This window comes from Salvelinus namaycush, chromosome 32 (genome assembly GCF_016432855.1).
Source record: "Salvelinus namaycush isolate Seneca chromosome 32, SaNama_1.0, whole genome shotgun sequence".
Taxonomy (NCBI): domain Eukaryota; kingdom Metazoa; phylum Chordata; class Actinopteri; order Salmoniformes; family Salmonidae; genus Salvelinus; species Salvelinus namaycush.
Window position 1 is genome coordinate 13,610,224 of NC_052338.1, and position 71,865 is coordinate 13,682,088.

Below are 71,865 nucleotides of genomic sequence, written 5' to 3' on the forward strand. Positions count from 1 at the left end.
TGCCCTAAAAATCCTACGTAAATCACGATCGCCAGAACGGCCAAACCTGCTTTGGTCTCTAAAATGTGTTTATTATGATCAAGTTCGACCCCCATGGTCAATTCTATAAAAGTTCAATACAAATCGAGATATTTAATTAAATAGTGATCCATTGTGACTACTACATTTGACGTCACACAGGACCACGTGCTGATACAGACCAATCACGAGCCGGTAAGCTATGACGAGGCTCCCGGTTGACTCTCTAAGGCAGAATGAAAACAATTACATTGACCATGATCCATTGCTCGTTTTGGACACTTTCACCGTGATCCTTTGCAATTTTTTGGGGTGCCATTCAGCCGCATTCAGCAATATGGCATGCTTCAAATTCAAATACTTCCGGCTTCATGCTCCATCTGGAGTTTTCCATAGGAAAACATTAGCGCTATCACTACTACTGGTTTTAATGTCTTTGGGCTGGGGACATAAAAACTGAAAGCTGTCTCTCCATGCCTCTTGGTCCTAGGCTTTGGGATAGTTAAAAAGCCAGTGCCACAGGACCTGAAGGACCTACTGGGTACATACACTATATATATATGAAAGTATGTGGACACCTCTTCAAATAAGTGGATTCGGCTATTTCAGCCATACCGTTGCTGACAGGTGTATAAAATAGAGCACACAGGCATGCAATATCCATAGACAAACATTTGGCAGTAGAATGGCCTTACTGAAGAGGTCAATGACTTTCAAGTTGCCGTACCAGGCGGTGATACAGCCCGACAGGATGCTCTCGATTGTGCATCTGTAAAAGTTTGTGATTGTTTTTGGTGACAGGCCGAATTTCTTCAGCCTCCTGAGGTTGAAGAGGCGCTGCTGCGCCTTCTTCACCACGCTGTCTGTGTGGGTGGAGCATTTCAGTTTGTCCGTGATATGTACGCCGAGGAACTTTCCACCTTCTCCACTACTGTCCCGTCGATGTGGATCGGGGGCTGCTCCCTCTGCTGTTTCCTAAAGGCCACGATCATCTCCTTTGTTTTGTTGACATTGAGTGTGAGGTTATTTTCCTGACACCACACTCCGAGGGCCCTCACCTCCTCCCTGTAGGCCGTCTCGTCGTTGTTGGTAATCAAGCCTACCACTGTAGTGTCGTCTGCAAACTTGATGATTGAGTTGGAGGCGTGCATGGCCACGCAGTCATGGGTGAACAGGGAGTACAGGAGAGGGCTGAGAACTCACCCTTAGGGGCCCCAGTGTTGAGGATCAGCGGGGTGGAGATGTTGTTTCCTACCTTCACCACCTGGGGGGCGGCCCGTCAGGAAGTCCAGGACCCAGTTGCACAGTGCGGGGTCGAGACCCAGGGTCTCGAGCTTAATGACGAGTTTGGAGGGTACTATCGTGTTTAATGCTGAGCTGCAGTCGATGAACAGCATTCTTATATAGGTATTCCTCTTGTCCAGATGGGTTAGGGCAGTGTGCAGTGTGATTGCGATTGCGTTGTCTGTGGACCTATTGGGGCGGTAAGCAAATTGGAGTGGGTCTAGGGTGTCAGGTAGGGTGGAGGTGATATGGTCCTTGACTCAAAGCACTTCATGATGACGGGAGTGAGTGCTACGGGGCGATAGTCATTTAGCTCAGTTACCTTCGCTTTCTTGGAAACAGGAACAATGGTGGCCCTCTTGAAGCATGTGGGAACAGCAGACTGGGATAAGGATTGATTGAATATGTCCGTAAACACACCAGCCAGCTGGTCTGTGCATGCTACCTTTAAAGCATGTATGTCATGTATTGGCGTGCACGGTCATTAAGCAATGTTAAAATCTATTCTAAAACTCACAGACAACCAATGCAGAGGATTTAATACTAGTGTATTGTGTGCTCTCCATCTGGTCTTGGTCAGTGCCCGTGCTGCTGCATTCTGTATGTTTTGCAGTTGACCAATGGTTTTCTTTGTTAGTGGGGTTAAAATCCTTTAATGTTGTGTATTGGCTGCATAGCCGTGCTTTCTGTTAACGCTGCCAAGAGGTAACATATATAAACTGAGCAGAACCGGAGCCAATATTGAACCTTGTGAAACACCACACGTGATATCTATTTTCTCTGCGTCACAAACAACTCTTGACCGGTTAAATAGGTCCTAAACCAGTTAAGAACTGGACTGGAGAAGTCTGTCCAGAAGGACATCATGGTCAACAGTATCAAATGCTGCACTCAAATCCAAGACAAGGACAGAGAGCTTTTTGACATCTGTGTTGATCCTAAGATATGCCACTTTAACAAAAGCATCTCTGCGCTACAGTGGGCACAAAATCCAGATTAGAATTTCAAAAAAATACAATACAATACCATATTTTATTATAAACAACTTATACTTGTCCTCTAGCAACTGTAATTTAATTTCTAGGTTAAAGGACTTCAAATGAAATAGACCGAGAACAGAACTACTGCAACGTTACTTTTGTACCATAGGCTTGGGTTGGTGAGAAGTGCACAATATCTGTTACTTCTGTGCCCTACCAATGTTACTTCCGCCCCATCCCTCTCTCCTGTACCTTCTCCTTGGTTAGCATCCAAGACTAGCTATCAATATATTTTAAACCTATGCTGTAATTTAGTCACTAGATGGGTTAAGAAAATAACATATGTTTAGAACCTTAATTAGCAGAACTTTTTTTTTACTTTCCCTCACTCAAAACAACATTTGTTGATAACTTGTTGAAATGTTGTAGCGAGCAGATTTTTTGCAGGGAGGTCGTCTTCCGCATTAGACACTTGCGTGTGTCATTAAATCATTGTAGCGTGTATTATTTGAGAAAATAGGCGTGTTACTTTTTGTCATAGATGGTATACAGCTATAAACAGAATTTACTTTTCATAGTAGGAGAGGAGAACTTACGCAGTGGGTTAGAATACTTAATGTAGCAGGTTAGGATAATTAGGTTAAGGTTAAAACAGTGGTTAGGTTTAGGGTTAGTTAAAATGCTCAAATTCTCCTCGAAACTAACATTTTGACGATTTATGCCTCACTTCCGTCTGTAGCTGTATACCATGTAGCCACAATCCGGTTCTTCCCTGCTTTTATTTCTTAACAGGAAAACCGAAATGTATGAAAATACCCTCAGATAAAAGGTGACATTTTGTACTGTCGCCTCATATGAAACATTTGATCTCAAATCCAAAATGCTGGAGCAGAGTGCCAAATTTAAACATTTAGCTTCACTGTCCAAATAAATATGGAGGGAAGTGTAGTGATTTTTTTATTGAGAGAATGGGTTGGTAGTGTATGACCTGTGATGTAGTAAAATGGGTTATTATTGAAACTATAATTCCTAAATTGAGATAAATGAAGCAGAGTTCAATAATCAGACACAAAACAAACATGCTAAGGGATGTATGATTGAAAACTAATTTCTGTGAAAATTAATAGACAACAAATTACAATAGAGACCACAGGACCAGTTTACAAGTTTTAATGATGTTCTAGATTACTACTGTCTGTCTTTGCATGTCAACAACATTGGTCTTGGCACAAATGCAAATGACTTAAACAGAAGGTTTGTCTGGTTCCAATTCTTGGTGGACTGGTTTTGGCTTCTTGTAAGCCTATGGAGCTGTTGATTCGGTCCAAGATGGTCAGGTTGTTGAAAAAGAGATGCTTTATTGGCCGAGTGCCTTGGTCTGGTCCATCACCTTGCGGAAAAGGTCTTCCATCTGAGCCTGGACGTTGTCGACGAGAGGCTTGAGCTGAGCCTGCATGTTCTCAGCCAGGGGCTTCAGCTGGGCCTGCATGTTATCGGCCAGTGGTGCCAGCTTGGCCTGGATCTGCTGCAGCTGGGCCTTACCATCCTCTAAGAAGGTCCTGTTCAGAAGGGAGTGGGTGATTAGTGGTCTGAACACAAGATAAACTAAGGTAGTGCCAAAAATATTCTTAAAAAATAGGATGAAAAATGGCTTGTTAATGCTTTTGCAGGCCATTGGCCCTTTTTCATCTAATTTTGGTGTATATTATTTTTGACCCTGCATCCATTATTTTGCATTGTTTTTGGCTGCTCCCTTCATTGTTTCTTTATTGTAAATTATAAGGCAATAGAATGAGGATGACTTGTGCTTTTTCTTCAGATTTTTATTTAGGACTTGGTTGGAAGGGCTGGTTCTTCAAAAGTGTATCAAATACTGTAATAGTTTTAAAAAATGTCACTCACTCTGACTGGATCTTCCTCACCAGTTCCTGGGTGGTGGAGGTCAGCTGAGCTGACAGATCCTGGAAGTACTGTGCCAGTTTCTCAACCTCGGGGGACTGTGCTGCTTGGCTTCCTGGAGGTAGCCAGAGGGTAACGTCATTAACAGAGGCCAACACTGTGCACAAACCATTTATGCCCATATAGCATACAACAACACATACAAGACCCTCTACACATACAGCCGTTAAAAATAAATCCACCAACTCTGGAATATAACATTTCCATATCAAGCATATCTCTCACTATTATTATATTATATATTGCACATATGTGAAATGCAGTTATAGAACCACATACAGAATGAAATATATGTGATTTTTTTTATTTAGCCACGATTGTGTATTTAATTCCGAATGCTACCACAGGGGAGAAACTAGCGACAGAGTGCACCTTTCACATATGAAGAACTTTCTCTTACCATGTGCCAGAGCAAGCACAACAACCAGGGCGGCAAGAGAGAACTTCATGGCTGTTGAGTAGGGCACCTAAGGAGAGAAGAGAGTGGTAGAATTAGCTTGACCCCATAGGTCTGTGGAGGCGTTGTTTGATCGATGGATGGCAGTGGTGTAAATTAAGTAAAATTACTTTGAAGTACTACTTAAGGAATTTTTTGCTGCATCTGTACTTTACTATTTATATTTTTGACTACTTTTACTTTTACTCCACTATATTCCTAAAGAGAATATGTCTTTTTTAATCCCATACAATTTTTCTGACACACAAAAGTACTTGTTACATTTTGAATGCTCAGGCAGGACAGCAATGTGATCCAATTCACGCACCTATCAGTTTAACGCGTTGTCATCACTAGTGCCTCTGATCAGGCGGGCTCACTAAAGACATGCTGCGTTTGTAAATGATGTCTGAGTGTGGGAGTGTGCCCCTGACTATCCTTAAATTAAAATAACAATAATATTGTGCAGTCTGGTTTGCATAATATAAGGAATTTGATGTAGGTCTGTAGCATTTACTTTTTACTTTTACTCAAATATGACAAATAATTACTTTTTCCACCACTATACTTAAGTACATTTAAAACCCAATACTTCTAAACTTTTACTCAAGGTTCTTTTACTGGGTGACTCACTTTTACTTGAGTCATTTTCTATTAAGGTATCTTTCCTTTTACCCAAGTATGACAATGTAGTACTTTTCCCACCACTGCCGAATGGAAGGATGGCGGTCTCTAAAGCATTTTGTAGTTTCAAGGTTTTTCTCTTGGAATAACAAATAAGTGCACTCGGTGGCAGGTTTGAGATCAGTTCAATTTAACTCAGTTAATTCAAGAAGATTTCAAATCAGGAAGATTTCAAATCATAATAAATTGTCTGAATAGTAATGTAGTTCGCCAAATGCCCATTACCCCGACTCCCTAGGAAATTGCATGTTCTGCCTGTCTGAGCAAATTTGGAATTGAATTATACATGGACTCTGTTTTGATTTCCATCTTCATTTTCCTTTCTGAATTCCCTGAGAAGAATCATCTTGATTCACATCGACAGTTTACCTCTTGGAAAACAGTAATGAAACATCAAGCACTCAAAAGATCACTCTAAACTACTGCTTATAGCAATACTGTTTAAATGAGCAGCTTACAATGTGGTTGGGAAGGAATATCCCTCTATAATTGAATGCCCATTTTTACAGACACCTGACTCACTACTAAACAACATATTGCAAGAAAAACTCACTTTACCGCATCAAGCATAAGAGTTCCTTGGCAGAGAAAGAGACGGGACCACTCACCTGAGTTGCAGGACAGTTTAAATCGGATGGTATCTTTCGTTGGGCCTCCCAAACGTCTTATAGTCCTTCAGAAATGATACAGCCCACCTCAGACGCAGACCCATTGGCAGTGTAGGTTGAAGTACAGGACTATCATTGGATGTTTGTGCTAGCACGTGACTGCAGGCTGACCCTTGCTGCTCAGCTTGCCACCAAGGCAATCCACTCTAAAGTCCAAGAGTTCCCCTCCTGCGTAGGAGTGCTGATTGCTCAAACACAGTAGGTGTCTTATCAAAGCATCTGATTAAAGAAAACATACAGGACATTTCATCACAAGAAACAACAAACCAGAGAGAATGACAACCAAGCTGTTAAAACACAACAAGAATTGCAAAAGTACAGAAACATGGCAGCCACAGTACTGTCCAGGGGTCAGCCTGAAGATGACTCAGTTCAGCTGTTTCTGACTGTCCGTGTGAATCACATGTTAACTGTTTATGTTTGCTGTTCTATTTCTTGTGTGTGTATTTGTTTAAAACAGGTCATCTATGAATACACACATACATTTTCTAAATGTTCCCATATTGAATAAATCAAAGTTAATCGATCAATATTACTTAGTTCCAAGCCATGGAATATATTAGTCAAGTTCCATGACATAAGAAATAAAAAAAAGTGTATAGAAATGGTATGCAGCATGAGATGAGATATAGCAAGTTTGTTACCTTCTATCGAATATGGAGGATGATATTTGGGGATGACTGGAGAAAATGTACCCACAATAGAGACTTTGCAGGGTAAAATATGACCTATGACCTAACTGCAACATCACTGAATAAAAGGCCCAGAAACTTAAGTTCTGTACGGATATACAATATATACTTATACATAATATTGTGTACTCAATATTTGTCTCGTTTTACACTTGGTAAGGATTGTCATAATTGGGTAGAAATGTTGAGAATAACACCATCAGGAATTTCAAACTGAAACTACATGTCGTTTTTTTTACAATATACATATGTATGACTATACATTTTATATTAGTATACATTGAGTATACCAAACATTAGGAACACCTTTCTAATATTGAGTTTCACCTGGATTCACCTTGTCAGCCAATGCCATGGAAAGAGCAGGTGTTCTTAATGTTTGTTATTCATAAATATAACAGTTTGAAAAATTAGGTCAGGATTCTCTAGTTATCAAGGGAGGAATTTCTCCACAAACATTTCTAAGTAACATTTGTAGGAAAATAACTTTTGCAGTGCTATGCTCATTCATATACATTCAATGCACAACATCATCAGAGGCTTTCACTGGGAGAAGATTAACATGACAAAGCAATCAGTTAGCTGAGCAATTTATCCCTCATCGAAAGGCAGATGAAATCAATGTCTCAAAAGATTAGCTGCGTTTGCATGTACCCTGGGCCCAAATGTGTCCAGCGTCTTAGAGTAAGATTTACCTTGGGTTAATCACAGACGGTGTTAATTCGTACAATGCCATCGAGCCCTTGTCCTTCCCTTTCAGAAAAATGTGTGGAAGCTATGCCTAAGTTTATTTGGGGGGGGGGGGGGATTTCACCTTTGTTTAACCAGGTAGGCCAGTTGAGAACAAGTTCTCATTTACAACTGCGACCTCGCCAAGATAAAGCAAAGCAGTGCGACACAAACAACAACACAGAGTTACACATGGAATAAACAAACATACAGTCAATAACACAATAGAAAAGTCTATATACAGTGTGTGCAAACGAGGTAACATAAGGGAGGTAAGACAATAAATAGGCCATAGTGGCGAAATAATTACAATTTAGCAATTAAACACTGGAGTGATAGATGTGCAGAAGATGAATGTGGAAGTAGAGATACTGGGGTGCAAAGGAGCAAAAAAATAAATAACAGTATGGGGATGGGGTAGTTGGATGGGCTATTTACAAATGGGCTATGTACAGGTACAGTGATCTGTGAGCTGCTCTGACAGCTGGTGCTTAAAGTTAGAAAAGGAGATATGAGTCTCCAGCTTCAGTGATTTTTGCAATTCATTCCCGTCATTGGCAGCAGAGAACTGGAAGGAAAGGCGGCCAAATGAGGAATTGGCTCTGGGGGTGACCAGTGAAATATACTTGCTGGAGCGCGTGCTACGGGTGGGTGCTGCTATGGTGACCAGTGAGCTGAGATAAGGTGGGGCTTTACCTAGCAAAGACTTATAGATGACCTGGAGCCAGTGGGTGTGGCGACGAATATGAAGCGAGGGCCAGCCAACGAGAACATACAGGTCACAGTGGTGGGTAGTATATGGGGCTTTGGTGACAGAACAGATGGCACTGTGATAGACTGCATCCAATTTGCTGAGTAGAGTGTTAGATGCTATTATGTAAATGACATCGCTGAAGTCAAGGATCGGTAGGATAGTCAGTCATAGTTTTACGAGGGTATGTTTGGCAGCATAAGTGAAGGATGCTTTGTTGCGAAATAGGAAGCCGATTCTAGATTTAATTTTGTATTAGAGATGCTTAATGTGAGTCTGGAAGTAGATTTTACAATCTAACCAGACACCTAGGTATTTGTAGTTGTCCACATATTCTAGGTTAGAACCGTCCAGAGTAGTGATGCTGGACGGACGGGCGGGCGGGCAGGTGCAGGGATCGGGTGCAGCGATCGGGTGAAGAGCATGCATTTAGTTTTACTTGCTTTTAAGAGCAGTTGGAAGCCACAGAAGGAGAGTTGTAGCTCGTCTGGAGGTTAGTTATCACACTGTCCAAAGAAGGGACAGAAGTATACAGAATGGTGTCGTCTGCGTAGAGGTGGATCAGAGAATCACCAGCAGCAAGAGCGACATCATTGATGTACACAGAGAAAATAGTCGGCCCGAGAATTGAACCCTGTGGCATCCCCATAGAGACTGCCAGAGGTCCGGACAACAGGCCCTCCGATTTGACACACTGAACTCTGTCTGAGAAGTAGTTGGTGAACCAGGCGAGACAGTCATGTGAGAAACCAAGGCTGTTGAGTCTGCCGATAAGAATGTGGTGATTGACAGAGTCGAAAGCCTTGGCCAGGTCGATGAAGACAGCTGCACAGTATTGTCTCTTATCGATGGCAGTTATGATATTGTTTAGGACCTTGAGCGTGGCTGAGGTGCACCCATGACCCGCTCGGAAACCAGATTGCATAGCAGAGAAGGTATGGTGGGATTCGAAATGGTCTGTGATCTGTTTGTTAACTTGGCTTTCGAAGACCTTAGAAAGGCAGGGTAGGATAGATATAGGTCTGTAACAGTTTGGGGCTAGTGTGTCTCCCCCTTTGAAGAGGGGAATGACCTCGGCAGCTTTCCAATCTTTGGAGATCTCAGACGATACGAAAGAGAATTTGAACAGGCTAGTAATAGTTGTTGCAACAATTGCGGCGAATCATTTTAGAAAGAGAGGGTCCAGATTGTCTAGCACGGCTGATTTGTAGGAGACCAGATTTTGCAGCTCTTTCAGAACATCGCCTATCTGGATTTGGGTGAAGGAGAAATGGGGGATGGGTGGGCAAGTTGCTGGGGGGGTGCAGGGCTGTTGACCAGGGTAGGGGTAGCCAGGTGGAAAGCATGGCCAGCCGTAGAAAAATGCTTATTGAAATTCTCAATTATCGTGGATTTATCGGTGGTGACAGTGTTTCCTAGCCTCAGTGCAGTGGGCAGCTGGGAGGAGGTGGTCTTATTCTCCATGGACTTTACAGTGTCCCAGAACTTTTTGGGAGTTCGGGCTACAGGATGTAAATTTCTGTTTGAAAAAGCTAGCCTTTGCTTTCCTAACTGCCTGTGTATATTGGTTCCTAACTTCCCTGAAAAGTTGATTATCGTGAGGGCTATTCGATGCTAATGCAGTACGCCACCGGATGTTTTGTGCTGGTCAAGGGCAGTCAGGTCTGGAGTGAACCAAGGGCTATATCTGTTCCTGGTTCTACATTTTTTGAATGGGGCATGCTTATTTAAGATGGCGAGGAAAGCACAGAATAACCAGGCATCCTCTACTGACGGAATGAGGTCAATATCCTTCCAGGATACCCGGGCCAGGTCGATTAGAAAGGCCTGCTGTGTTTTAGGTAGTGTTTGACAGAGATGAGGGGTGGTCGTTTGACCGCAGACCCATTACGGATGCAGGCAGTGAGGCAGTGATCACTGAGATCCTGGTTGAAGACAGCAGAGGTGTATTTGGAGGGCAGGTTGGTTAGGATGATATCTATGAGGTTGCCAGTGTTTATGGATTTGGGGTTGTACCTGGTAGGTTCATTGATAATTTGTGTGAGATTGAGGGCATCTAGCTTAGATTGTAGGATGGCTGGGTGTTAAGCATGTCCCAGTTTAGGTCACCTAACAGTACGAGCTCTGACGATAGATGGGGGGCAATCAATTCACATATGGTGTCCAGGGCACAGCTGGGGGCAGAAGGTGGTCTATAGCAAGCGGCAACAGTGAGAGACTTGTTTCTGGAAAGGTGCATTTTTAAAAGTAGAAGCTCAAATTGTTTGGGCACAGACCCGGATAGTATGACAGAACTCTGCAGGCTATCTCTGCAGTAGATTTCAACTCCGCCCCCGTTGGCAGTTCTATCTTGTCGGAAAATGTTATAGTTAGTCCCTCTCCTTGTTCAGGCGGCGTTCGGCGGTCGACGTTACCGGCTTTCTAGCTACAGCAGATCCACTTTTAATTTTCTATTTGCTTTGTCTTTGTTTCACACACCTGTTTTCAATCCCACAATCACCTGTTCATTATTTAACCCTCTGTTCCCCACATGGTTTTTGTGAGTAATTGTTTGTTGTATTGTGGTCCGTATTGTGTGGCCGTGTATATTACGTGAATATATTTAGATTTTTGAGTAAACGTGTTTTTATTACTCATATCTGCTGTCCTGCGCCTGACTGATCTCACCAGCTACACACAGACGACATTACATAGGGATGGAAATTTCAGGGTTTTTGGTGGCATTCCTAAGCCAGGATTCAGACACGGCTAGGACATCTGGTTTGGCATAGTGTGCTAAAGCAGTGAATAAAACAAACTTAGGGAGGAGGCTTTTAATGTTAACATACAGTACATGAAACCAAGGCTTTTACGGTTACAGAAGTCAACAAATGAGAGCGCCTGGGGAATGGGAGTGGAGCTAGGCCCAGCAGGGCCTGGATTAACCTCTACATCACCACAGGAACAGAGGAGGAGTAGGATAAGGGTACGGCTAAAGGCTATAAGAACTGGTCGTCTAGTACATTCGAGTAAAATGAGCAGGTTTCTGGGCACGGAAGAATAGATTCAAGGCATAATGTACAGACAAGGGTATGGTAGGATGTGAATACAGTGGAGTAAAACCTAGGCATTGAGTGACGATGAGAGAGGTATTGTCTCCAGAGACACAATTTAAACCAGGTGAGGTCACCGCATGTGTGGCAGGTGGAGCAAAAGGGTTAGCTAAGGCATATTGAGCAGGCTCTACAGTGAAATAAGACAATAATCACTAACCAAAACAGCAATGGACAAGGCATTTTGACATTAGGGAGAGGCATTCGTAGCCGAGTGTTCATGAGTAGCAAGGCGGGCTGGAGACACGGTGATTCAGACAGTTAGTGGGCTGGGGCTAGCTGGCTAGCAGAAGGGGGGGACGTCGCGACGGAAGAGTCAGTTGTAGCCCTTCGGGCAGTTACGTCGGCAGACCAGTCGTGATGGATCAGCAGGGGTCCGTGTAGTAAAAGGGTCCAGGCCTATTGGCAAAATAGGTATTGTAGCCAAAGAAAATTGGTTGATGGACCTCTTCAGCTAACAGTCCGATATGCTCTAGACAGCTAGCAGGCTAGCAGATGGGCATTCAGGGGACGTTGCGATGGAGGAGCCTGTTGAAAACCTCCTCGGGCGGATTACGTCGGTAGACCTGTCGTGAAGGATCGGCGGGGCTCCATGTCGGCAGTAAAAGGGGTCCAGGCCAATTGGCAAAATAGGTTTTGTAGCCCAAGGAGTGGCTGATGGACCTCTTCAGCTAGCCGGGAGATGGGCCTAGCATAGACTAGCTCCAGGCTAATTAGTGCTTGCTTCGGGACAGAGACGTTAGCCAGGAGTAGTCACTCGGATAGCAGCTAGCTAGCTGCGATGATCCAGGTGAAAAGGTTCAGTGCTTGCGATAGGAATCCGGAGATGTGGGGAAAAAGAGTCCAGTATGCTCTGGGTTGAATCGCGCTGTGCAGACTGGCAGGAGTTGTCCGGGCTTAAGGTTAGCTGATGACCTCTAGCTGACTACTAGCTAGTAGCTAGTTAGCTGGCTAGCTTCTGTTGGGGGTTCCGGTTCTAAAGTAAAGAAAATAGCAGATCCATACTACATTGGGTGAAGCGGGTTGCAGGAGAGTATGTTGGAGTTGAGGTTGAATTATAATTTTTTTTATATATGAAATATATGCAAAGAAAAAATATATATACACGGGACACGACAAGACGAAGACAAAGACGCCGGACTGCTACGCCATCTTGGATTTATAGTGTTCACTATTGTGGCATTGTACTGCATAGGACATTCAATCCTCCTCTGTCAGTTGGCTGCCCCACCACTTGCTGAGGGATGGGGCAGGAGAAATGTAACCACTCTCAGATTCATAGACGGAGCTATGGGTGTAAGGACTGACTATCCATGAGATCAAAATCATATTTTTAGATCAGGTTTCAAATCATATTGCAGTGCCCTGGACAGCCGACAATGTGGCTTTATGTACCAAGTGCGCGGATCTAACACTGATTGAATTGAATCCTACCCTTAAACATGTTTTGAAGCTATAGTGTTTGTTTACAATTATATTGTTTACAAACAATATAAACAAGTTCATAGTTGGGGTTCTGAAGGGGCAACAGCTGAGCTATGCTCATGAGTTAGCTTCTTTAAGAATCAAAGGCTATATATCATGAATTTATAGTAACAAAATGTAAATTGTTAACAGAGGTCAAAAGGTTTTTGAAAGGGCAATGTTGAATAAATCTAAAAAAAATATTATGTTACTGTATGTGGAACCCATCCTGACAATGCTATGAAAGCTCTCTTTGGACTAGCTAAGTGTATCATCGCCGGAAGAGGGTTACATCATGTAACCTCATTACCTCACTTGATCTGAGCAGGATTCTTGCTATGCCAAAGTGTTTGGTCAAAGGTCAGCCTTCTTCGTAACCTAATAGATTATAGAGACAGGTAACTACCAAAATAAAGGAAACATCAACATGAAGTGTCTTATTAAACTTTTACTGCAGTGGGCTAAATCAGGGTCACACAGAGTGTTTCTAAGTACACTTAAACAAATCTACATTGAAATCCACTTCATACACCTCACACACATGGTTATGGGCTTAAAAAGACAAGACACCTCAGAGATAGAGTTGAATTGTATTACATTTTGAGTTTGCATCCCAATATTACACTTTATATACATCACAGAAGACTGAAATATATATATATTTTTTTAAAGTTTGACACAGAAACACCAGATTTGTATGTTTCTTTAAATAATATTTATTAATTATGAAATTATGAAAAAATGAATAATATTCCACCAATGAAGCCACTAGAGGGCAATTTGATCATTTGACTGCAGGAAAGGGCTGTAGGGAGTTGGGCCACCACGAGCCAGAAATTATTCAATGCACCTTAGCATATATTCTACAAGTATCTGGAACTGTATTGTAAGGATGCAACACCATTCTTCCAAGAGAAATTTCATCATTTGGTGTTTTGTTGATGTTGGTGGAAAATGCTGTCTCAGGCGTCGCTCCAGACTCTCACATGTGTTCAATTGGGTTTAGATCTGGTGACTGAGATGGCCATGGCCATATGGATTACATAATGTTCATTCTCATCAAACCATTCAGTGACAACTTGTGCCCTGTGGATGGAGGCATTGTCATTCTATGGGGGCATAGAAAATACAAAAGAATGGCCAAAATAATGGCCAGCATTTTTATGCATGACCCTAAGAATTAATGGATGTTGATTGCTTAATTAACTCAGGAACCACACTTGTGTGGAAGCACCTGCTTTCAAAATACTTTGTATCCCTCATTTACTCAAGTGTTTCCATTATTTTGGCAGTTACCTGTATATCTCCAACATGGAGCTGATATGGGCTGATATTTTAGATACCTAATGTATGTTCTGAACATGTTTTAAATAGACATGCTTCTGAAATTGTAAAGAATCTTAAGTAAAGTTAAAGGTACAATCTGAGATTTTTCTTGCTCCTCCAATTAATGATACACAGTGCATTCGGAAAGTATTCAGACCCCTTTTGTTGAGTTACAGCCTTGTTCAAAAATTGATTAAATTAATTGTTTTCTTCATCAATACCCCATAACGACAAAGCGAAAACAGGTTTTTACATATATTTTTTGCACATATACTCAGACCCTTTGCATGTGAGACTCAAATTTGAGCTCAGGTGCATCCTGTTTCCATTGATCATCCTTGAGATGTTTCTACAACTTGGAGTCCACCTGTGGTAAATTCAATTGATTGGACATGATTTGGAAAGGCGCACACCTGTCTATAGAAGGTCCCACAGTTGACAGTGCATGTCAGAGCAAAAACCAAGCCATGAGGTCGAAGGAATTGTCCGTAGAGCTCCGAGACAGGATTGTGTCGAGGCACAGATCTGGGGAAGGTTACCAAAACATTTCTGCAGCATTGTAGGTCCCCAAGAACACAATGGCCTCCATCATTCTTAAATGGAAGAAGTTTGGAACCACCAAGACTCTTCCTAGAGCTGGCCGCCTAGCCAAACTGAGTAATCGGGGGAGAAGGGCCTTGGTCAGGGAGGTGACCAAGGACCCGATGGTCCCTCTAACAGAGCTCTCGAGTTCCTCTGTGGAGATGGGAAAACCTTCCAGAAGGACAACCATCTCTGCAGCACTCCACTAATCAGGCCTTTATGGTAGAGTGGCCAGACGGAAGCCATTCCTCAGTAAAAGGCACATGACAGCCTGCTTGGAGTTTGCCAAAAGGCACCTAAAGGACTCAGACCATGAGAAACAAGATTATCTGGTCTGATGAAACCAAGATTGAACTCTTTGGCCTGAAAATCAAGTGTTACGTCTGGAGGAAACCTGGCACCATCCCTACGGTGAAGCATGGTGGTGGCAGTATCATGCTGTGGGGATGTTTTTCAGCGGCAGGGACTGGGAGACTAGACAGGATCGATTGAAAGATGAACAGAGCAAAGTACAGAGAGATCCTTGATGAAAACCTGCTCCAGAGTGCTCAGGACAACGTCCCTAAGCACACAGCCAAGACAACCCAGGAGTGGCTTCAGGACAAGTCTCTGAATGTCCTTGAGTGGCCCAGCCAGAGCCCGGACTTGAACCCGATCGAACATCTCGAGATGCCGGAAAATAGCTGTGCAGCAACGCTTCCCATCCAAACTGACAGAGCTTGAGAGGATCTGCAGAAAATAATGGGAGAAACTCCCCAAATATACAGTGCCTTCGGAAAGTATTCAGACCCCCAGATCCCGCTTGTAGAGTCATTCCCAGGAATATTTAAGGCTGTAATTGCTGCCAAATGTAATTCAACAAAGCACTGAGTAAAGGGTCTGAATACCTACAGTATGTAAATGTGATTTTTTTGGGATAAATTAGCAAACATTTCTAAAAACCTGTTTTTGGTTGGCATTATGGTGTATTGTGTTAGATTGATAAACAAAAACAATCATTCAACCCATTTTAGAATAAGGCTGTAATGTAACAAAATGTGGAAAATGTCAAGGGGTCTGAATACTTTCCTAATGCGCTGTATACCCACTGATTACAACCATCTTTCCCCATCATAACCCAAAATTTATGTTTGTTTTTTTAATGGAATTTTTGTTTGCCTGTTAAGTTGACTGAGAACACATTCTTATTTACAGCATCAACCTGGTGAATCGTTACAGGGGAGAGGAGGGGGGATGAATAAGCCATTTGGAAGCTGGGGATGATTAGGTGGCTGAATTGTTTGAAAATAACGTTGATGTTAACAAAAATGTTGAGCTTCAATGTATGTTAAAGATACAATCTAGGGTTGGAACATCACTTTTAGGACTTTTTACATTCATGATATTGATTCTTGAAGAATATAGCTTATAAATACATAATGAGCTTAATACAACTGTCTTACCCAATCAAAACCCAAAATATAAGTTGGAGCCTGGAGGTGTGTTGTGTCATTGTCCTTTTGAAAAACAAAGGATAGTCCCACTAAGCGCAAACCAGATGGGACGGCGTATTGCTGCAGAATTCTGTGGTAGCCATGCTAGTTAAGTGTGCCTTGAATTCTAAATAAATCACAGACAGTCACCAGCAAAGCACCCCCACAAAATAATACCTCCTCCTCCATGCTTTATGGTGGGGAATGCACATACGGAGATCGTCCGTTCACCCACACTGCTTCTCACAAAGACAGGGCGGTTGGAACCAAAAATCTCCAATTTGGACTCCAGACCAAAGGACAAATTTCCACCGATCTAAAGTTCATTGCTCGTTTTTCTTGGCCCAAGCAATTCTCTTCTTCTTATTGGTGTCCTTTAGTAGTGGTTTTGTTGCAGCAATTCGACCATGAAGGCTTGATTCATACAGTCTCTTCTGAACAGTTGATGTTGAGATGTGTCTGTTACTTGACCTCTGTGAAGCATTTATTTGGGCTGCAGTTTCTGAGGCTGGTAACTCTAATGAACTTATCCTCTGCAGCAGAGGTAACTCTGGGTCTTCCTTTCATGTGGCGGTCCTCATGAGACCCAGTTTCATCATAGCGCGTGATTGCATTTGAAGAAACCCGTATTGACTGACCTTCATGTCTTAAAGTAATGATGGACTGTAATTTCTCTTTGCTTATTTGAGCTGTTCTTGCCATAATATGGAATTGGTCTTTTACCATATAGGACGATCTTCTGTATTCCCCCCTACCTTGTCACAACACAACTGATTGGCTCAAATGCATTAAGAAGGAAAATTGCACACATTATTTTTTTACGAAGGCACACCTGTTAACCTAAATTTAACTAGGCAAGTCAGTTAAGAACAAATTCTTATCTACAATGATTGCCTCCTGGGGAACAGTTGGTTGACTGCTTTGTTCAGGGGCAGACCGACAGATTTTTACCTTGTCAGCTGTGGGATTCAATCCAGCAACCTTTCGGTTATTGGCCCAACGCTCTAACCACTAGGCTACCTGTCGCCCCGCTAGGCTATCTGCCACCCCTCTAGGCTACCTGCCACCACTAGGCCACCTGCCGCATTCCAGGTGACTACCTCATGAGGCTGGTTGAGAGAATGCCAAGAGTGTGCAAAGCTGTCATCAAGGCAAAGGGTGGCTTTTTGAAGAATTTTAAATATAAAATATATTTTGATTTGTTTAACAGTTTTTTGGTTACTACATGATTCCATATGTTTGATTTATGTTGATGTCTTCACTATTATTCTACAATGTAGAAAATAGTACAAAATAAAGAAAAACCCTTGATTGACCGGTAGTGTATATAATTCCACTTTGACATTATGGGGTATTGTGTGTAGGCCAGTGACACAAAATCTCAATGTAATGCATTTTAAAATCAGGTTGTAACACAAAAAAATGTGGAAAAGGTCAAAGGGTGTAAATACTTTCTGAATGCACTGTATATCATAACATTCAAACATGTATGTACCAGTCCCATATTGCCTCTCTTTGTACTGGCCAAGTGTATCCTAACCAGAAGAGAGTCACATCATGTAACATCATTATCTCATTTGATCTGAGCAGGATTCTTGCTATGCCAAAGTGTTTGGTCAAAGGTCAGCCTTCTTCCTAATCTACTAGGTTGTAGATATACAGTGCCTTACAAAAGTATTCAGACCCCTTCGATTTCTTCACATTTTATTGTGTTACAAAGTAGGATTAACATGGATTTAATTGTCATTCTTTTGTCAACAATCTACACAAAATACTCTAATATCAAAGTGGAAGAAAAATAATACATTATGTTTTTATTAATAAATACTAAATGTATAAAATATAGTTGTTGCATAAGTATTAAGTCCATCTATGTTAGAATCACCTTTGGCAGCAATTACAGCTGTGAGTCTTGGGTAAGTCTCTAAGAGCTTTGCACACGTGGATTGTGCAATATTTGCCTACTATTCTTTTCAAAATTCTTCAAGCTCTGTCAAGATGTTGGAGATCATGGCTAGACAGCAATTTTCAAGTCTTGCCATAGTATTTCAAGTAGATTTAAGTCAACTGTAACTTGGCCACTCAGGAAAATTCACTGTCTTCTTGGTAAGCAACTTCAGTGTAGATTTGGCCTTGTGTTGTAGGTTATTCTCCTGCTGAAAGGTGAATTCCTCTCCCAGTCTCTGGTGTAAAGTAGACTGAAGCAGGTTTTGCTCTAGGACTCAGCCTGTGCTTAGCCCTATCCTGTTTCTTTTTATCCTGAAAAACTCCCCAGTATCAAGCATACCCATACTATGATGCAGCCACCACCATACTTGAAAATAAGGAAGCAGTTACTCAGTTATGTGTTGTGTTGGATTTGCCCCAACATAGGGCTTTGCATTTAGGCTTTCGAAAAGTTCTGTGGTCTTTGTAGTAGAATCTGTGCTTGAAATTCAGTGCTTGACTGAGGGACCTTACAGATGTTGTATGTATGGGGGACAGAGGAAGGGTTAGTCATTCAAAAAGCATGTCGACCCCTATTACAGAGTGAGTCCATGTAACTCTTTATGTGATTTGTTAAGCCAAATTTGACTCCTGAACTAATTTAGGCTTGCCTAAACAAAGGGGCTGAATACTTATGCAAAGACTATATTTTAGTTATTACAATTTTGTATTCATCTTAAAAAATTTAATAAAATGTTCTTCCACTTTAACATTACAGAGTATTTTCTGTAGATTGTTGGCAAAAAAATGACAATTAAATCCATTTTAATCCCACTTTGTAACACAACAAAATGTGAAGAAATCCAAGGGGTCAGAATGCTTTTGCAAGGCACTGTATATATTTCTCAATAATCAATGACTATATATCATAACATCCAAAAATAGATGTACCAGTCACAGATTTCCCCTTTAAAGATATTGCACTTTCAATGTATTTTTCGTTCGCATTTATTCTTTTTCAGTATACACTATACTATGGTTAAGCAATAAGGCCCAAGGGGGTGTGTTATATGGCCAATATATTTATTTAAATGTCTCCTCTTATGTTTGTGTATTGTATTGAATCGTATATTCTATTGTATTGTATGCTATTGAATGTTCGAGTGGGCTATGAATCCAGGAATATTAACCCTGATGGATTCATGAATATATTAATAAAATAAACCAAAATTAGCTACAAACATTGAATCTTGAGTTTAAGCTGATACACAACACATTCACCAGGTCAATGCAACCCCAGTGCCTTATCACACTAGGTAATACATCAGGTGAGGTGAGTAGGGTCAATCAATATAGGGAGCAATGATGAGTATAATGCATCCTGGGAAATAAATTTTTCGAATAGGCTATATGGTAACACTTTACTGTAGCCGCCCTTATGTATGCATTCAAGCATACAAGCCTTTATAACTGCTACGTAAGACATTATAACATCATCATAGGAAGTCATACAAATTTAGAACAATGCCATACGACATTATAAACGCAGTTATAAATGCATTTATAATGGGCATTAGAGATGACAGGCTACACAATAATGTAATGTGATATAACAGTTCTACTTTAACATGCTACTTAGGAGGCTATAATGCCATTCATAAAGCTTTGTGTCACATATCTCAATGCACATTATAGTGAATGTCATGATGGGAGTCAACTGTGTGACCTTACTGAGTATACATTGCAGGCTTCAGTAAAGTGACACCAGTTTGGTGTGACATAACAGCCACAAGCACAGATTCAAATGACCTTGTAAAGTCCCTGACTGAGAGCATGTGGCAGGGGGTCGGGCTTTGGTTGGCATCTGCTAGCAGCAGCATAGGAGGAACATTTGGGGGAACAGTGCCCTCTACTGGTGCAATGCAGGACTGCCTGACAGCAGCCTGGCCTCAGAGCCATACTATAGGTATTTCTGGGCACCTCCAAGATATAAGGGAAAGGGGGATACCTAGTCAGGTGTTTTTTTATTTAACTAGGCAAGTTAGTTAAGAACAAATTCCTATTTACAATGACAGCCTACCAGGGAACAGGGGCAACAGATTTTTACCTTGTCAGCTCAGTGATTTGATCCAGCAACCTTTTGGTTACTGTCCCAACACTCTAACCACTAGGCTACCATGATGCCAACTAATGGTCTAGTTAATTTAGACAGAAACGAAAGTAGGAGAAGATGGGTGGGCGTAATCCGCAACCGTCTAGCAGTTCAAAAGTTGCACGTTCGAGTCATGTCGGGGACAACGGTAGCATTTTACCTAACCCTTTCACTAACCCTTATTCTAAACTTAAGATGTATAATACATACGTCCTCCAATATCTATGATATGGTACATCATCCAATTTGTATATTGTACAAATGCTATTCCATTCACAATGTAACCTAAAGCAATGTATATCATACTATGTTGAGTCTACAGATTTACGTACAGAATAATACGAATTGCCCTGGGATCACGTTGCTGACAGAACCTGAAAAACTGAGTCAGGGACTCAAGGAATTCCTTGTTCACTTTTCTCACTTTTAACTCACTTCTACTCACTTCTGTCCTTGATTGGTTGTGGGACAGCATATGGGGCAGGTGATGCTGTTGGCAGGTGAGAGTCATTGTAAGGTCAGGTGGATAGGTGGGTAGTATCTCGTGACAGAGAATTACATAATTAAAACGCAGAATTAAAATTCTGGATTCTAGCAGGGCCCGATTAACCTATTGGGCTATAAACTGGGCCATATTAAATAATTATGTTCTACAAGTGCTAATATTTCAACTACTTGGAAGAAAAATGGTTGTTCCCTTTCAGCTTTAAATTACAGATTGGTAGCCTACAGACTGGAAAATGTGAAGGTCCCTGAAGGAAATGTGTGCTTGCTTTAGTTGTTAGTCATCTTAGATCTATAGTCCAGTTAGATGTCTAGTTGGTATAATTGGTTTAGATCTACAATCTAGTTGGTCTAGGTCTATACAGATGTAGGATCTTAATTTAAGCCAGTTTGCTACAGTAGGAAAATAATTCTGCAGGAACAGGAAATGTGAATTATTATGTGGATTATAATTAATGGGAAAAAAATGTAAGTGACAATATGTCACTTTTTGGGTGACCTGATCAAATTCACATAGAAATGTGAGTTATAGAGCTATCGTTCTACTTGAAACCAAGTCTATGAAATTGTAGATATGTTCTATGTGTGCTTGTTTTCCCTTCCTGTTCTTAAACACTGTTTTTGCTTCTTTTACTTTCGGTTTTGTACACCAGCTTGAAACAGCTGAAAATACAATCTTTTTGGTTACGGAAAATATATTTCACAGCGGTTTGGATGGTACAATGATTATCTACACTATTCTGGCTCATTTTGTAACAGAAACTGAAATTAGGCAAACTATTAGAGTTTTAGCAACCAGGAAATTGCGGAGTGATTTTAAGGAGTTTATCAATTTTTTGGTAGAGCAAATCCAGTTTGACATTTCAAAGTGGAAATTAGAGACTTTAAAAGCCTTTTTAAAACTCAAATACACTACAAGTTTGCATTTCCTGCTTTGTATGAACATTTTCAGCAACAAGAGTGATCAAACTGAGATACTACATCTGTAGTCTAGTTAGTAATTGGTCCGTCTAGCTCTAGCTGGTCTGGATCTTTATTTAGGGAGTGGTTAGTTGGTGTAGATCTAAATCCACACTATGAAGTTAGATGTGTTGGTTTAGGGTCTGTGTTTTAGTTAGATGTCCAGCTGATCTAGACCAGCGATAGTGAAGTTAGATGACTAGTTAGAAAGATGGATGGATGATGGGGTGAATGGATGGAGATGGATGGATGTGGATGGATGAGTGGGTGGGTGGGTGTGTGGTTGGGGGTATGGGTGGATGGGTGGATGGATGGATGGATAGTGTGCGTTGCATAAATGGTTAAAAAGTAGTATAATTTAAAGGTATCTATCACTATGTTGTCATGGTCATTTACCAAATATCTTTACCCCTAAAGCGTTAGAATAATTATTTCAGTAGCTACTATTTTCCCAAAGTATTACAATGTAAGTTACACTACCCTAATAATATCTTGTAGAGCGTGGATTTTCAACAGAATTCCTTTACAGTTTTGGAGGCTACATTATGTCCTAATATTTCCTCCTCCTGCATTGCTGGTTCAAGAAAATGGCCTATTCACAGCTCCCCTTTTCCACGTCTCTGATTTCCCCGCCCCTACCCCAAGATTGACAGCCAAGCAGCCTAATCCTCACAAAGACTAACGGGATTGGCAGAATACATTTTTCTCCGTGAGGAAAACACTTTTTTATTTATCACTATCTTTTTAGTTTCGTTTTTTGTCATTTTCCATTACATTATCAGCGAGGAAACCAGTATTTTCATCACGAATTTCCTCTATTGGTATTCCCCCTACTGTTGACGTTTACGCTTCAACAATGGAATCTATCCGCCCTCAGCGACTTCAACCAGGGATAAGATTTGGAGCTGGATCGACTGGGACCCTACGCTCCTCTCTCCGGCCCGGGGTTACAGTTCCAACCGCACCTCTGCTGCCTCCCCCGGCCTCCCTATGTGCTTCCTCCGGGCCACCCCCGCCGCTTCAACTCCACAGTCTTCACGGCACTATTGGGAGTGCGGGTCTCGGAACAGGGGTGGCTGGATTCGGTCTATGTAATCCAGGGAACCCGGCTGTCTTGAAGGAGGCGGTGGAGGCTGTTGTTCGGAGCTTTGCTAAGCATACGCAGGGCTATGGCAGAGGTAACCTGGAACACATTAGTCGCAGAATTTTTGTCCTCCGACTTTCCCTGGCCTTGGTTCAAATGTAACTCACTGTAACTGTGATTAAACTGACAAAAGGGATGAAATAGTGTAGTAGTGCATGTGCAACATACAGTGTGTCACCAAAACTGCCCATCCAGTTGATAACAGTAGGCTACATGAACATACCGAGTTTATGATAGCCGATATTTTGTAATATCTAGGCTAATGACTACAGGATGCAGTTCTCTACAGGATAGTGTTGCGTGCTCATTTTACATAGCACCTGGGCACTCCATTCGAAATGTGGCACTTCAAGTCACCTCCAATGTTTTAGAGTAGGCCTAGCCTATATGTTATACTATCATTCAAAAACCCAATACATTAAATGTGGGTAGGCCTATTCAATTTTCATTTACATAAGTATGATGATGTTATGTACTCCTTAATCATTTTGAGTCTATGTGGACTTTTGGTTAGGCCATCATTGTAAATCAGAATTTGTTCTTAACTGACTTGCCTGGTTAAATATAACGGCCTAGAAAGTCAACGCAATTTGGACAGCTTCAGTCAGTTCAGTGTGTCAGTCAGTTCAGTGTGTCAGTCAGTTCAGTGTGTCAGTCAGTTCAGTGTGTCAGTGTGTCAGTCAGTTAAGTGTGTCAGTCAGTTCAGTGTGTCAGTCAGTTCAGTGTGTCAGTCAGTTCAGTGTGTCAGTCAGTTCAGTGTGTCAGTCAGTTCAGTGTGTCAGTCAGTCAGTTCAGTGTGTCAGTCAGTCAGTTCAGTGTGTCAGTGGGTTGTTCCTTGTTGTTTACTTAGCCAGAAACATCCTGTTTATATTATATCTCCAAATATGTGCAAAAGCAGTGTTCAAGTTTTAATCCTCGCTCATACACAATATCCCACTGTGTCACTTTTATTCTTTCTTATTAAATCCAAACCTGAATACCAAATGAGTACACCGGACCATATTTAAAGGTAGACTCAGCATTTATAACTTGAGCTATTGAGATGAGCGAGATGCAAGACTCACACACAGTATCTGTGCAAGTGTGTTATACTATCATACAGCGTGGTAGCCGTGGGACCAAAACAGCAGAGAAGTTGAGCCTCGCGCTTCAATGCTCTTAGTTGTTGCGGAGATTGACCCACTATGCCGTTTACTTTCTGCATCTACGTCATATCGCCGAGTCTACCTTTATGACTCCATGCAGTCTAATGTTAAACTGTGTCATTTTATGTCTCATCCAGTGAACGTGGTGGAAGCCTTGCAAGAGTTCTGGCAGATGAAGCAGTCAAGAGGGGCAGACCTCAGGAATGGGGCGCTGGTGGTGTACGAGATGGTCCCATCAAACAACCCACCCTATGTTTGCTACGTCAGTCTCCCAGGGGGAAGCTGCTTTGGGAGTTTCCAGGTGAGCTAACCTGTGACCGTAGGCTGTCTCAATAAAGTTGTGGGCACTAAAACGCTCCTCAGGTGGAAGGCCCTCTGTATAGTATCTCTGAGTTAGTGAAAGTGCTTGAAAAGTGTACTTATTATTACTACTACAGTATAATGGTTTAAAATTGTGTTGGTGTAGCTGCGTGAATGAAATTCCCTATGTGGCCATAACCTTAGGGATTTATCCGTCTGTCCAACTCTACTCATGCACAAATGCTTCTACCTAAATCAATTCTGCCAATCTGACTTGATCTTCCTGAGTACGTTGGCCCTGGATTTTCAGATCAAATGTCAATCACTGGGAACCTCTTCTGAACTGTCTTGAGAAATGTCAAGGGAGAGCAAGCGACTAATTAGGCCTGGGACATGTTTATGGGGGCACCCCGTAGCAAAACGTTGTGCAATTGAAAACAATGTTTATGCAGTGTCTTTGTTTACCAACTGCTGACTGTGCACCCATATTCTGTTGGAGTCATATAACACTCAGCAGAAATGTTTATCCAAAGAGACTTGCCGTACCGTGAGTTCATACATTTCTAGTATGTGTAGGTGATTCCTGTGAATCACAAAAATGTGAGTTTCTTATTGGAGAAGTACAGGTAGTCCCTCCCAGTTTCAGTCCATTTTCTTCTGTTTGTTGCCTAATGAACATGACCCGGATGTTTCTGGAACTTTCTCCTCACACTGTTCTGTTGTTTATCTGAATACTTCAAGAATGTGTTAAAGAGATTCTCCAGTACTTTTGTATACTTTTTAGCCAGGAGTTAAAGGTAGCGCACATGAGTCAAAAGTGGTCCCCTAAAATTGTGTGCTATGTCACATATGTGCAGATATGTGCACAACGTCATTGCTCTCGCTCTGCTGTGTGTGCATGATGTGCCACTTGCTAGCTGTCACTCAATTGAAGCTCATTGGTTGAACTTGAATTGTTAGTGGGCTGGCCCACGTGGGGGAAAATGGTGCAGCACAGCTCCCAGAAAAACTGTCGCTTTCATGGCAGAAAAATAGCTAAATCGGGGTTTAGAACCCAGTGTACCAATGAGTGTATGCTCGCAACACATCAAACCAATTAAATGCCTTGCTTGGGTGGAGCTCCAGTAGTGCTCGCTAGATTAGTGTCGTAGGTGCAACAGTGGGTGAGGATGGCCGGGAAATCGCAGATTAAAACTCGATTTTGTGTATAGAGCACACTGCTGGCAAAACAGAATTCAGTTTTTCCCCTAGTTTGTCTTCCATTTTCTGCAATGTTCCATATGCTAGTTTGCAACAACTCTCCGCAAAATGTTCCCTTTCCGGTCTGAAAACCGTGACAAACATAACACGTAGCACCAACGGGCATGTGAGGGGAGGATTCTTGAAATGTAACATCCAATCAAAATCTTGCCGCAGGGAGCCTGCAGACCATTCAAACTGTTTTTGCAATACAAAACTCTCCAGACATCCAAGGGAGGCATGACAACGACGTGATTTTGGAGGTATGGCAACGTGAGACTATATCCAGCCCAAAGCGGGAGGTTTAAAAAATACTTAGTAGTCGCCAAAGTTCCAGAGCATGTCTTTAAACAAATGTCTTGATAAAGCTGTCTTAAGTATCTAATCAAGTGAAAAGGCATAGTAGCACATTTTACATAGTTTATAACTTGACCAGAGCAGTTGAAGTGTGTGTAAATGTTGTTATATACACTGAGTGTACAAAACATTAAGGAACACACACATTAGGAGTCCTAATATTGAGTTGCACCCCTTTTTGCCCTCAGAACAACCTTAAATCGTCGGGGCATGGACTTTACAAGGTGTCAAGCGTTCCACAGGGATGCTGGTCCATGTTGACTCCAATGCTTACCACAGTTGTGTCGAGTTGGCTGGATGTCCTTTGGGTGATGGACCGTTCTTGATACACACGGGAAACTGTTGAGTGTAAAAAAAAACAGCACTGTTGCAGTTCTTGACACACTCAAACCGGTGTGCTGGCACCTACTACCATACCCCGTTCAAAGGCACTTAAATATTTTGTCTTGCCCATTCACCCGCTAAATGGTACAGATACACAATCCATGTCTCAATTTTCTCAAGGCTTAAAAATGATTCTTTACACTGTCTCCTCCCCTTCATCTAAACTGATTGAAGTGGATTTAACAAGTGACATACATCAATAAGGGATCATAGCTTTCACCTGGATTCACCTGGTCAGTCTGTCATGGTAAGAGCAGGTGTTCATAATGTTTTATACACTCAGTGTATATCAAATTTGTATTATTATTGGTTAAGGTGGATTATACACATTTTACAGCTAAAAGCTGAATTGTAATATACAGACCAAAAAGTTGAAGTTGAAGAATAAAGAAGTTGAGAGCGATAGAACTCTAGCTTCAGCCTGCTCTTGTGAAAATTGTGTAGTTTTGTATAGTATGCTGTGGTGGCAGAATTGAGTTTTCCACAACAATATGTACTGGGAATCCCAAATTAAAGCAGTTGTCTCTTGTCAGCATTACAAGAGATTACAAACCAAGATTAAATTCAATAGCTAACCATTGGCTAATCTCAAATAATAGTCTGTGGATCTGAACCACTGCTGAGGTGAAATACGCCACCACGTCGATAACTCCAGGCTGTTGGGTCCATCAAAAACATGTTAGCAAGGTGTAGGAGTAGGACCTTACTTGTATTCAGGCTTAGCATAAAAAAATGGAATAAGGAAATTCTAAATTCAACTGAAATAAGGATGTAGAAAAACACTGTTGATCTCATCCATGAATGTATAAATAATTACATACAGTATGAGCCGTGTTCCTATCTTTGTTAAATAATCCACCAGTATCATTGAAATAGTAATGACTGCTTTAATGTAAAATCTTTTTTTCAAATGTTATTTTCAATTCTAAATCATACTAGAACATAAGCATTGAGCCTACCAGAATATTCCATGGGAGGATTAAATGTTTTGCCATTTCTTCCTCTCCTCGAATTGGCTGGCTACAATGCATACTGTGGTTGGAAACTCATATGGTGGCTCATCTGGTTGTAATTAGAGCCAAATATTGAGTTTAGAAGGAGCCGTGACACCCCTCCCCACATTCTCCCCCTCATCGCATTTGCACGGGGCCTCCTTTGCCTCTATCCTTCCTAACTCTTTCTTTCTTTCTTTGAAATAATAGCAATGAAGTGGAAGCATTGATATTACTTAGACATCATTCTGAAACATACATGAAACAAGATTAACATACATTTCAAGTGCTTCATCTTTCAAGAAAAAGGTCATTATTAAAATTAAATATATATGACTTCCAGAAGACCCATACGATAATTTGGCTTACCCATATTATGATATTGCGTGAATCACAGGGTCATAACGTTACAATTTATGCCAAAGGCAACATATATTTTGGGGGGACTTGGAAAACATTCAGAAAAGTACTAAATATGTTTTATGCTTTACTTTGGGCAGTTTTGTCCAACCAAGGCTGAAGCAAGACGTAGTGCTGCGAAGATCGCGCTGATGAACTCGGTTTTCAACGAGCATCCTTCCCGCCGCATCACAGATGACTTCATTGAGAAGAGTGTATGTGAGGCGCTGGCCTCCTTTAATGTGAGTGCCATTTCATGTATTTTTCAATGTACATTAACAGAAGCAGTGCGCACTGGTCTTTAATATAATCCATACTGTAGCTCCTATTAAAAGGTCATGTCCTTATGAGGGTAAGATCTTAATCTGATTGGGCTCTTAAGGAGAAAAAGACTGGATGATTGGACTCTACTTGTCTTTTACAGGGAAACCGAGAAGAGGCAGACAACCCCAGCACAGGAATCGGGGCGTTTCGCTTCATGCTGGAGTCCAACAAAGGAAAGTCAATGTTGGAGTTTCAGGTAAATAGGATGGAGTAACGCAAACTTTGGTTACTTGTGATGATACAGTGGATGTTACGGCAATGAAATGTAAGAAAAGGAAAAGGTTGGACTGTATATGAGGCTAGTTTAGGAATGTTGGTGGCACTATGATACATTGGTCAGGATGTAGGAAATTAGGAGATCAGTAGCGATGTGTGGGTAAAATCACTGTGGAAGCCAAGCCATGAAAAAAAAGCCATATTACAACCTATGTGTTGTGATAATTGGGCTGTTTGCTCTATAACCTGTTAGTTCATACGCCTTGCGACCGTGATATATAGACCTAAGGCCAAGACAATAAGAAGACACAGTGGCTGAATAAATCCCTTTGTTTCATCACAAAACCAGAGAGCAACATCTGTCTGGTGGAGTCCACAAAGCATATTGCATGTAACAAACAGTTACAAGACCTACAGCATGGTCAAGCAAGTTAATGTTTCTGACATTTCCAGACTACTAAACAACTATTGATTTAGAACACCGGTGACTTACCATAAGTCGCTGCATCCACTATTCCAGCTCCATTCCAACTTCAACATTTCAACATCATCAAATCACCCATGCTTAGTGTAACACAGTGACAACTAAAATATACCAAAATCGATTTAGTCCTATCAACATAAATATCATGTGGCTGTCCATGGTACTGATTTCTGTGTGTGCATGTGCGTAAGTAGAAAAACATGTTGACTCACCCTACTTGTAGAGAAACGCCAATGCCATCCTCCTTTCTTTCATTTTGACGAAATGGTCTATGAATCTGTCATACAGTACATGCGTTTAGATTTTGTTGTCCTAGGCTACCTGGCTAAAGTGCTTGCTCGCTAGTCTAACTTCCTTTCATGGGTAACGATGAGCTAGCTAGTTAACATTAGCCTACTACATCTAGCTACATATTGAGCTTCCATCCTCTCAGGCCAGGGACACAATGTATTAATTTATGGTAGGATCAGAATCACCGTTATAATCTTTGGCCAGTACGTTGAATTAAGCAAAACCACATCTCCAAATCCCTATCTCCATCCATGGCTAATTTAGGAACATTTTTGCTAGCTAGCTAGCCACCGGAGGACAACAACACAACGAGATGCAACAATTCAAGTTTTTTTCTGTCAATGACATTTGGCTTTTGATGTGATGTGAAGCCAAATGCAAACTATCTTCCCTTGAGACTTTTTTTTGGTGCGCCAGGACCATTCACAGTTGAGCTCATTCAGTTTAGCTCAACTCTGATTGGCTATTATTGTATACTTTTTTATTAAGAGAGACAAATTGCTTGCTGGCTTCCCTTGCATTCAATGTTACCGGAGGCAACAATATCATACTCTTTTTGACCAGACGGCATCAGATAGATGGGTTACTCATACAGAGACAGAGGGGCGCTGTTTTGCTCGCTCGGATGCTTTCTCCAGTGAGATACTTTCAGCCTCTCAAATCAAATTGTGTTGGTCACATACACATGGTTAGCAGATGTTATAGAAGGAAAATTCCAAAACACAGAGAGGCGAAAGATACATTATTTTATGTTATTTAAAAAAATATTTTTCCTGGTACATTTTTGGGGGAAACATGGCTTCCCTTGGCATGGAGATGAGATGATGGAGATGAGGAATCCAAATACTGGGTATTCTTTGCACACACAGATACACAGAACACATGGGATTTGTTGGAGAATATGAAATTATATTATGGTTTCTACAGAATTATAAAAGAGGGAGATGCATACATGTTAACACAGACATGGCTAATGGTTCCAAAACTACTGCTAATTACACAAAGCAGATAGATAACTATATTGTCATTTAGCTTTGTAATTCCAGTTCATGAAAAAATATAAACGTTTACTGATCAGCCCTAAACTATAGCTTAATTTATGATAAAGAAAACCAGGAGTTATTTCTGAGTGTTTATTAAAGTTGTCTGGTTTCATCACCTCTGCTTTATGACTTACCACTCTGGTTTCCCAGGTTGAATGAAAGAAAAGAATGCAGTTGAACCTGATAAATGCAACGGTTTGAGACTCATGACAGCATGAACTAAAGCAGAGCATGCCAGTTTCGGGAGCAATTGAAATAATGTACATGTACATCAATTAAATTGGGACTTGACACACTTAAACAGAGATTTGACTTATTCAAAGTGCACTTATCAGGAATGTCAAGGACTAGAGATGTATGTAGATGTCAAGGACTAGATAATGAGACCCACTACATGAAGGAGTGTGAGGACCATCATGCGTGCAGAAGAGAATTGGAGCAAAACCATGTGGTTCCAGGAATTTCCTAAGAGCATGTTGGTCTGGCAAACAAATCTGAACAGAATTGCTGGCCTCCAGTCTTTCATTGTTTGTCATCCAAATCCACTCAATCTAATGCATGGATTGGTCTTTTCCAAACCACAGCTTATGATTTAGGGCTCTACACATGCAAACACATGATTGCTACTTATTGACCTTCTCCCTCTTTTTTTAAATGTAACCTTTATTTAACTAGGTAAGTCAGTTAAGAACAAATTCTTATTTACAATGACAGCCTACCAGGGAATAGTGGGTAACACAGGGGCAGAATGACAGAGTTTTACCTTGTCAGCTCGGGGATTTGATCCAGCAACCTTTCGGTTACTGGCCCAACACTCTAACCACTAGGCTACCTGCCACCCCAGCCACATCTTAGCTCCCATTACCAGCCTTAAATCATTAAATCTTGTGACTTTGGCATTAAAAACTCACTGCCTTGTGTTAATAATCAAACTTGAAATTGTGCTTAGTGCCAAACAGTGCTTTCCATGTGGCGCAGCCACACACAACAATGCTGCTTGTCGTCGCTGAACTGTTTTTTTCTTTCAGGAATTGATGACAGTCTTTCAGCTACTGCACTGGAATGGAAGCCTGAAGGCCATGAGAGAGAGACAATGCTCCCGTCAAGTAAGATCTCATTTGGATAAGAGTACTGATTATTGGTATCACTTTATTTCATAGGCTTGTTTCATTTGGTATTTGTCCTGGTATTAAATAAGACCTGATTTGGTGTCAATCAGTATTTTTTGGGATGTATTTCAAACAATTGTTTTTCTGTTTTCTTCAAATGTTTTTGGTTTATTTTGTGTGAAAGCAATGACTTGTGACTGTTATGTGCAAAAAGTAAGTAAGTATGTACAGCTGAAGTCGGAAGTTTACATACACTTAGGTTGGAGTCATTAAAACTTGTTTTTCATCCACTCCACAAATTTCTTGTTAACAAACTATAGTTTTGGAAAGTTGGTTAGGACATCTACTTTGTGGATGATACAAGTCATTTTTCCAACAATTGTTTGCAGACAGATTATTTCACTTATAATTCACTGTATCACAACTCCAGTGGGTCAGAAGTTTACATACACAAAGTTGACTGTGCCTTTAAACAGCTTGGAAAATTCCAGAAATTATGTCATGGCTTTAGAAGCTTCTGTTAGGCTAATTGACATCATTTGAGTCAATTGGAGGTGTAACTGTGGATGTATTTCAAGGCCTACCTTCAAACTCAGTGCCTCTTTGCTTGACATCATGGGAAAATCAAAAGAAATCAGCCAAGACCTCAGAAAAACAATTGTAGACCTCCACAAGTCTGGTTCATCCTTGGGAGCAATTTCCAAACGCCTGAAGGTACCACGTTCATCTGTACAAACAATAGTACGCAAGTATAAACAGCATGGGAACACGCAGCCGTCATACCGCTCAGGAAGGAGACGCGTTCTGTCTCCTAGAGATGAATGTACTTTGGTGCGAAAAGTGCAAATCAATCCCAGAACAACAACAAAGGACCTTGTGAAGATGCTGGAGGAAACAGGTACAAATGTATTTATCCACAGTAAAACAAGTCCTATATTGACATAACATGAAAGGCCGCTCAGCAAGGAAGAAGCCACTGCTCCAAAACCTTCACCTTCACAAAATAGATGGCATCATGAGGAAGCAAGATTATGTGGATATATTGAAGCAACATCTCAAGACATCAATCAGGAAGTTAAAGCTTGGTCGCAAATGGGTCTTCCAAATGAACAATGACCCCAAGCATACTTCCAAATTTGCGGCAAAATGGCTTAAGGACAACAAAGTCAAGGTTTTGGAGTGGCCATCACAAAGCTCTGACCTCAACCCTATAGAAAATTTGTGGGCAGAACTGAAAAAGCGTGTGCGAGCAAGGAGGCCTACAAACCTGCCTCAGTTACTCCAGCTCTGTCAGGAGGAATGGGCCAAAATTCACCCAACTTATTGTGGGAAGCTTGTGGAAGTCTACCCGAAATGTTTGACGCAATTAAACCATTTAAAGGCAATGCTACCAAATACTATTTGAGTGTATGTAAACTTCTGACCCACTGGGAATGTGATGAAAGAAATAAAAGCTGAAATAAATCAATCTCTCTACTATTATTCTGACATTTCACAATCTTAAAATAAAGTGGGGATCTTAACTGACCTAAGACGGGGAATTTTTACAAGGATTAAATGTCAGGAATTGTGAAAAACTGAGTTTAAATGTATTTGGCTAAGGTGTATGTACATTTCCGACATCAACTGTGTGTGAGCAAATTTGAATATGTTTCCATTTCTGGCACCTCAGAGAAAAATATTTGGACACATCTGGGTCCCGTGTGGCTCAGTTGATAGGGCACTTGCAACGGCAGAGTTGTGGGTTTGATTCCCACGGGGGACCAGTATGAAAAAGTATGAAAAATGTACACACTCACTACTGTAAGTCTCTCTGGATAAGAGCTTCTGCTGAAGGTTTATGGGTATACTACAAAGCAGGATCAAATAATATACCAGATAACTTGCTTGAATATTCTGAAAAAACTTTTATTGTTTAGAAAGATTAACTTGAAATGAGTATGGTGTAATTGACTCAACAAACAAAAACACATACTTAAGTTTATCTTTCTTAATGAATCAGAGAATCTATAGTTAATTCTGTTTGTTTGTCAAAACTGGCTGGCTAACTCATTGATCCTCCTTTGTAGTATACCCCTCTGGTGTAAAGGAAGGGAAATATAGCTACATAATAACTCAAACTTCTCTGTTTAGTTTCAGCAACAGAATAACTGATCAAACTAAAGAGTTATTTGAGAAAAACATTTGCCTGACAGTTTCCATTAAATCCATCAAGTTTGGAAAATGAAACATATCCCTCATCCTTACAGACTGCCAGTGATAGTATTTAATTATAATTCAAATGGTACAGCCAGCACCACATCTCAGTTCAACTGAAGTCCAGAATGGGGCTGAAACTCACTGGAGATAATTGACTGAGTTACACTCTGGCTTGAGTTAAGTTCCTTCAGCATGCCATTCCATCCTATCTAAACCACATTGTGTGGGCTGAATGAATACCTATGAAGTGACTCCGTTCCAGGCAGAGTCGGGTGACCTAAATGTTTGTGTTCAGTCCTCATTATCTCATGCATCTTACATACATAAACGACTTTTAAGGCGTCAATTACGAGTCTTGATCGGAGTTTGATTCAAGTTTGAAAAAATGTTTTAACCAGAGTTTAAAGAATTTTTCTTTGACTTCATCTGATCTCGAACATTAACATGTTCAGGCTCTATGCACACACCTTTAAGATTTCATCCCCCACCCGTCATGTTTGCTAATCTAAAAATTGGAGCTTTCTGACATCGTTTTTGCAGTATGGGGGTCAATTTAGGCAACTTCCAATTCATGAAATGAATATAAATTCACCTGAATAATCTAATTGTGGCTCAAACCTGCCTTTTGCCAATCTACGCCATTCAGATCACAAGTCAAAGAGGAGGAAGAGCAACCAGCAACTCCACGATTGGGATAGATACGACTCAGTTGTATTATGTTTTCTAGGGTTACGGAGTGCTTTTTACCCTGTGTGTCTCTTGACTGATTTAAGTATTCTATTTGGTCTGGCCTATGCCTTTCATCTCAATGGTTAAGGAGAGGGGCTGAGCCACTGGAGTAATTAGCTCACCCAGACGTCTCACATTCCTCATTTGAAATTATGTTATTGCTGGCCACGCAGCTCACGCATTTGTGGTTCCAGGTCGTTTCAAATCCAGGCATTTCAGGATCATTAAACATAATCTGGAACTCAATCAAACCTGCACTGCTAGGACACCAGTACAGTTGAAAAATATAATGATTTAATGGAGCATTTCTGTTTCCTACCCAGCTAGCCTGAATTTTCTAACGATCATGGCCATGGCGTCAATAAGGTCCATTCCGGCCTAACACCTTTTTTATTTTGCTTTCCCCTAACAGGAAGTGCTGGCTCACTACTCCCATAGGGCGCTGGATGATGACATGCGCACCCAAATGGCTGCTGATTGGGTGAACCGAGAGCAAGGCGTGGCTGGCACCATCGCCCAGGAGGTGGCGGCAACAGATCGAGAACTTGAGGAGGCCAGGCTGGCCGGCCGGGAGCTTCGCTTTCATAAGGAAAAGAAGGACATCCTGATGCTGGCTGTTGGCCAACTGGATGCAGCCAACACTGCCACCCTGCCTTCAACCTGCTAGGTATACGCTGGATTCCAACCCCATAATTTGATTCACTTCCATCTGCCCACGCTGACTTCCCCCTCGCGGTTCTCAAAAAGTCTACATAGGTGTGGGAAACATAATAGTAACTCTGCATAGCTTCCACCATATGGCTTTTACCTATTCAGTCCGATCAGATCTGCAAGTTGGGAGTCAAGGGCAGATGGAAGGAAGTTGGTTGTCAGTTTGGAATCTGGCCTTAGAGATGGAATGAGGAAAAGTGGCCAATAACCATTGATTGTATAGAGACTAGCAAGGCAGCCATTTAGGAGCTTTCAATTATAAAACAGTGAGTGTTCTTAGATCTTTCAGCAGTTTTTTCCAGCCCAGTACTAATACGCCTGATTCAGCTTCTGAAGGTCTTGACAATAAGTTGATTAGTTGAATCGGATATGTTAGTGCTAGTTTAGAGCGAAATCTTTAGGACCAGGATCGAATAATAAGAAGTCATTGAGGTCCTTTTGTGCTGCCATTTTATTGGGTTTGTGAAATTCACATGGAATAATGAACTGTTATCATTCCTCTCATTCCCTTTCTATGCTGATAGACAACGCTACCACATGGGTAAAGTTAAAGCCCTTCACTTGCCTTTAATGATCGTACAGGACATAATCACAAGGATATTGTCACAGAACGATCTTTCTCACCAAAATAGACCCATGTCTGTTGCTTTAGCATGATCTATCACTTCATTAAGGACTATGAAAGTTATTTGAACATTTATGTATTGCTCTTACATTACAGATCTTATATACAGAGGTAGGATCTTAATTTGATCACTCTTTTGTTGCTGAGAATTTTCCTGCACCACAGGAAATGCAGATTAACTTTTGTAATTGACATAAATTTACTGAAAACCCACACTAACACACGGTTATATAGTATTTCACTTTTCATGTAGCCTACTTTTGGCCAGATGAAAGCCTAACCACCGCTCAAGCAATATTATGGACTAAACGTTCAAATCCTGTTGCTGCAGGATTATTTTGCAGTGACAACATAGGTTAAATTAAGATCTTACATCTGTAGAGTCTATCATTAGTGATAGCCAGCCTTATTTGCGAAGAAAGAACCGCTCCTCCGACTCAAACTGATGTCACTCGTAAAATAACTAATTGCCTAGCTTTGCTTGCTAGAGTGGATTGTTTACACGAATGTCAGTTATCCAACAGTTTTTTTCTGGCCTTGCAGCTTAATGACTAAACTTTCAGCGTTATCATTCTAAGTCAGGATCATTTACTGTCACTAAGCCATTTTTAACTCTATTATTAGGCTAAAACGTACACAAGTGATTTAGCCGATACTGATATCCAGATTGACAACTGCATTGGTGCTAACAACTGTTCAAATGTGAGTAATGTGTGCAACACAAAAACATAGCAAACACAGTGAACAAACGTAAGTTTGTAGTAATATATGGGATTGCTGTTTCCCCCTAACCACAAGTTACTCTCAAGGTAAGACTTTTATTAAAGCGTTTTGGCAGCTATACGCTTCCCATAGAAAAATTCAAAGGACAAAAAAAACATGATCCATGTAGAATCTCCATCATAAATGCTCCATGGAAAGGGTTTTTAGTCCAGGACTAGGCTTAATCTTTCAGCCATTATGAAATAACAGTGGATCCTTCTTGAATTCTTTTGAATTGATTTTGTTTGGGGGATTTTCACAGAGGCTTTACCATACCGGTACGAAATGTTATCTAGTCATGCGATCTGCTACTCCGAAATTCACTTGAAATAGACCCATTTAGAAAACACATTTATTCAGGGGTCAGAACACACAGAGAATCAACTCATGTTCACATTAAATACCATTAAATGCCTATGTCATATCACAATGGCAATATCACACTGACAGCTACAGTAAAAAATGAATGCGAATAAAATGCACCAAACATCACGCTAATGTTGTATCATAGTTTAACATTGTATCCTACTTACTATATGTCTCTTGATGGAATTGTCTGTGGTATGTTTTTTAAGAAAATAAGCAGAGAAAAAGATTTAGCTAACTTTCCCTAACTTTCCTGAATGTAATCATATCCCAATAGCAACAGCAGCGCAAAATAAGTTGACGAGATGCCCATTAGTCTTGGATAGCATTTACATTGCTTCTTCTTTCATTGACAGTATCGGTTAGTGTTTTTAGTTTTCCTACCAAGCCAGGGTAAGGCATTTCCCATGGTTCTCAATTTCTATAGACCTGGCACCTGTTTCTACAAACAAAAGCCATATCAATTGAAGTGCAATCCATTGTATGCTTGTCCTAATTAAATTAAGAAATTAATCTTTTGTTAAAACACCCTTAAAAAAGATGAGCAAAAAAGACTGTATAAAATAAATAATACAAATATTAAGCTATATTTCATGGTAAAAAAAAATGGGGAATTAGATTACTTTATACTAATATAATTGCTCAGAGAAAGAGCTTTTGTTTAACCAGTAATACAAATAAATGAAAAAAGATAGTGGTAAAACTCCAGCACCCTCCCCTTGCAAGGATAACCACACAGGGCCTCTTTCTAAAATGTTTTATAAGATTGGAGAACACATTGGGAGGGATCTTAGACCATTCCTCCATACAGAATCTTTCCAGAACCATTATATCCTTCGTATGCGCTTATGGACTGCTTTCTTCAATTCAAACCACAGGTTTTAATGGGGTTCAAGTCCGGAGACTGAGATGACCTTTGCAAAATGTAGATTTTGTGGTCAATTAACCATCTCTTTGTGGATGTTGATGTGTGCTTGGGGTTATTGTCTTGCTGGAAGATCCATTTGCAACCACGTGTCATCCTCCACTTGCGCCCAAGTGTTTTTGGCTAAAATGTCCTGGTACTTGGTAAAGTTCATGATGCCGTTGACCTTAAGGGCCCCAGGACCAGTGGAAGCAAAATAGTCCCATAACATAAAAAAATGCACCACTGTATTTTACCATAATTATGAGGTACTTTTCTGCTAATGCTTCTGTTTTTCAACGCCAAACCCACAACTGTTGTGCGTGGCCAAAGAGCTCTATTTTCATGTAATCTGACCTGTCCTGGGGCCCTTGTTAAGGTCAATGACATCATGAACTTGTAATTTTAGCCAAAACCCTGGTTGCCTCTGCCAGGAGGAGGCTGACACTTGGCTGCAAGTAGATACCTGACTGTATTTGTGTTAGCTATTGGAAATCATATTTCATGAAGTGTGTGGTAGGTGTATTCTCCCATCATGCTTATTTGTGTGAATCATATATATTTTTACGTGTATGTAATGGTGTGTTACAGATGGTTTTTATGGCAGTTGTCTGCTCACCATTAATCACATACATTGTTAAAAAATGTAGTTGTTTAATGTTTGGGTCTCACTTTTATATAAAGTGTAGCTAAAACAACCAATCTTACATGGTAATTAATTACATTGGCAGGTATATTGTTCACATTGTTGTAAGAGTATGGTTTCCAATTTAATTTTTTTTGCAAATCCAATACGTTTATAAATGTAATTTTTTACCAGATTGTTAATGTGTACCTACACTGTAATTACACTAAACCTGTCTGTGTAATTACCATGTAAATACATGTTTTAGCGACACTTAATATAACTTGGGACTAATGTTTGCGTGTTATTCCTTTTAACACAGGTTGCAATCTTTTTATAGACTGTTCAGTCATGTTATTACCCTGCCTTCTCGCTTATCAAGTTGTGCATGATTCGTAAATCCATTTGTACAAAATGTGATCTATATAAACTTTGTTTTATACAGTCCTTATGTATTTTATATGACCAGTTTTAAATTGTTACTTTTTTACTCAATGTAGGTTTCTATTTAGATTTGTATACATAAAATGCAATAAAGCAGCCAAAAACAACCCTCACTGATTCCAATGTCATCCGTTATGAAAGAATGAAAAGAAAAGCATAATTTTCTGGAGCACTGACAAAAAGTCAGTTCTCCTAAAAACCCAGAATCTCTGATTGTCTGTTTTTCCACTAAAACAGACTCCAAAGTGCCTTTCTACTATCTTACTTCAAGTCCCAGAGTCCTTTTCTTCCTCTTCCCTGATGACCTGCATTAACAGAGCTACGGTGAGGATGTGGGGGAGGGGGGATCGTTGAAGCCCACAGACACAGTGGGGGTGCTATTACTGCGGAGCTGTGGCTCAGGCACTGTGCCTCCCAGCTGACGGATAGAGTTGCACATAGGACAGGGGTAGTCCGAGAGGCCCTCGATGTCCTTGAAAGCCTGGTTAATGATGCGGGCCCTGCAATGGTCACAGTAGAAGTGTCCGCAGACCAGGCGCTGCAGCCGGGCCTCGTAGGAGATGCAGTTCTGGCAGTGCGGAGGGTCGAGGTCCAGGGAAAGACTACAGGTCTGAGGGCTGCTCTCCTTGGCAACATGTACCACTGTCGCCTCTGCTGGCGAGCTGTTTCAGGGGGAAGAAGGAAACCAATGTTCATTACCTCTTAAGACCTAGCTACCATTAATTTCAGCCTTTTAATATACAGTTTACACTCCCTTACGTATTTATTTGGACCGTGAAGGTCAAACTTTTAATTCTCTATACTCCAGCATTTTGGATTTGAGATCAAATGTTTCGTATGAGGTGACAGTACAGAATGTAATCTTTTATTTTAGTGTATCCATTTAACCGTTTAGAAATTAAATCACTTTATGTATCTAGTCCACACATTTGAAGGTGTCATAAGTATTTGGACAAATTCACTGTATTCATGTTTCCAAAAGTTTTGTATTTAGTCCCATATTCCTAGCATGCAATGACTACATCAAGCTTGTGACTCGACAAATTTGGATGTATTTGCAGTTTGTTTTGGTTGTGTTTTGGATTATGTTGTGCCCAATAGAGATGAATTGATAATAAGGTATTGTTTCATTTTGTGGTCGCTATTTTGTAAATAAGAATAGAATATGTTTCTGAACGATCCTACATTTATGTGGATGCTACCATGATTATGGAAAATCATGAATGAATCGTGAATAATGATGAGAGAGAAGGTTACAGGCACTAAGATCCTATCTCCAAGACATGCTAACCTCTCACCATTACCAATAACAGGGGAGGTGAAACAGATATGTATGAAAGTACCCTAAAATGAAATGTGACATTCTATACTGTCGCCTCATATGAAATATGTGATCTCAAATCCAAAATGCTGGAGTATAGAGCCTAATTGAAAGTTTTAGCTTCACTGTCCAAATGAATATGCTATAGCTTTTAAACTGAACATGCAAATGTGACTACTTGACAACTCTAGTTCAACAAAGTGTCTGAGTGAGTGAGAAAAAGGACATGGTCAGGTCACCTCCATTCTACAGGCCTCCATTTTATGCCAGGGAGATTACATTCAGTATATTTTTGGTTGTGTATCAGCTATAACTCAATGCTTGTTCAAGGATTTTAGTCAGTTAAAGTGTTGGTAACCTAAACTAAAGTTAACTATCAAAAATAGAAGAGTTCATATTCCATGTACTTTTTACTATAACTCAATTTGTCTGTGCATTATATAGCCTAAATTACGCAAAGTGGCAACCACTCACCTCTGAGCAGTAGATTTTGCACGTCGGGAACAATCAAAGCCCATGGCAGCAAGGAGTCCACGCATAAAGTCCATGTGAGACTTTTCATGATACCTCTGGCAAGACAAAGATATGAATTATTTGTTCTGTTTGTTGTCCATTGTCTCACTAAACCAAGGAGCCTGTAGCCAAAGGAGCCTGTATCCCATGTACCTATTACTCAAGTTGTTAGTGATTCCTGTAACATTGACTTGAAACAACTATTTAAAGAGTCAGTTAAGTAAACAAACTTGTTCTGAAACCGGCACAGCCAGGTATGTGGCCACTTTATCTTATCCAAGAAGTCACGCTCAAGTGAGATGTAAACTCGAGGAGCCTGTTTCACAGGTGTTTCCATTAAGACAGTCACTGTTAGACAGCCATTGACAATTACACAGAAGTGCATAGCCTGAACCCGAAAGTAAGACATAATAAGAGATACCATTATAATACATTGTCAAAACAGGCAGAGACAAAGGTATAGGCCTATGAAAATGTTACAATGTATTTGTAATTATGTTCCAGCCCCCCGACCATCTGCTAAAGAAAAAAATTGGCCAGCAGCTGAATCTAGTTGATAATCCCTGCTCTACAGGGCCAATCCACAATTCAAACAATAACAAAGCAGATCCCCCTCCCCCCTATCGCCCGCCTCTGTTTTCGTAAAAAGTTGAGGGATGGGCCTGAAGAAAGGACTGACCATCCATGATATCAATATTATAGGTTTAACCATGTTTTGAGGCTATACAGTGTTTGTTTACACTTACATTGTTTGCAGACATTGGAGTAAAACAAGCTTATATTTTGGGTTCTGATGTGGTACGACTAAGCTCATGAGGCATTCATTCATACGTTTTATTCTTCAAGACTCAATGGGTATATATCATTAATTTATATATCCAAAAATGGATGTACTAACTGTAGTTTGACCCTATAAAGAATGCACGATTCAGCACGATATTGGCAAAAAATACAGAAAATAGTGAAATGTGATATTAGCAGAGTGTAGTTTTAATAATATGTGTGTGGGGGGCAGCTGCATCTTGAATGACAGCTCACCGGTACAGACAGCCCACCACTAGAGGGCGACTTGAACTAATTGCGTTCTTTGGTTTTGCCGGATATGTTTCTTGCCCATCAGATTAACAACTTCTGCATAACGCTGCCCTCACGCCGGATTTAACATGGCGGCAGGACCGATTTCGGAGCGTAACCAAGGTAGATACGTCTTTATATTTTACTATGAACTTCATCAAACGTGTCCATACGAGTAGTTTCCATTACATCTGAACCAATGGCCTGAAAATTATAGCTATAAATCTAGCTGAATGAAGACGTAGCTAGCCATATGCCTTGTCTGTGTGACTCAATTCCATTGCCAAACAAAGCTCGTTTACAAGCCAACGTTTGCCATATGTATTGTAACAGGCTAGATAGCTAGCTATGTATTTTTATGTCCTGCCAGACTCGTCCGATTTGTCTCTAATGAATTCGCCGGGCTATGAATGGGTAGCTAGCTAGCTCAAGGCAGGGCCGTATATCTAAATGGGACTGGCTCAAAGAGGGTAACATTAGCTAGCTGGACATGTTCCTAGCCTTGGTTGACTTCGCGCGTTGGGCGCACACAATTTTTACATTCAGCAACATTTAAGTAATTCCGCAGATGCTCTTATCCATAGCGATTTTTAAATATATATTTTTTTGTCACACACCGGATAGGTGCAGTGAAACCGGGGACCTTTCGTCGGTTACTGCCCCCAACGCTCTCAACCGTTAGGCTGCACCCTACTTACCGTCCCTGTCTTTGGCAAAACTGCGCTCGTTTTGCAGGGTTTGTGCTCTTGAACCAAAGACGTGATGTAACTGCAGCGTATGCGTGGAAACTAGATTTAATGCTTTCTTGTGCACTGCTCGGTAATGTAAGTAATAGGAACCGATATAGCTTCCAACATAGAAATGTTGCTTAAAAACAGGTAACGGTAGTCATTTCCGCACGGCTTGAAAATATCTTGTATGGCATGGAACCATAACAAGGTTTAATGTATGGGCTTATACCCATCCACTTAATGTTTTGCTCTCTCTGTCACGTTAGATGCCACTGTGTATGTGGGTGGTCTGGATGAGAAAGTGGCTGAGCCACTGCTGTGGGAGCTCTTCCTACAGGCTGGGCCTGTGGTCAACACACACATGCCCAAAGACAGAGTCACTGGACAACACCAAGGTAAGTAACACACACACACCCATAAACAACGCATTGGTAACCAAACGGACACATACAATCAGTAAGACCAACCAGATATGCTACACTTTGTTGTCTAACCCCAGGGTTTCTTTCACATGGTGAGGTGGCGCACTCATGTTTAAAAATAAGAACTTTGTCAAACTAGCCTATGCAAAGAAACAGATCATTGTAGATTAGGTCTATGCTATAAAAGCAAACGCATCACTTGTTGATGTCGTGTCATTTTTGGAGACTCCTTTAGAGACAAATAGCCTGTAAAAAAAAAAATGCTGATCAGAAATATAACTGTTAGTCTTATTGAATGTTATTCTTTCCTCTGTCCCCACCCCTTCGTAAGGCTATGGCTTTGTTGAGTTCCTCAGTGAAGAGGATGCGGACTACGCCATCAAGATTATGAACATGATTAAACTATACGGCAAGCCCATCCGTGTCAACAAAGCCTCAGCGCACAACAAGAACCTGGATGTTGGTGCCAACATCTTCATCGGTAACCTGGACCCGGAGATTGACGAGAAACTCCTCTACGACACGTTCAGCGCCTTTGGGGTCATACTCCAGACGCCCAAGATCATGCGCGACCCGGACACTGGCAACTCCAAGGGCTACGCCTTCATCAACTATGCCAGTTTCGATGCCTCTGACGCGGCCATCGAGGCCATGAATGGCCAGTACCTGTGCAACCGACCAATTACGGTGTCATATGCCTTCAAGAAGGACTCCAAGGGCGAGCGGCACGGCTCGGCCGCTGAACGCCTCCTAGCTGCTCAGAACCCACTTTCGCAGGCTGACCGGCCGCATCAGCTATTCGCAGATGCACCGCCTCCCCCCTCTGCCTCGACGCCTGTCCTCACCACCCTGGGACCCGGGATGTCCATGCCTGGTAAGTGTGTGTGCACCAGGGTTAAAGAATTTTGATTTCAGCTTCATCAATCAAATCAAATGTATTTATAAAGCCCTTCTTACATCAGCTGATGTCACAAAGTGATGATCAGAAATCCAGCCTAAAACCCCAAACAGCAAGCAATGCAGATGTAGAAGCACGGTGGCTAGGAAAAAACTCCCTAGAAAGGCCGGAACCTAGGAAGAAACCTAGAGAGGAACCAGGCTGTGAGGGGTGGCCAGTCCTCTTCTGGCTGTGCCGGGTGGAGATTATAACAGAACATGGCCAAGATGTTCAAATTTTCGTAAATTACCACCGGCGTCAAATAATAATAATCACAATGGTTGTAAAGGGTGCAGCAGGTCAGCACCTCAGGAGTAAATGTCAGTTGGCTTTTCAGGGCCGATCATTCAGAGTATCTCTACCGCTCCTGATGTCTCTAGAGAGTTGAAAACAGAAGGTCTTGGACAAGGTAGCATGTCTGGTGAAAAGGTCAGGGTTCCATAGCCGCAGGCAGAACAGTTGAAACTGAAGCAGCAGCGAGCGAGAGAGAGCAAGCGAACATACTTAAATTAGTGCGGGACACTGGATAAGACAGGAGAAATACTCCAGATATAACAGACTGACCCTAGACCCCCGACACAAACTATTGCAGCATAAATACTGGAGGCTGAGACAGGAGGGGTCGGGAGACACTGTGGCCCCGTCCAACGATACCCCTGGACAGGACCATCCAGGCAATATATAACCCCGCCCACTTTGCCAACGCACAGCCCCCACAGCACTAGAGGGATACCTTCAACCACCAACTTACTATCCTGAGACAAGGCCGAGTATAGCCCACATAGATCTCCCCCACGACATGAACCCGATGGGGGGGGAGGGGGCGCCAACCCGGACAGGAAGATCACGTCAGTGACTCAACCCACTCAAGTGACGCACCCCTCCTAGGGACGGCATGGAAGAGCACCAGTAAGCCAGTGACTCAGCCTCTGTAATAGGGTTTGAGGCAGAGAATCCCAGTGGAGAGAGGGGAACCAGCCAGGCAGAGACAGCAAGGGCGGTTCGTTGCTCCAGTGCCTTTCCGTTCACCTTCACACTCCTTGGCCAGACTACACTCAATCATAGGACCTACATGAAGAGCTTAGTCTTCAATAAAGACTTAAAGGTCGAGACCGAGTCTGCGTTTCTCACATGGACAGGCAGACCATTCCATAAAAATTGAGCTCTATTAGAAAGCCCTGCCTCCAGCTGTTTGCTTAAAAATTCTCGGGACAGTAAGTAGGCCTTCGTCTTGTGACCGTAGCATACCTGTAGGTATGTACGGCAGGACCAAATCAGAAAAGATATGTAGGAGCAAGCCCATGTAATGCTTTGTAGGTTAGCAGTAAAACCTTGAAATCAGCCCTAGCATTATCAGGAAGCCAGTGTAGAGGCTAGCACTGGAGTAATATGATCACATTTTTTGGTTCTAGTCAAGAATCTAGCAGCCGTGTTTAGCACTAACTGAAGTTTTTTTAGTGCTTCATGTACAACCATCAAGATTAATTGTCAGATTCAACAGAAGATCTCTGTTTTGTCTGAGTTTAAAAGTAGAACATTCGCCGCCATCCACTTATGTCAAACACAGGCTTACAGGGAGGCAATTTTGGGGCTTCACCATGTTTCATCAAAATGTACAGCTGTGTGTCGTCCGCATAGCAGTGAAAGTTAACATTGTGTTTGCGAATGACATAACCAAGAGGTAAAATATATAGTGAAAACAATAGTGGTCCTAAAACGGAGCCTTGAGGAACAACGACATTTTGTTGATTTGTCAGAGGACAAACCACCCACAAAGAAGAACTGATATCTTTCCGACAGATAAGATCTAAACCAGGCCAGAACTTGTCTGTGTAGACCAATTTGGGTTTCCAATCTCTCCAAAAGAATGTGGTGATCGATGGTATCAAAAGCAGCACTACGTTCTAGGAGCCCGAGGACAGATGCAGAGCCTCGGTCTGACGCCATTAAAAGATAATTTACCACCTTCGCACGTGCAGTCTCAGTACTCTGATGGGGTCTAAAACCAGAATGAAGCGGTTCGTATACATTGTTTGTCTTCAGGAAGGCAGTGAGTTGCGCAACAGCTTTTTCAAAAAAAATTGAGAGGAATGGAAGATTCGATATAGGCCGATTTAGTTTTTTATATTTTCTGGGTCAAGGTTTGGCTTTTTCAAGAGAGGCTTTATTACTGCCACTTTTAGTGAGTTTGGTACACATCCGGTGGATAGAGAGCCGTTAATTATGTTCAAGCACAGGAAGCAGCTCTTTCAGTAGTTGGAATAGGGTCCAGTATACAACTTCCTAAATCCTTCAGGTATTTTGTGGGGGTACTTAGATAGTAATCATATAGTCAGACCATGCTCCGTAGATTTGTAAGAGTAAGAATGACAAAAACGTGTTTTTCCTCACAATGTGAAAATTTGATGTTGGCTTCACAATACCTTGACTATAACTTGTTCCGTAACACCAACACAACATTAAAACATCTACATCAAGATAATTTCAATTCAGCTTTTTTGTTGTTGCAATTTCTCTCTCTGATCCTAATTTCCAGGCATGCCCCCTCCTGGTGCCTTCCCTCCTGTGCCACCCCCTGGATCCATGCCTCCTGGCATGCCCCCCGGCATGCCCATGCCCCCGGCCCCAGGGACACCAGGACCCCAGGGAGGGGGCTCAGGCCCCCCACCCGGCCCGCCACCCTTCCACCAGGGCATGCACCCGGGTAAGTCACTCACCCTGACCATATAATTGGATTGAGTACAACAGTCAGGAAAAGCTTGCCCAGATTGTTAAATATTGGAGTTTAAATTGTAGTGTGTGAAATGTTAAGGTACTGCTATTTCTGGTAAGGAAAGAGAACATGTGTGTGATGAGGTGCATTAATAAAAGTATGTGGACACCTGCTCGTCAAACATCTCATTCCAAAATGTTGGGCGATTATGCCTGGCTCGCAGACTGTGTTCCGATTCATCCCAAAGGTGTTTGATGGGGTTGAGATCAGGGCTCTGTGTAGGCCAGTCAAGTTCTTCCACACCGATCTCATCAAGCGATTTCTGTATGGGCCTCGCTTTGTGCATGGTGGCATTGTCATGTTGAAACAGGAAAGGGCCTTCCCCAAACTGTTGCCACAAAGTTGGAAGCACAGAATCGTCTAGAATGTCATTGTATGCTGCAGCGTTAAGATTTCCCTTCCCTGGAACTAAGGGGCTTAGCCTGAACCATGAAAAACAGCCACAGACCAATAATCTTCCTCCACCAAACTTTACAGTTGGCACTATGCATTCATGCAGGTAGCGTTCTCCTGGCATCTGCCAAACCCAGATTAGACCACCAGACTGCCAGATGGTGAAGGGTGATTCATCACTCCAGAGAATGTGTTTCCACTGCTCTAGAGTCCAATGGCGGCGAGCTTTACACTTCTCCACCCAAGGCTTGGCTTTGCCATGGTGATCTTAGGCTTGTCATGGCCGACGAACAGTTGTTGTGCTGACATTGCTTCCGGACGCAGTTTGGAACTCGGTAGAGAGTGTTGCAACCGGGGACAGACGATTTTTACACGCTTCAGCACTCGGTGGTCCCGTTCTGTAAGCTTGACTGGCCTACCACTTCGCAGCTGAGCTGTTGTTCCTCCTAGACATTTCCACTTCACAATAACAGCACTTACAGTTGACTGGGCAGCTCTAGCATGTCAGAAATTTGACCAACTGGCTTGTTGGAAAGGTGGCATCCTATGATCTTGCCACATTGAAAGTCACTGACCTCTTCGTTACGGGCCATTCTTCTGCCAATGTTTGTCTATGGAGATTGCATGGCTGTGTGCTCGATTTTATAGACCTGTCAGCAACGGGTGTTGGTGAAATAGCCGTAACCTCTCATTTGAAGAGTTGCCCATATACTTTTGGCCATGTAGTGTATATGCAGTCATGCGTGCATGCATTTTACATATGGGTGGTCCCGGGAATCGAACTCACTATCCTGGCGTTGCAAGCGCCATGCTCTACCAACTAAGCTACTGAGGACCACCACCAATTATATTGTTCATGTCCAACAGGAATGTCCCAGATGTCTATGCACCCTCATGGCCATCCCCCAGGTATGGTGCCTCCACCGGGCCCCCCAGGATCCAACCAGCACCGGGCGCCTCCACCCCCCGGCATGCCCCCTCATCCACACATGGGCATGCCACCGAGAGGGCCCTATGGGCATCCCATGGGTAAGTGCTGTGCCTTCACAAGGCTAGGGGTCAATTCAACTCAATAAGGTTCAGTAGTTAATCTCAAAGTTGGATAGTTAATTGCCTGTTGTCTCCTGATTCATGAAACCAAAAGTGGTAAATTGTTTTGCATCACAATTTTTCTTAGTTTAATGCTACAGTCTGCAATTGGTACGTCCATGTTGGGCTTAAAAAAATATATATTGTAAACAAACATTTTTACATATTTGTCTAAAGGGACAAAGACATTTATAAATTGTATGGATATCCAAGAGGTTTGTTTCCTGATATCCTTGTTGAAATGTGCTGGTGTATGAGATAATATCTAATTGTGTGAATCCCTTCTCTCTCTCCCCCCACCCACACAGGTCACCCCATGCATCCAGGCATGAGAGGACCCCCTCCCCCCATGCCCCCACCAGGCTACGGTGGGGGTCCCCCTCGTCCGCCTCCGTTTGGCTTCCAGAGGGGGCCTCCAATGCCACCGAGGCCCCCCGGCGGCCCACCTCGAGGCCCCATGAGAGGACCAATGCCCCCATAGACTACGGAGGACCACAGCAAGGCGCATGACCATGCTTTCATTTAGCTTTCTTTTTCTTTATTTCAAAGTACAATTTGGAGACGTGGTGTAGCTCCATTATTTTTTTTTATAATACATTTTTAAAACATTTTCTTCACTGTACAGATCCCGAACAAAGGTTCGGAATAAAGGTTTTTAATACAACAAATTGGGTCTTTCAATTGATGTCAAGTGATTTCAGTTTTCTTCGATGAGATTTAATTCAGATCATGCATCATGTCAATTAACTTGTGCTTTCCTAGTACAAACATAAGACACAGCATGTAGTTGATCTCCTGAATAGGTTAGAAACTCCAAATGTGATCAAAAGGCCAGTTGTTTGAGACCATTGGTAGCCAGGAGAGAAGGTGAGGCATGTCCATAATGACAAGATGAATGAGAAGGTTATGTTTTGACCAGACAAAGCACAAGTCAGTTGACAGGTTCCAGACCAAATAGAAAATAAAACGTATTTGCCTATATAAACCGTGTCTTTTTTATAAACCCCCAAATACAATGTTGCTATAGGCAGTGCTTTGAGGGAAAGCTTTGAGTAGGTTACAAATATTTATATATGCTTCCAAACTAGAAAAAAACATTCATATCTGTGCTGCCTCCATGTTGAACGTGGTTCTCACTCAGTCTGTTGCCATGGTTATTGCAAATACCACTTGTCTGATGTAGTGGGTTATGGAGGAGGATGTATAGGGCTGCATAATCCTACTCTGATATTTTAAGCAATTTTTGATCATTTAAATGAAGGATATTGATTCTTGAAGATTAAAATTGGTTGATACCACCAAGCCCCAGTTGAAAACGGGGACTGAAATCGGCTGAAAATGTGTCTTTAGAATCATCAGAAATGGACACAAAGTTCTTTGTGGCTGGACCCAATCTAGCTTGACCATGGAGACAGGATATTAAGTGTGTCAGCCCAAACCTAGGTCAACAACAACAAAACAAGGTTGAGGGAAAATGTCTTCTGGTCGTGAGAATCTTCCAGGGGTTACTTCCGGTTTCAGGGTATCTGTTTTTTTAGGTATGCACTCATTTCACGCCACTTCGATAAAGCTACGACCGGAAGTAATTTTCATAGCAGGTTAAGAGAGCTTTTTTTTTGTTGCTAACTCTAACTCTTTTCCTAACCTTAACCTCAGTCTCCTAACCTGCTACAAAAAGAACATTCCAGTGGTAGCTTTATCAAAGTGGTGTGAAAAAAGTGTTTCTCTGTTTTTTTAGGTGGATAATGTTCCCTTACATTATGAATGAGACTTATTGTACTCATCCTGACCTATGATATTTACATTTGAATTATTAAGCAGTTCTTATGAGGTTTAACACATGCAAACGAAGATGCTTAAAACACAATATTAGATTGGTAAATTAAACCCCCCTTAAAAATATGTTAGCTATTTTCTTAGCGGTAGAATAACTGATATTCTCTGCCTAACTGAGCTGTGCAGGCAAGTCATGGGTATTAAATAATTTAAGCTTAATTATTAAGCTTACTGGCTTCTTCAGCATCTTGTCTATGATGTCATTATATGGAATGGACCAGTGGTTGGCATAGAAACAGGAGCAGGTGGGGGGGGGTAGAGAATTATGGGGGTGGCACTTTGATATTCAGCTCAGGGAGACATGTCCAGTTACATGGAAAACATTGTTTCAGATATCGCCTGTTGATTAGGGATAACTATGAGTCATGTTTCAACGATATATATATATTTTTTACAGCTCATATCGAAGCTGTTCTACGCGAACATTGAATTGGAGCAGAGTAATACAAATATTGGTACCTTGGGTGTAGGCTATCACTAAAAGGGAGGCAATTCCTAGTATAGGCTATACATGTTTGCATGCGTGGTAAAGATCATTTTAATTTAGAGTATGTAGACATAATACAGCTAAAGCCTAGCATACATTAGTCGATTTGAAACAAACATACCATCATGTTATGAATATAAATAGGCTACACGTGATGGTTGCTTGCTTTCACATGTAGGCTACACATGATTCGAATAGTGTTGGGTGTGTGGGATGATGAGAGGGTGTGGTAGGCAACATCTAAACAAAATGGATGTTAATACTTTCAAATTGTTTGAAATACGGGTTAAGATAAATGATTCACGTGAGAACCACTATAGCACCAATAAGATAGACCGTGGCAAGGTGCGTGAATGGTCTATTTATGCCGAGGACCAGAAATGTTCGATGGGGGGGAGGGGATCCACGATGCTACGTTTGGTACCCACTGAGGTGGTGCTTCTTGGTTCTCGCTTCACGCTTCCTCTTCAGTCAGTTGGGTTACGGGGAGCCTATCCACGTTTGAGAAGCAGCAGCAGCATCAAACGTACTGTCATCCTGTGGACACAATTCAAGCTGGGGATATAGTGAAAGCCAAATCCATAATTACGGTGAGATGATCCTGTTACCTTTACTAAAATGAAACTCAACAAATTAGTTATAATTAGCCTACATAAGCCTAACGTTACCCCGTTGTTATCTGGATGTGCGTGCATCCCAAAATATATTGCGCACGGGCCACGATTTAGGGTGTGAAAATCATCTTGCGTTTTATTGAAATGTAGCCTATCTATTTATGCGTCGATTCAGACTCAAATTGTTGATATTTCTTATTGCCTATTTAACATGACAGTATCCTGTCTAACATTATATCCACATCATCCCGCAGCCCTGCGTAAAAATGCAGTCACGACAATGCCATGTATCTTCAAATAATGAGATTGGAACTGCGTTCGGTTTTAAATAATTTATTTGACCGAAAATAATATGTTGAATATTGAATTTAGATCAACAATTGAGCTAATTGCTTTAAGCCATTTGTAAAAGACGCGCTGCTTTTGTTGCTGCTTTTGTTGTACTGAGTTAAATATTGAATTTTTGGCTACCCCAAAATAAATTATATTACTACCATACTATCTTAATTTTCGCAGTCGTATTGCCTTGTGTTTTGACAAATGTGTTATCATTTTGCAATTGTCCTTCACGAAGGCGATTCATCGTGATTGTGTTGGTGAGGGGGATTCCATGTCGACTGAATGCCAACCGTCCGTAATGCAAGTTATTGGCAGACAATTTCTGACATAATAAACGTACATGTGTGACCTTGCAAAGATCTCAGATGGACCATCATATTGAGGTCGAATTAAAGCCGCGCTACTTTTGGCAAGCCAAGACATGTGCATGCTTTGCCTCCATCTATGACGACCTTGTCTCAGATGGCGCCATTTGTTGCTAATGTTCAACGGGTTTACTATTTCCCTTAACAAATACATATTTCCTTGACCATTAAAATAATCATGCCTGCACAACATAATTAGCATATATAGTGCCTGTAGATTTAGATTTTTTGGCATGCAGAGGCGTCATGCCCAGTGGCACGTGTCCCCACAAGTTGGTAAAAATATTAATTTTTTTCTCTGTAATACTACAAGCCACAGCAATTTTATGAAGTTGGCGTTAGCTAGCCCAGATAGGTTCCCAATCTCTCATAACCTGCTACCAAGAAGCCGTTGCAGGCTATATATCAAGTTAGAGTAGCTAGCTTGTCAATCTATTTTAGCTGGTATGCCTGGTGGCAAGGTTGGTAGACTTTAGAAAAGCAAGAAATAACTAAATAAGACTCACATTCCTTTCAATCTTTTACCCAAGCTACACAATGAACTTGTCAAGGGGACGTTGGACTGTTGGGACTGACAGTCACAAGGCCTCTGGTTCAGGTCGTGGTCAGACTACCCCCTTGAATTTGTCACCTTCATGTGAGAAGTGGGATGGCACCCCAGTGCAGCCATTAGGAGTGTTTTATGGTGTGAGGGAATCGCTAGGGTAAAGTACTGGGACGCCAGGAAAGCAGGTTTTGCATTTTAGGACCAATATGTGTTAAAGTGAGTCTTGTCCCCATCTCTGACCCCACATGTGCAACCGTGTGGACGTTACTGACTAAAATATAGCATATCTGGTGGGTATATTTACAGCGACAGTGTTTTTCTAAATAGATGGATGTGTTGTCATTGCTGTTCCCAGTTTCATCCTCTCTCTTGCTGCTTTTGGCAGGCACCTCTTAGGCTAATGGGTCACCCAGTGGCTCTTTAATCATTTTGTCTGCCACCCTGTTGTCAGGAAGGAATTCCCTGAAGAAGGCTCTCCGCTCACTCTCTCTCTCCCGCTCACTCTCTCTCTCTCCTCACTCTCTCCTCTCTCTCTCTCAAGTTCTATCTCCCCTTTTTTCAATTTATCTCTTCCATTCTGTCTGTGCATTGTATCATGTCCTGTCTCACTTCCTTTGCTTTCCTCCTCCCTCTCACTATCACTCTCTAGATGTTTCTCTCCCCTACCAGCTGCTCACAGTCTCGATCCTCCCAAAGCTTTGAAATCAATCTGATTCTCTGAACACAGTCTTGATGCAAAAAGTTAATCCTCTCACTCCTGTACTATTGTTTTCCCTTCATATAATCCCAACACATGACATGAGAGGATTAATAATCCTCATTAGCCATTTAAGGCAGTCACCGCTTTAAACACCCCAAAATGGCATTATAGGTAAAGAAGAGCATGAGAGCTTATCACCAGTCCTTGTCAAAGATGAAGTGGACAGCTGTTTCAACAAAATACGTATAGTTACTGGGTTTCAGCCTTGTACAATGGGCTTTTGGTATTATGTTGTCAAGGAAAATGTGGCCACGTCCATAGATTGAGATAATAATGAATTGTAAAAAGCAGAAAAATAAAATGACAAGGACATATAGACCATCCCACTGGGCAGCCAGTTTGAAACATTGAATTTGAAGCTCAATTACAATTTGACCCACCCATTTGATTCTGTAAAAAATGTAGATTCTTGTATCAACACATCTATTCATCATTGTCTTACAAAATCCAATGCTATACTAATAAATGCTATATTTATTTGTTTCACATTTAGAGAAAGAGACCATTGCACGTTTACTGCTGTGATAGGCAGACATACTGTAGATAAAAGGCTCCCAAATAATATTGTTATCTGTGATGTTGATTGTATAAAAATATTCCCACCTTCTCTAATGGTGGCCACCATTTTAAATCTGACTTTGGGGAACAGGAAACTGTCTCAGCGTATATACAGTGCATTCGCAAAGTATTCAGACCCCTTGACTTTTTCCACATTTTGTTACGTTACAGCCATATTCTAAAATGGATTCAATTGTTTTTTTCCCTCATCAATCTACATACAATACCCCATAATGACCAAGCAAAAACAGGTTTTTAGAAATGTTTGCAAATGTATTAAAAATACACAACTGAAATATTACATTTACATAAGTATTCAGACCCTGTATTCAGATCCTTTACTCAGTACTTTGTTGAAGCACCTTTGGCAGCGATTACAGCCTTGAGTCTTCTTGGGTATGACGCTACAATCTTGGCACACCTGTATTTAGGGAGTTTCTCCCATTCTTCTCTGCAGATCTTCAAGCTCTGTCAGGTTGGATGGGGAGCTTTGCTGTACAGCTATTTTCAGGTCTCTCCAGAGATGTTCAATTGGGCTCAAGTCTGAGTTCTGGCTGGGTCACTCAAGGACATTCAGAGACTTGTCCCAAAGCCACTTCTGCGTTGTCTTGGCTATGGGCTTGGGGATGTTGTCCTGTTGGAAGGTGAACCTTCGCCCCAGTCTGAGGTCCTGAGCGCTCTGCAGCAGGTTTTCATCAAGGATCTCTCTGTACTTTGCTCCGTTCATCTTTCCCTTGATCCTGACTAGTCTCCCAGTCCCTGCCGCTGAAAAACATCCCCACAGCATGATGCTGCAACCACCATGCTTCACAGAAGGGATGGTGCCAGGTGTCCTCCAGATGTGACACTTGGCATTCAGGCCAAAGAGTTCAATCTTGGTTTCATCAGACCAGAGAATCTTGTTTCTCATGTTCTGAGTCCTTTAGGTGCCTTTTGGCAAACTCCAAGCGGGCTGTCATGTGCCTTTTACTGAGGAGTGGCTTCCGTCTGGCCACTCTACCATAAAGGCCTAATTGGTGGAGTGTTGCAGAGATGGTTGTCCTTCTGGAAGGTTCTCCCATCTCCACAGAGGAACTCTGGAGCACTGTCAGAGTGACCATCGAGTTCTTGGTCACTCTCCCTGACCAAGGCTCCCTGACCAAGGCCCTTCTACCCAGATTGCTCAGTTTGGCTGGGCTGCCAGCTCTAGGAAGAGTCTTGGTGGTTCCAAACTTCTTCCATTTAAGAATAATGGAGGCCACTGTGTTCTTGGGTACCTTCAATGCTGTAGACATTTTCTGGTGCCCTTCCCCAGATCTGCTCTCGAGTGGCACAGCTGTCTAAGGCACTGCATCTCAGTGGTAGAGGCGTCACTACAGACACCATGGTACGAATCCAGGCTGTATCACAACCGGCCGTGATTGGGAGTCCCATAGGGTGGCGCACAATTGGCTCAGCGTCGTCCAGGGTTGGCTGGTGTAGGCCGTCATTGTAAATAAGAATTTGTTCTTAACTGACTTTCCTAGTTAAATAAAGGTTAAATAGGAAATCTGTGCCTCAGCACAATCATGTCTCTGAGCTCTACGGACAATTCCTTAGACCTCGTGGCTTGGTTTTTGCTCTGACATGCACTGTCAACTGTGGGACCTTATATAGACAGGTGTGTGCCTTTCCAAATCATGTCCAATCAATTGAATTTACCACAGTTGGACTCCAATCAAGTTGTAGAAACATCTCAAGGATGATCAATGGAACCAGGATGCACCTGAGCTCAATTTAGAGTTTAATAGCAAAGGGTCTGAATACCTATGTAAATAAGGTATTCATGTTTTTTCATTTGAATACATTTGCAAACATTTATAAAAACCTATTTTCTCTTTGACATTATGGAGAATTGTGTGTAGATTGATGAAATATATATATACACTACTGTTCAAAAGTTTGGGGTCACTCAGAAATGTTCTTGTTTTTGAAAGAAAAGCAAATTTTTTGTCCATTAAAATAACATAAAATTGATCAGAAATACAGTGTAGACATTGTTAATGTTGTAAATGACTATTGTAGCTGGAAACGGCTGATTTTTAGTAGAATATCTACATAGGCGTACAGAGGCCCATTATCAGCAACCATCACTCCTGTGTTCCAATGGCACGTTGTGTTAGCTAATCCAAGTTTATCATTTTAAAAGGCTAATTGATCATTAGAAAACCCTTTTGAAATAATGTTAGCACAGCTGAAAACAGTGAACAGGCGACTCCGGGATGCTGGCCTTCTAGGCAGAGTTGCAAAGAAAAAGCCAATATCTCAGACTGGCCAATAAAAATAAAAGATTAAGATGGGCAAAAGAACAGACACTAGACAGAGGAACTCTGCCTAGAAGGCCAGCATCCCGGAGTCACCTCTTCACTAAGTGTTATCCACATTTTACAGGCTTTTTACTTCCAGTATGGTCGATTCTGCATCTTAACATGTGAGAGAGGCCATTTTCAAATAAAACAGTATAAGTCAAAAGCAACATTATTTGTGCATTGCAATAATACACATTTGGATTCATTCTCTTACTTTATATGATTTCAAATGTCCTTTCCATATGTTTGAAAAAATATTGCTTTTGACTTATCCATGAATCCACAGTCCAATAGGAATTGCTGCTACCCTTTTCAGTATGTCCCTGTTATAGTTTCCCTGGTGTTGAGTTGTTATCAGATGGACACCAGACACGATATGTCAACAGGAGAACAGCCATTCCTAATCAGTTCAGAGAGTGCAAATTGAGATAAGATGCTGCTTGGCAACTGCTTAGAAATACTCTCCCCCTAGCAACAGTAACAGGCTTACTCATTTATTGAGCATTATAGAGATGGAATGGTACTTAAAGGGGCAATCTGCGATTCGTAAAACAACAAATTGCTACCCCCGCCACTTGTTTTGATAAAGAGCTGAGGGATGGATGCAAGGACTCTATTAGATCACAATTATGGTTTCAAACATGTTTTAAACTATACAGTATTTGTTTACAATTATATTGACCCCAACCCTGATTCTGAAGTATGGTCCATGTGACTGACAATGTGTTTGCGCTTTCCCTCTGTAGAGGAGCTGTCCATCACAGAGCGGGCCCTGTGATCCAATTCAGCTCAACTCTCCGCCACCCTGTTGAGGGTAAACTGGAACGCTACCTGACATAAACACTCCCCAGAGATTCCTGAGTTCACAACCTACTTTTCAGGTGATAAACCCTGTCTTTGAGATTCCTCAACACTTCAATAATGGAGGACGGCTATCAGAACAAGACAGCCTTTATAAAGGGCGCCAAAGACATTGCCAAAGAGGTCAAGCGCCAGGCGGCCAAGAAAGTGGGCCGCGGTGTGGACAAGATGACCGACGAGTACAGCAAACGCTCCTATGCCCGCTTCGAGGAAAACGACGACGATGACTACCCTGTAGTGCCTGGGGGGCAGGACGGTGGTTACTACCGGGGCGACAGCCAGGCAGCCAATGACGATGAAGGTGGCCACAGCGACTCCACAGAAGGTCACGACGAAGACGACGAGATCTACGAGGGCGAGTACCAGGGCATTCCCCGCGCTGACTCGAGCAAGGCTGCTGACGGCCTAGCAGGGGGAGATGGGCAGCAGTTCAGGGACATGGCACAGTTTGAGGGGGAGCGGCGGAAGGACCAAGAAGAGCTAGCCCAGCAGTACGAGACCATCCTGCAGGAGTGTGGCCATGGGAAGTTCCAGTGGACCCTCTACTTTGTGCTGGGGCTGGCGCTCATGGCTGACGGTGTGGAGATCTTTGTGGTGGGTTTTGTGCTCCCCAGCGCCGAGAAGGATATGTGTCTGTCAGAGGAAAGCAAGGGCATGTTGGGTAAGTGTGACCCTTAAACTGTGTCTTTTTAACTGATTTGATTGATTTACATGCTAGATAAGTGAACCCTTAAAATTTTTGGGAGCGTGTTGAAGACTGTATTTCTCTGATCGAGTGTCAAATGTGGGGGGTTTTATCGGTCCCAATGCAAATTCAATTAAACCCTGTCTTTCTGCGGTAAAGCATGCTCTGCAGCTTGCTTTGATCTTGTCTCTCAGACACGTCTGTCTGTCTCCTGACAGGTTCCTTCTTCTTCCGCTGACAGAGAGTTCATTCTCACATAAAGGGGAAAACCATCTATAAATAGCCTCCTCCATCCCGCACCTCCCCCTTTCACTGCCCTTGAGCTTTGTGTGTGTGTGTGTGTGTGTGTGTGTGTGTGTGTGTGTGTGTGTGTGTGTGTGTGTGTGTGTGTGTGTGTGTGTGTGTGTGTGTGTGTGTGTGTGTGTGTGTGTGTGTGTGTGTGTGTGTGTGTGTGTGTGTGTGTGTGTGTGTATATCTGCCTGTTTGTGTGTCTGTGAGTGTGTGACGGTGTCTGGCCACACACACACCTAACTGCAGGTTTACACAGTGCAATTGGCAGATAGCACAAATGCAAATCCTTTTAGGGGGGTACATTGCAAGACAGTCATTTATGTGAGTTTTGATGACAAAGTCTCAAAATGTGAGGGATTTACCGTAGAACTTTGAACCCAAACCGATCAGATTAGCATTCTTGCATCGTTATTTTGTTAATTGATTGCACCCAAATTGGCCATTTTAATATATAGGATTAATATAATATAAACGTTTGACTGTTTATTTTGATTCCTCATGTCTAACTCATTGTTAGAAAAAAGTTAGGTACTATATTTATTCAATATTATATGAATCCTATACATTTCAATGGCAATTTGGGTGCAATCAATTACCATAACTTCAAAGAGGTCAAATGATATTTCAACAAAATAATGTTGCAGGAATGCTAATCTTATCTGTTTCTAACAACATAAACGATTTCAGAACAATCTGAGATGGCTGGGTGTCGAAATCCTCTTGTGCTTTTTGAGGTGGAACGACCCACGTGTTGTGCCGAAGGTTAGCAAATAAAGCAGCTGTATGCACAGGTCTGATTGAAACATGAATCTCTCTCATTGTCTCTCTCTGTACTCTGCAGGTCTGATTGAAACATGAATCTCTCTCATTGTCTCTCTCTGTACTCTGCAGGTCTGATTGAAACATGAATCTCTCTCATTGTCTCTCTCTGTACTCTGCAGGTCTGATTGAAACATGAATCTCTCTCATTGTCTCTCTCCGTCCTCTGCAGGTCTGATTGAAACATGAATCTCTCTCATTGTCTCTCTCTGTCCTCTGCAGGTCTGATTGAAACATGAATCTCTCTCATTGTCTCTCTCTGTCCTCTGCAGGTCTGATTGAAACATGAATCTCTCTCATTGTCTCTCTCTGTCCTCTGCAGGTCTGATTGAAACATGAATCTCTCTCATTGTCTCTCTCTGTCCTCTGCAGGTCTGATTGAAACATGAATCTCTCTCATTGTCTCTCTCCGTCCTCTGCAGGTCTGATTGAAACATGAATCTCTCTCATTGTCTCTCTCCGTCCTCTGCAGGTCTGATTGAAACATGAATCTCTCTCATTGTCTCTCTCCGTCCTCTGCAGGTCTGATAGAAACATGAATCTCTCTCATTGTCTCTCTCCGTACTCTGCAGGTCTGATTGAAACATGAATCTCTCTCATTGTCTCTCTCTGTCCTCTGCAGGTCTGATTGAAACATGAATCTCTCTCATTGTCTCTCTCCGTCCTCTGCAGGTCTGATTGAAACATGAATCTCTCTCATTGTCTCTCTCCGTCCTCTGCAGGTCTGATTGAAACATGAATCTCTCTCATTGTCTCTCTCCGTCCTCTGCAGGTCTGATTGAAACATGAATCTCTCTCATTGTCTCTCTCCGTCCTCTGCAGGTCTGATTGAAACATGAATCTCTCTCATTGTCTCTCTCTGTCCTCTGCAGGTCTGTTTGAAACATGAATCTCTCTCATTGTCTCTCTCCGTCCTCTGCAGGTCTGTTTGAAACATGAATCTCTCTCATTGTCTCTCTCCGTCCTCTGCAGGTCTGATTGAAACATGAATCTCTCTCATTGTCTCTCTCTGTCCTCTGCAGGTCTGATTGTTTATCTGGGAATGATGGTCGGGGCATTCGTGTGGGGTGGGCTCGCTGACCGGATCGGCCGACGGCAGTCCCTTCTTATCTGTCTCTCCATCAACAGCGTCTTCTCCTTCTTCTCCTCCTTTGTTCAGGGCTACAGCACCTTTCTCTTATGCAGACTACTTTCTGGTGTTGGGTAAGATTCTGAAAACTGATGGATGGTGAATGAGTGACACACAGATGCAGGTGGGCTTAAGTGCTTATTAATATAGTTGCAGTGCCTTCAGAAAGTATTCACACCCCTTGACTTTTTCCACATTTTGCTGTGTTTGTAACGCTCGTCTAATGCCTCCTCCTCGGACGAGGAGGAGGAGTAAGGGTCGGACCAAAATGCAGCGTAGGTTGAATCCATAATGATTTATTTAAACGAATAGACGAAACACGAAAACACTTTCACAAATTACCAAAACAAATAAACGATGTAGACAGACCTGGACTTGAAAACTTACAATAACCGAAGAACGCACGAACAGGAACAGACTACATGAAACACAAACGAAACAGTCCCGTGTGGTAGACATACAGACACGAGATACAATCACCCACAAACAAACAGTGTGAACAGCCTACCTTTATATGGTTCTCAATCAGAGGAAACGTCAAACACCTGTCCCTGATTGAGAACCATATAAGGCTAATTACCAATGAACCTAAACATAGAAACACATAACATAGAATGCCCTGACCAACTAAACACATACAAAAACAACAGAAAACAGGTCAGGAACGTGACAGACCCCCCCCTCAAGGTGCGAACTCCGGGCGCACCACCTAAAGTCTAGGGGAGGGTCTGGGTGGGCATCTGTCCACGGTGGCGGCTCTGGCTCAGGACGTGGTCCCCACCCCACCATAGTCAATCCCCGCTTTCGTAACCTCCTAATGACCACCCTCCAAATTAACCCCACTGGATTAAGGGGCAGCACCGGACTAAGGGGCAATACCGGACTGAGGGGCAACACCGGAATGAGGGGCAACACCGGACTGAGGGGCAGCTCCGGACTGAGGGGCAGCTCCGGACTGAGGGGCAGCTCCGGACTGGCTGACGGCTCTGGCTGGTCATGGCTGGCTGACGGCTCTGGCTGGTCATGGCTGGCTGACGGCTCTGGCTGGTCATGGCTGGCTGACGGCTCTGGCTGGTCATGGCTGGCTGACGGCTCTGGCTGGTCATGGCTGGCTGACGGATCTGGCTGGTCATGGCTGGCTGACGGCTCTGGCTGGTCATGGCTGGCTGACGGCTCTGGCTGCTCCTGTCTGGCGGAAGGCTCTAGCTGCTCCTGTCTGGCGGAAGGCTCTGGCGGCTCCTGTCTGGCGGAAGGCTCTGGCGGCTCCTGTCTGGCGGACGGCTCTAGCGGCTCTTGTCTGGCGGAAGGCTCTGGCGGCTCCTGTCTGGCGGAAGGCTCTGGCGGCTCCTGTCTGGCGGACGGCTCTAGCGGCTCTTGTCTGGCGGACGGCTCTAGCGGCTCCTGTCTGGCGGACGGCTCTGAAGGCTCATGGCAGACGGGCGGCTTTGCAGGCTCAGTACAGACGGGCGGCTTTGAAGGCTCAGTACAGACGGGCGGCTTTGAAGGCTCAGTACAGACGGGCAGTTCATGCGGCGCTTGGCAGACGGACAGTTCAGACGGTGTTGGGCAGACGGGCAGTTCAGGCGCCGTTGGGCAGACGGGCAGTTCAGACGGCGTTGGGCAGACGGGCAGTTCAGGCGCCGCTGGGCAGACGGCAGACTCTGGCCGGCTGAGACGCACTGTAGGCCTGGTGCGTGGTGCCGGAACTGGAGGTACCGGGCTAAGGACACGCACCTTCAGGCTAGTGCGGGGAGCAGCAACAGGACGCACAGGACTCTAGAGGCGCACAGGAGGCTTGGTGCGTGGTGTAGGCACTGGTGGTAATGGGCTGGAGACACGCACCATAGGGCTAGTGCGTGGAGGAGGAACAGGGCTCTGGAGACGCACAGGAGGCTTGGTGCGTGGTGCCGGTACTGGTGGTAATGGGCTGGAGACACGCACCACAGGGCTAGTGCGTGGAGGAGGAACAGGGCTCTGGAGACGCACAGGAAGCCTGGTGCGTGGTGCCGGTACTGGTGGTAATGGGCTGGAGACACACACCACAGGGCTAGTGCGTGGAGGAGGAACAGGGCTCTGGAGACGCACAGGAAGCCTGGTGCGTGGTGTAGGCACTGGTGGTACTGGGCTGGGGCGGGGAGGTGGCGCCGGATATACCGGACCATGCAGGCGTACTGGCTCCCTTGAGCACTGAGCCTGCCCAACCTTACCTGGTTGTATGCTCCCCGTAGCCCGACCAGTGCGGGGAGGTGGAATAACCCGCACTGGGCTATGTAGGCGAACCGGGGACACCATGCGTAAGGCTGGTGCCATGTATGCCGGCCCGAGGAGACGCACTGGTGGCCAGATGCGTTGGGCCGGCTTCATGACATCCGGCTCAATACTCAATCTAGCCCTGCCAGTGCGGGGAGGTGGAATAACCCGCACCGGGCTAAGCACACGTACAGGAGACACCGTGCGCTCTACCGCATAACACGGTGTCTGCCCGTACTCTCGCTCTCTACGGTAAGATCGGGAAGTTGGCGCAGGTCTCCTACCTGACTTCGCCACACTACCCTTTAGCCCCCTCCCCCCCAAGAAATTTTTGGGCTTGACTAACAGGCTTCCTACCGCGTCGTCGTGCTGCCTCCATTCGCCGGTATCCCTCCTCACACTGTGCCAGAGAATCCCAGGCGGGCTCCGGCACTCTCCTTGGGTCGATCGCCCACCTATCGATCTCCTCCCACGTAGTGTAGCCCAGATCCTTCTCCTGCTTCCGTGCTGCCTCCTCATACCGCCGCCTCTCGGCTTTAGCTGCCTCCAGCTCTTCACGAGGGCGGCGATATTCTCCAGGTTGAGCCCATGGACCTTTCCCGTCCAGTATTTCCTCCCATGTCCAGAAATCCTGCGATCGCTGCTGTTGCTTCTCACGCTGCTTGATCCTTCGTTGGTGGGTGATTCTGTAACGCTCGTCTAATGCCTCCTCCTCGGACGAGGAGGAGGAGTAAGGGTCGGACCAAAATGCAGCGTAGGTTGAATCCATAATGATTTATTTAAACGAATAGACGAAACACGAAAACACTTTCACAAATTACCAAAACAAATAAACGATGTAGACAGACCTGGACTTGAGAACTTACAATAACCGAAGAACGCACGAACAGGAACAGACTACATGAAACACAAACGAAACAGTCCCGTGTGGTAGACATACAGACACGAGATACAATCACCCACAAACAAACAGTGTGAACAGCCTACCTTTATATGGCTCTCAATCAGAGGAAACATCAAACACCTGTCCCTGATTGAGAACCATATAAGGCTAATTACCAATGAACCTAAACATAGAAACACATAACATAGAATGCCCACCCCAACTCACGCCCTGACCAACTAAACACATACAAAAACAACAGAAAACAGGTCAGGAACGTGACAGTGTTACAGCCTGAATTTAAAATGGATTAAATTGAAATGTTGTGTCATCGGCCTACACACAATAGCCCATAATGTCAAAGTGGAATTATGTTATTAGAATTTTTTACAAATGAATAAAAAATGAAAAGCTGAAATGTCTTCAAATGTAAATGTATTCAACCCCTTTGTTATGGCAAGCCTAAATAAGTTCAGGAGTAAACATTTGCTTAACAAGTCACATAATAAGTTGCATGGACTCACTCTGTGTGCAATAATAGTGTTTAACATGATTTTTGAATATTCGTCGAGCAGTGAATTTCCAGCACAGATTCAACCACAAAGACCAGGGAGGTTTTCCAATGCCTCGCAAAGAAGGGCACCAATTGGTAGATGGGGGGATAAAAGCATACGTTTAATATCTCTCTCTGAGCATGGTGAAGTTATTTATTACAGTTTGGATGGTGTATCAATACACCCAGTCACTACAAAGATACAGGTGTCCTTCCTAACTTAGTTGCCAAAGAGTTAGATAACCGCTCAGGAATTTCACCATGAGACCAATCAATGGTGACTTTAAAACAGTTACAGAGTTTAATGGCTGTGATAGGAGAAAACTGAGGATGGATCAACAACATTGTAGCTACTTCACAATACTAACCTAAATGAAAGAGTGAAAATAAGGAAGCCTTTATAGATTTTATTTTTCAAAACATGCATCCTGTTTGCAATAAGGCACTAAAGTAAAACTGCAAAAAATGTGGCAAAGAAATTACCTTTCTGTCCTGAATACAAAGCGTTATGTTTGGGGCAAATCCAACACAACACATTACTGAGTACCACTCTTCATATTTTCAAGCATTGTGGTGGCTGCATCATGTTATTGGAATGCTTGTTTTTTAGGATAAAAATAAACTGAATAGAGCTAAGCACAGGCAAAATCCTAGAAGAAAAACCTGCTTCAGTTTGCTTTCCTACAGACACTGTGAGCAAAATTCACCTTTCAGCAGGACAATAATCTAAAACACAAGGCCAAATATACAGTAGAGTTGCTTACCAAGATGACATTGAATATTCCTGAGTGATCTAGTTACAATTTCATCTTGAAAATCTATGGCAGTACTTGAAAATGGCTGTCTAGCAGTGATCAACAACCAACTTGACAGAGCTTGAAGAATTTTAAAATGAGTAATGTGCAAATATTTTACAATCCAGGTTTGCAAAGCTCTTAGAGACTTACCCAGAAAGACTCTGAGCTGTAATCGCTGCTAAAGGTGATTCTAACATGTATTGACTCAGGGGTGTGAATACTTATGTAAATTCGATATTTTGTATTTAATTTCCCCCAAATTTGCAAAAATGTCTAAAAACATGTTTTCACTTTGTCATTATGGGGTACTGTGTGTTGATGGTTGAGAAAAAAATTATATTTGAATTCAGGCTGTAACACAACAAAATGTGGAATAATTCAAGGGGTATGAATACTTTCTGAAGGCACTGTTTATAATTAGGAGAGTTAGATTTTCTTGGCTTTAATGCTAAGAATGACCTTTCATCCCAATAGCACCATATTGGAAGCTATGTAGCACTCCTACCACCAAATATTATCTTCAAGTTTGATTTCATTTAACCTCCAGGGGTTTGTTTCTCTATGCTAATCCTTTCAGGATCGGTGGTTCCATCCCCATTGTGTTCTCCTACTACTCAGAGTTTCTGGCCCAGGAGAAACGTGGGGAGCACCTCAGTTGGCTCTGCATGTTCTGGATGATTGGTGGCATCTATGCCTCAGCTATGGCATGGGCCATCATCCCACACTATGGTGAGTAGCCTATGGCAGGAATTCAATCATCACGGATATGGCCCCAAAAGCGCTCAAAGTGCCTTACCACAAAGTTGTATCTAGTGATTACGCAGGGATACAGTTTGTGCTTCGTCCCATTTCTCTCTCTCTGCTCCTCTCCTCCCAGGCTGGAGTTTCCAGATGGGGTCAGCGTACCAGTTCCACAGCTGGCGTGTGTTCGTCCTGGTGTGTGCATTTCCCTCTGTTGCGGCTATTGCTTCTCTCACCACCATGCCAGAAAGCCCGCGCTTCTTCTTAGAGGTAAGCAAGGGTCGCTTTCTCATAAGTCCATATAGAAGCAGTTTACCCAAGTCCAATTCTAACCTCAATCATTTGATGCCTTATATATCTTTACCTGAGTTGGCTATTGAACAGCAGTAAATATTGCAGATCATACCTTTTAAAGGCACAATCTGGGATATTGTTAATTTAGTATTTTCAATTCTTCAGATTTACAGTGCATTCGGGAAGTATTCAGACCCCTTTTCTTTATTCAGACTGTTTCCACATTTTGTTACGTTACAGCCTTATTCTAAAATGGATTAAATAAAAAAATGTTCCTCATCAATCTACACACAATACCCCATAATGACAAAGCAAAAACAGGTTTATAGAAATTTTTGCAAATGTATTAAAATTAAAAAAAACAGAAATACCTTATTTACATAAGTATTCAGACCCTTTGCTATGAGACTCGAAATTGAGATCAGGTGCGTCCTGTTTCGATTGATCAACCTTGAGATGTTTCTACAACTTTATTGGAGTCCATCTGTGGTAAATTCAATTGATTGGACATGATTTGGAAAGGTGCACACTGCTGTCTATATAAGGTCCCACAGTTGGCAGAGCATGTCAAAACAAACACCAAGCTATGATGTTCAAAGAATTGTTCCTAGAGCTCCGAGACAGGATTGTGTCGAGGCATACATACAAGAGTCCATAATGTCAAAGTGTAATTATGATTTTAGAATTTTTTACAAATTAATAAAAAATGAAAAGCTGAAATGTCTTGAGTCAATAAGTATTCAATCCCTTTGTTATGGCAAGCCTAAATAAGTTCAGGAGTAAATATTTTCTTAACAAGTCACATAATAAGTTGCATGGAATCAATCTGTGTACAATAGTTTAGCATGATTTTTCAATGACTACCTCATCTCTGTACCCCACACATACAATTATCTGTAAGGTCCCTCAGTCGAGCAGTGAATTTCAAACACAGATTCAACAACAAAGACCAGGGAGGTTTTCCAATGCCTCGCAAAGAAGGGCACCTATTGGTAGATGGGGGGGGGAAAGCATACGTTTAATATCTCTTTGAGCATGCCAAAGAGTTAGATAACCGCTCAGGAATTTCACCATGAGACCAATCAATGGTGACTTTAAAACAGTTACAGAGTTTAATGGCTGTGATAGGAGAAAACTGAGGATGGATCAACAACATTGTAGCTACTCCACAATACTAACCTAAATGAAAGAGTGAAAATAAGGAAGCCTGTAAATATATATATTTTTTTTTCAAAACATTCAAGTAAAACTGCAAAAAATGTGGCAAAGAAATTAACTTTCTTTCCTGAACACAAAGCGTTATGTTTGGAGCAAATCCAACACAACACATCACTAAGTACCACTCTTCTTATTTTCAAGCATTGTGGTGGCTGTGTAACAGTATAACTTTAGTACGTCCCCTCGCCCCGACCTCGGGCGCGAACCAGGGACCCTCTGCACACATCAACAACTGACACCCACGAAGCGTCGTTACCCATCGCTCCACAAAAGCCGCGGCCCTTGCAGAGCAAGAGGCAACACTACTTCTAGGTTTCAGAGCAAGTGACGTAACTGATTGAAACGCTAGTAGCGCGTACCCGCTAACTAGCTAGCCATTTCACATCCGTTACACTCACCCCCCTTCCAACCTCCTCCTTTTCCGCAGCAACCAGTGATCCGGGTCAACAGCATCAATGTAACAGTATAACTTTAAACCGTCCCCTCGCCCCGACACGGGCGCGAACCAGGGACCTTCTGCACACATCAACAACGGTCGCCCACGAAGCATCGTTATCCATCGCTCCACAAAGCCGCGGCCCTTGCAGAGCAAGGGGCAACACTACTTCTAGGTTTCAGAGCAAGTGACGTAACTGATTGAAACGCTAGTAGCGCGTACCCGCTAACTAGCTAGCCATTTCACATCCGTTACAGCTGCATCATGTTATTGGAATGCTTGTTTTTTAGGATAAAAATAAACCGAATAGAGCTACGCACAGGCAAGATCCTAGAAGAAAAACCTGCTTCAGTTTGCTTTCCTACAGACACTGTGAGACAAATTCACCTTTCAGCAGGACAATAACTTAAAACACAAGGCCAAATATACAGTGGAGTTGCTTACCAAGATGACATTGAATATTTCTGAGTGGCCAATTTACAATTTCGGCTAGAAAATCAATGGCAGTACTTGAGCTTGAATAAACAGAGGAGCTCTAGAGTTTCTCTGTGGAGATGGGAGAACCTTCCAGAAAGACAACCATCTCTGCAGCACTCCACTAATCAGGCCTTTATGGTGGAGTGGCCAGAAGGAAGCCACTTCTCAGTAAAAGGCACGACAGCTCGCTTGGAGTTTGCCAAAAGGCACCTAAAGGACTCAGACCATGAGAAACAAGATTCTCTGGTCTGATGGAAACCAATATTGAACTCTTTGGCCTGAATGCTCCAGAGTGCTCAGGACCTCAGACTGTGGCAAAGGTTCACCTTCCAACAGGACAACAACCCTAAGCACACAGCCAAGACAACGCAGGAGTAGCTTCGGGACAAGTGTCTGAATGTCCTTGAGTGGCCCAGCCAGAGCCCGGACTTGAGCCCAATCGAACATCCCTGGAGAAACCTGAAAATAACTGTGTAGCGATGCTCCCCATCCAACCTGACAGAGCTTGAGGATCTGCAGAGAAGAATGGGAGAAACTCCACAAATACAGGTGTGCCAAGCTTGTAGCTTCATACCCAAGAAGACTCAAAGCTGTAATCACTGCCAAAGGTGCTTCAAAAAAGTACTGAGTAAAGGGTCTGAACACTTACATACATTTGAATTATTGTACATTTGTTTTGCAAACATTTCTGTAAACCTGTTTTTGCTTAGTCATTATGGGGTATTATTTGTAGATTGATAAGGGAAAAAATGATGGAATCCATTTTAGAATAAGGCTGTAACATAACAAAATGTGGAAAAGTCAAGAGGTCTGAAAACTTTCTGAATGCACTGTACACGTTGATTCTTGAGCTTAGCACAACTTACTCTACTAGCATAACCCAAAATATAAGGTTTTATTGCAAATAATGGAAATTATATTCAGGCACATTACAGTACACCCTTAGATACTTCAGACAGACATGATGTTTCACAATACTCGTAATGTGTTTCAACTGTAAGTGCTTTTGATGAAGTATGAGATCATTTCCCAACAGAACGGCAAACACGACGAAGGCTGGATGATTCTGAAACAAGTTCACGACACCAACATGAGAGCAAAGGGACACCCAGAGAAGGTGTTTTCTGTGAGTATTTCTGAGACAAATATGTCAAGTCTTTGAATTAAAAGGTTCTTCTGCAAAAAGGGTTTATTAAGTTGTATTGTCCTGTCCTAGCTGTTTATTTTTGTGTAACCTCGTCCCCAGGCTGGAAGAGACTATTATTTGTTTACTGCATATGCTAGACCTACTATTTTTTGTTCCTTTTTTTACCACTCCAAACGGGAAGTTCCCTCACAGGAAAATGGTTGTTCTAATCTAATCTGATCTAATCTAATGTATACATGTACTGCATACAGATGAGTTGAAAATGGAAGGTATTATTTTCCCAGGTCACCACCATCAAGACTGTAAAGCAGATGGATGAGCTGGTGGACATGGCAGGAGACATATCAACTTTGCGACGCTATAAATTGAAGCTGACCAGCCTATTCCACCAGGTAAGTGTCATGTTTAAGATCCTATACAGCTATGAGAATATGATGGTTTTATGTGTATATATTTTATATTTCATACAGTATATGTTCATTTACTGTATGAGACTGCATAGATTATGTACGCCACTTAGCAGGCGTTTTATCCGAAACGACCAAAGCCCAATTTATGCTAAGTGGGTTTTATAGTGTGTTTTTGTGTTTTTAAACCGAGTCAGCTGTACTTAGTACTTTTCTGTGGGTTGCTATAGGTGCGGAGTAACTTCTTGGCCATCTTCAATCCAGAGTACAGAAGAACCACCTTCATGATGATGGCTGTCTGGTTTACCATGTCGTTCAGGTAGCATGACCTTAGTTGTTATCAGCGGCCTGTACACCAACCGGTTATTTTCTGATCAATCAGAAAGCTCAAGAAATGTTTTATCATATCAAATCTAAAAAGAGTGTCTCCTGCCATCTTAACAGACTGGCCATTGAGGTTCATACTTATCTCAACTGATTTCAACATGGTGAAAAATGAAGAAACATAGTCATGTTTATTTGGTTAAACTACTTTTGTATTTTACTTCTCCCCCAGCTACTATGGGCTGACAGTGTGGTTCCCTGATATGATCAAGTACATCCAGAAGCAGGAATATGCCTCGCGCACCAAGTTCTTCACCAAGGAGCGAGTGGAGCATGTGACTTTCAACTTCACCTTGGAGAACCAGGTGCACCGCCAAGGACAGTACTTCAACGACAAGTCAGTACTCATGATATTACACAGAACTTTGTGAATTTGCAAAATGCCATTCTGTATCTAATCAGGAATGGTTAACTGTGCTGGCCTTAATTTCACAACTATGCAATGGACACTAATTGGTAGTCGACTCTAATACAGCTGGGCCGTTAAATACAAGGTCTTTCTTACTTTACCATTGTCCGCAAGGTTCATCAACCTTAAGATGAAGTCCATGGTGTTTGAGGACTCAGTGTTTGAGGAGTGCTACTTCGAGGACATCACCTCTAGCAGAAGCTTCTTCAGAAACTGCACCTTTATCGCAACTCTCTTTTACAATACAGGTAAAGTCTTTCCCAAAACAAGAAGCATAAAACAATATAGAGTAGAGCTTAGAATATTTAGGAGCCCAGTCCATGCCTAGCATTGAACTGGGCAGTATCCTACCCTTGGCCCCTTCTTGACCCTTCTCTTACTTTCAATTCTCTTGTCAGACTTGTTCCAGAACAGAATCATCAACAGCAAACTGGTAAACAGCACCTTCCTACACAACAAGGAAGGCTGTCTGCTGGACTTCACTGATGACAACAACGCCTACATGATCTACTTTGTCAGCTTCCTGGGCACATTGGCCGTGTTACCCGGCAACATTGTCTCAGCCCTGCTGATGGACAAAATTGGACGTCTGAGGATGTTGGGTATGTCACGCCTTCATTCATGTGTTATTAATGCTTTATACAACATTCAAAGAAAAGGTGCTTCTTGTGAGATTATACATCTGATGATACATGAACCATGCAGGCTTTACTATACCACAGTATTTCATGATTAGCCTACTACAGAAAGAGCCCTTATCTTTGATTTTTTTTTCTCTCACTCTTTCTCTTCGCCATCAATCTCTCTTCCTACACAGCGGGATCAAGTGTCATATCTTGTGTCAGCTGTTTCTTCCTGTCATTCGGCAGTACCGAGTCGGGGATGATCGCCCTCTTATGTCTCTTTGGCGGCATCAGCATAGCTTCCTGGAATGCCCTGGATGTGTTGACTGTGGAACTGTACCCCTCGGATAAAAGGCAAGCGCACCTACCTCACATTTTTTTACGTGTTACAGCTCCTTCTTGCACAGTGAATAAATTGGTATTTTATGCAGTTGGATTTATTGAAAACATATTTCAGTTTTCATGTTAAGTTCTGAGAATTTACCCTGCCAATTTCCATTATCTTCTCTTTTTTAGGACCACTGCATTTGGCTTCTTAAATGCCCTTTGCAAGCTGGCTGCTGTCCTCGGCATAAGCATCTTCCAGTCCTTCGTAGGCATCACCAAGGCTGTGCCCATCTTGTTCGCTGCGGGAGCACTCGCTGCCGGCAGTTTCCTGGCTCTAAAGCTGCCTGAAACACGGGGCCAGGTGCTGCAGTAGCACAATTCACCACCAGAAGGCAGAAGAGTGTAGCTGCAGTGGCCACATTGCAATCAGGGCCCGACCAACCATACAATCTCAGCCCATTAAACACCAAAAAACTGACTGCCATCAACAGTATCACAACAGTCCCAGATTACTGAGAAAAAAATAGCACATTGGGTTTTCTTCTAAGAGATCCTACAGGTTAGACGGAATGAAATCCTGCCAACACAGATACAAGTTTATAACCCACTGCCAAAGGATGCAAAGATACTGCTTGATAGCTACAATGCTTAATGGGGATAAATTGATCATAGATACTTCTCAACAAAAGAGATCAAACATCTATACACCCTCAATTCATCCTATCATCCATAGCTGACCATCATGCCATTCAAATAAGGTTACAGATGCCCTCCAATAGATTTCCACCTGAAAATAGCTTTCACTGTAACTTAGCTTCCTACTGAAAAAGCGGAGCTCAAATGAATACTTGAATATTAAATGGATGTTTTTCAGCTTTGGCTGATTATAATAGTGGTGAATCATACTTCAAAGCTTCTTGTCCTTTGTAATCTGAATGGACTTGATGAGTGAAAGCCGTATGATAGAAGCCCATTGGTTGATCAGCCTATTGCTTGCATCTTATATCCTCTGTCCTTTAGGATCTGTGAGGAAGAAAGGACAGGATCGTTGTCATTTAAATCTCTTATTGGCTTCCTCTGAAAGAGAATATTACAAACAATATTTCCCTAACCAGGTGACATGCACCAAGCTCCCTGCTTCAAAATAATGATATATATTATTTGTTCAAACTTGGCATTGATACTAGTTATTTTATCATATAGAAAACAGACTGTGTGTCGAAGGTATATTGTAAGAATTGAAATAATGACATGACCAATAACTGGTAAATATTTTTGTTTATTTATTGATGGCAATTTGAAGGGATCGTTTTTAGTTTTATATTTGTATTTATTATGGATCCCCATGCACACTAAACAATTACTGTATTTGTTTTTCTACATCAGATTTACTTCAAGCAGTGAAATACTGCATATGTCTAAATCATTTTATGTTGTGTATGTATGAGGGAGATGGAGAAAGAGTTACATCATATGTATCCTTCTGTATGGTTCTTGTAATTGGTTCTATGAGACCTCTGGGTCACTCATTCATGTACAATGATCTACATACATAAAGTGCATCGTTAGGACCCTGT

The 71,865-nt window shown here is 42.3% G+C and overlaps 4 protein-coding genes across 4 annotated transcripts; 3 read left to right on the forward strand and 1 right to left on the reverse strand.

Annotated features, from left to right (window-relative positions):
• Positions 1-3,436: 3,436 nt before the first annotated feature.
• LOC120026956 (type-4 ice-structuring protein-like) lies at positions 3,437-6,059 on the reverse strand. Its single transcript, XM_038971750.1, has 4 exons — positions 5,970-6,059; positions 4,642-4,708; positions 4,185-4,296; positions 3,437-3,841 (listed from the first exon to the last, which is right to left on the reverse strand). Exons 2-4 carry the CDS (start codon positions 4,688-4,690, stop codon positions 3,640-3,642), a joined length of 363 nt encoding a protein of 120 aa, XP_038827678.1. The 5' UTR covers positions 4,691-4,708; positions 5,970-6,059; the 3' UTR covers positions 3,437-3,639.
• Positions 6,060-22,344: 16,285 nt separating this feature from the next.
• On the forward strand, positions 22,345-38,579 carry LOC120027010 (LIX1-like protein). The gene is made up of 6 exons (XM_038971853.1): positions 22,345-22,857; positions 24,106-24,269; positions 27,741-27,881; positions 28,064-28,159; positions 31,026-31,103; positions 34,447-38,579. The coding sequence occupies exons 1-6, from the start codon at positions 22,536-22,538 to the stop codon at positions 34,699-34,701; spliced, it is 1,056 nt and encodes a 351-aa protein (XP_038827781.1). The 5' UTR covers positions 22,345-22,535; the 3' UTR covers positions 34,702-38,579.
• A 2,849-nt stretch (positions 38,580-41,428) lies between these two features.
• Positions 41,429-48,392, forward strand: LOC120027405 (splicing factor 3B subunit 4-like). The gene is made up of 6 exons (XM_038972328.1): positions 41,429-41,502; positions 42,377-42,505; positions 42,864-43,406; positions 46,006-46,173; positions 47,503-47,664; positions 48,033-48,392. The coding sequence occupies exons 1-6, from the start codon at positions 41,469-41,471 to the stop codon at positions 48,203-48,205; spliced, it is 1,209 nt and encodes a 402-aa protein (XP_038828256.1). The 5' UTR covers positions 41,429-41,468; the 3' UTR covers positions 48,206-48,392.
• An 8,086-nt stretch (positions 48,393-56,478) lies between these two features.
• On the forward strand, positions 56,479-70,661 carry LOC120027479 (synaptic vesicle glycoprotein 2A-like). Its single transcript, XM_038972425.1, has 12 exons — positions 56,479-57,079; positions 59,236-59,416; positions 64,403-64,554; positions 64,703-64,836; positions 68,028-68,117; positions 68,423-68,530; positions 68,776-68,864; positions 69,102-69,266; positions 69,453-69,586; positions 69,737-69,940; positions 70,156-70,315; positions 70,478-70,661. The coding sequence occupies exons 1-12, from the start codon at positions 56,479-56,481 to the stop codon at positions 70,659-70,661; spliced, it is 2,202 nt and encodes a 733-aa protein (XP_038828353.1).
• Positions 70,662-71,865: the final 1,204 nt, after the last annotated feature.

Coding starts and splice junctions, on each gene's coding strand:
- LOC120026956 (XM_038971750.1), bottom strand. CDS start 4,690: ATGAAGTTCTCTCTTGCCGCCCTGGTTGTTGTGCTTGCTCTGGCACAT. Junction 4,297..4,641: donor TGTGCTTGCTCTGGCACATG/GTAAGAGAAAGT, acceptor GGCTACCTCCAG/GAAGCCAAGCAGCACAGTCC. Junction 3,842..4,184: donor GTGAGGAAGATCCAGTCAGA/GTGAGTGACATT, acceptor CCTTCTGAACAG/GACCTTCTTAGAGGATGGTA.
- LOC120027405 (XM_038972328.1), top strand. CDS start 41,469: ATGGCGGCAGGACCGATTTCGGAGCGTAACCAAG. Junction 46,174..47,502: donor CCACCAGGGCATGCACCCGG/GTAAGTCACTCA, acceptor CATGTCCAACAG/GAATGTCCCAGATGTCTATG. Junction 47,665..48,032: donor GCCCTATGGGCATCCCATGG/GTAAGTGCTGTG, acceptor CCACCCACACAG/GTCACCCCATGCATCCAGGC.
- LOC120027479 (XM_038972425.1), top strand. CDS start 56,479: ATGGAGGACGGCTATCAGAACAAGACAGCCTTTATAAAGGGCGCCAAA. Junction 69,267..69,452: donor GGACAGTACTTCAACGACAA/GTCAGTACTCAT, acceptor ATTGTCCGCAAG/GTTCATCAACCTTAAGATGA. Junction 70,316..70,477: donor CTGTACCCCTCGGATAAAAG/GCAAGCGCACCT, acceptor TCTCTTTTTTAG/GACCACTGCATTTGGCTTCT.
- LOC120027010 (XM_038971853.1), top strand. CDS start 22,536: ATGGAATCTATCCGCCCTCAGCGACTTCAACCAGGGATAAGATTTGGA. Junction 24,270..27,740: donor GCTGCTTTGGGAGTTTCCAG/GTGAGCTAACCT, acceptor TACTTTGGGCAG/TTTTGTCCAACCAAGGCTGA. Junction 27,882..28,063: donor AGGCGCTGGCCTCCTTTAAT/GTGAGTGCCATT, acceptor TGTCTTTTACAG/GGAAACCGAGAAGAGGCAGA.